This window comes from Gymnoscopelus microlampas (assembly GCF_963454915.1).
Source record: "Gymnoscopelus microlampas genome assembly, chromosome: 3".
Taxonomy (NCBI): Eukaryota; Metazoa; Chordata; class Actinopteri; order Myctophiformes; family Myctophidae; genus Gymnoscopelus; species Gymnoscopelus microlampas.
This window is the reverse complement of record NC_139940.1, coordinates 18525477-18597565: the sequence shown is the minus strand read 5'-3', so window position 1 is coordinate 18597565 and position 72089 is coordinate 18525477. Positions and strand designations below refer to the sequence as shown.

Genomic DNA, 72089 nt, shown 5'->3' with positions numbered 1-72089 from the left:
AATTTTCGCGATCTTTTTTACAGTGGGCGGGGGCATTCGGGCAGGTGGCTAATATGTCTTTTTAACACAATAAAAAAGGACCCGTGGTCTTTGATGGCCAGATGTGAGTTATTGGGGGCTAGAAGAGCTACTGTAAATAATAATAAAGCAATCGCCGGGTTATTGTGTAAAAAAAGACATATTTAGCCACTTGCCCAAATGCCCCCGCCCACTGTAAAAAAGATTGTGAAAATTGCTAAAACTATAGAAAGCAGTAAATGAAAAAAATGTAACACTCATCTTTTATTTACTTTAATTACAAGCTAAAACATAAACCTTGGTTGTAAAAAAACAAAGTTGTCCTTGGTTGTCCAAAGCTGAGTATGGATGCCACCACCATTAACCCACTCTAGTCTTAGAGAAACAGAGAGTTACAGCTGTACTCTGACCGTTTTTTTCTGTCTAAACCAAATCTCTTCGCCACAAATAGCTGATCTACAAGGTACTTTGGTGAATGTTCCCCCCAGAATAGGCAAGTGGTTAACCACTTGAATCCATAGTGTCCCTATTTTAGGGCTAACATTTGGCTATTTTTGGTGAATATATCTAGTGTTGAGTGAAAACAGGAGGGGGCCTAGTATAGAGCCCTTGGGAATCTGGTCAACTAAGTATAGGGTGTAAAATAGCTAATACTATTTTGATAACTTTAACTGGTTCAGGATGCGTATAGGCCATTAAAGTGACATCAATGGGTGAGGTTCACTTGAAAAAGAAACAAAAGCCCATTGAATTTTCTAAAACAAATATAAATGGGACTTCCACTGACAGTGAGCGTGTCACTATTGAGTAAGTGCAGTAATGGATTAAGCTGGCTATAGCTTAGTGTGGTGTTTTAAACCCCTGTGACCCTGTATAGATAATCCAAGAGTTGTAGACAATAAAAAGCAAATCACTGCTGTCACTAATGGAGACGGTTAAGTGCCTTTTTGGCGTTAGAAAAATAAAAGTACATTTTGAAGGTGTCAGAAGCTCCCCTGTACATTTCAATTTGAACAGAGAGGGAGAGAGAAAAGTGGTGATGGAAAGAGAAAGAAGGAGAGATCCTGACTGGCTGAATAAATCAATGGTTAGGAATCTGTGATTGAGGAGGCAGAACTCCTGGTAATCTGATTAATGTGTCTGCTGGATTTCATATAACAGCACAGTCTGCAGTAATAAAGTAAGATAAACCGCTGAATCTATTTCAAATGGGCAAGCTATTACAGGATTTTTAGGCCTTTTTTTTCTCCTATGTAATTATTTTCCTTCGTGAAAAAAAGAGCTGTCGCGGTCTCCTGTCCGCTGCGGTTGAGTGCAGCGACTGGAATGGCCAGCTCATGCTCATTTTCCGGCCTTAACATGCTGGGTCATTACACCATGGCCATTTATAAGTAAATGAGACAGAGCCAAGCATTTCAGGACCACACAAACATAGACGCCATGAGCTAAGCACACTTCTCGCGTGAAATGTGCCATGGCAGAGTGGAGTTTAGTGGCCATGTCATGCAATTAGTATCATTGGAGTGTCTCTGACTCATACACTTTCACAGCAAACCCAGACACAATGAGTGAAATTGTGAAATAACACTCCATTCCTGACCATTAAGGTCACGCTTCATCATAACATCTACTGGCATCTAACATCATAGAAGACTGTCAACTTCCCTCCACTGTCAAAGGCATTATGCACACACACACACACACACACACACACACACACACACACACACACACACACACACACACACACACACACACACACACACACACACACACACACACACACACACACACACACACACACACACGCACACACACACACAGCATTACATGCCAACTGTGGGTCATACAAAATGAATGGAATCTAGCTGGATTCCGCTCAGTGCAGCTGGATGCCCCAGCTGATGGCATTGCTGGGGCATCCATAGGCCATAGTTCCCCTTTTGCATGCAGTTAATGTGGCCTACTTACAGGCTGGGACATTTAACAGTACCCCCAGGGCGCAAATTGTTCGCGGAAGCAAGCTGAGTCAGAGACACCCATAAGGCACACCCCCACCCTCCTCTCTCTTCCCTGCCCAGTCTCCTTCACCTTCGCCCCTTTTAGCCCAGCTCCATCTCCTCTCTAAGTATTTTCATTTTGTATACATCAAAAAGTAGTTATATTTGCTGCATTACCCAATGTGAGGGCAGGGCCACTTAATTTGTTAGCAGCATAGTGCTGCAAAAGTATGATGCCAATTGGATTTGCTTCATGCTTACTTGGCAAGTTAAGTTAAGAAATTCAAAATTCTTTTGCATGTTGCAAGGAGTTGCGTCGCAAATCATTGGTGTGGACTGGCCTTTAGTGTTCAACTGGTAATCAGATTTTCAGGGTTGGCCTGAGCGGGAAGTGAATCTCTGACCCCAGCTGTGTTAAACTTTTTCTCTGCCTGCTGAGTGACCCACATGACCACAGTGAATCACATGCTGTGTCTTGGTCTGATATTGTTCAGTCAAGCGGGCCAGACTACTGTATGAAAACCCATTATTTTTTTCCCATGGAGATTTCTGAAAATATTTATATAGGTTTATTGTGGTATTTGTTCCAGGCTTAAAATAATAATTGGAAATCTCTATGGGGAAAATTAATGGGTTTTCTATCTGTGGCACCACAAAATGGCCACCACTACTATGCCCTGTATACTGTAGGTGCACTTGCTGCTCCAAGTGGTGCTGCTAGTTGAATGACAGCAGAACATTGTGCGGGTACTTAGTTGGCAGATCCCAGAATGTGTATAGTTGTACAAATGTAAAACAAAGTTTGGCTGTAAAGAAATCATGCTAAATCAGCAGATCTTGCTGGGGAAAATAAAGGGTTTGTGTTATTTGATCAGCCCCTTCAACAATGTAACTTCTTTTGGGAAAAGTGCAGCCTAAACTAAACTCCTTATGGGCCTGATGCTGCAGCTTTACACGCTCGCTTATTCTCCGAAGCGTCTCTCGGATCAGCAGGCGACCTGCTGTCTCCTTGCTTTCAAAAGCAGATTGCGGAGGATCCGTGTTTACATCGGATATGTTTTGGGCCTGTTGCCATGGCTCCCAGAGCCATCTCTTTCTGCTGATCCTACTCGTGTATCCTGGTGAGAGAAAAATAGCCTCACACAGGCAGGCCGTTCTGTTTTACTCTGCCTCTCAATGGACCAGAGCAAAGCAATTATTGAATTGTTGCATTAGCAAATTTGCATTAGTGTTCCAAATGAACAGAGCCAGCGTTTTTGTCCTCGTCAGCATTTTGACAAGATTATGCAAGGGTTTTAAAGCACTCCTAAGATAAAAGTCCTTGTGTGCAGTGGCAGTGGGAGGAGTTGGTCAAAATGGAAAGATACCCTGGAAAATGATACTGTATGTATGTAGAAGTGTCCCACTCAACATCATATATTATGCATTGTACTCTGAAAAATGTGTCTGTGGTCGGTTGCCTTAAGCATCTTAGATTTTTCCTTAAAAATGATGAAAAGGTTTCCTTAGAAGAAAACTAACCATAGAAATGATATAACCCTTTAGCGAAATCTAGCAGAAAATCTAAGTAGGTTTTGTGCAACCGACCATGCTTTTCTCACTTTGTCACTGCACTTTTGTGTAAGTAAGTAAATCCCCCTTCATTCAACCTGAATGAGCCATAATATTATGACACACAGTGTTTTCTTACAGGGTGGCCCTGCAGGAGGCTAGCCATCTATAAGAGGGTCGGTGAACCTCTGAACCGATCTGCGCCAAACTTTGTATGCACACTGCCAGTATAGGCCACAGAGGTATCTCCTCCACTCATTCCCTTTTTCACATAGTTTCATACTTTTTTGAATAACTTTTAATTTGATAATAGAAGTCAATGGGATCGGATGTGCCCAAATTTGGTGTCATACATCATTGATACATCATATATGAGTGACATCACAGGCTGTCTGAGATCCACAAAGGAGCCAGGCCGTTCCCATGTGGATCCTGAGATTCACATGATGACCCCCCATACATCATACAACTTGATGGGGTCATCGCTGACAATAAAGCGTAGCTTTAATACAGCCGAATGCATTTTCTCCTGACAGTATCATGCCTACAACCACGGCAGAGTCGTATCGCGTGCCTAATCTTTCCTTTCTTGCCTTTTCGCTCCAGCACAGATGCATTATTTCTGTGCCTGCAGCCAAACGGTGGAAGAAATAAATGCGGTATCGGAGCTGACAGACAGGGTTGAGTGGGTTTGCTGGCCTGACAAACCACTGACACTAAACAAAGTTGATTGCAGAGGACCAGGCCAAATGCTTCTGAACACATATGTTTTCTGCCTATGGGCCAGGTCATTTTGTTTGCATTGCCATATTTTAAAACCTGTCCTCTATCCATGAAAAATGTATTGAACGTGGAAGGCTCTTTTTCAGCAGATACAAGCCTTTGACTGTTTCCCCACTCAGATTGTCCCCAGCAAGGCCATGGTATTCTGAGTGGCAACCTTTCAGCCACAGCCTGCTTTTAACCTTTAGTTTAGGGTACCCTTGAATTACTTGCATTGCAATGAATCGGTTTGCTTTGTATTGGATGCGTCCCGCTCAATTTGTTGATGACTCTGCTGCATGTTGAGTTATGGATGTGCTTACTGTTACTGTGCATTGCACAATGCCTCATCATCAGGCTTGTGTGAGCAAATTTGCATTCAGAACACATTTACATTTACACTCGGCTGCTTGGTGTAAATTGGACATGCACTCTGCTTTTTACATGGCACTCATTCTAACCCACTAGGCTGAACTGCACTTCTAAACAGAAATGCAGGCTTAACTCTATCCGTGCAACAGTAAATTAATTTGTTCATTCTTTATTTTGAACTCAAATGATCAAATGTCATCTTTTCTATCGTCAGTGTGTAGCCGCATCCAATCCAGACGTGATGTGCTACCAGGCATAGGAACTGGAGTCTCCAGTTCGTTGTCTGATACTCTGATTAATACTTGGTGGCGCATCGGGTTGCGCACCAATCTACAAGCTCACAGTGCATAACTAAGTTAAATAATAAATCAGGCTTTAGGCAATACTGACATTTCAAGCATTCTGATCCACTCCTGTGTCAAACTGGAGCAGCCTTGAGGTAGGATGGCAGAGGGTGATTTCTTTCATACCCGGCCGCCTCATGCCTTTGTTTAAACATGTACTGTGTTGAACAAACGTTGTTGCTACATTATTGATGGTGCCTAGCTTAATGGTTAGGGGGGAGTTACAGCACGGCGGTGGTTTACACCAGTGATTGTCAACCGCGGTAGATGGTACAGTAAGTGTACCGCGGATACTTGCGAGGTGTACCGTGAGCTTTGAAGAACGTGTGAAACCAGCCCCTCGAGAACAATAGCGCGTCCGTCAATCGATACGGCCATCATCCGTTTCACACACAGCCACGGCCGAGTCCATTCAGTGTAGGGACCATCACTCACAGGAATGCAAATATGTTGTCCTGTGCAGCCACTTCTAGGGTTGCCTGCAGCCTGCAGCCTGTGAGAGAGTGAGAGTGTGTGTGTGTGTGTGTGTGTGTGTGTGTGTGTGTGTGTGTGTGTGTGTGTGTGCGCGCGCGCACGCACGCTTGTTGTGCCTCGTTAAAAAAAAAAGAATCCAGCAAACAGCCCAAATAAAGTAGTCCATTGAAGCAGATAGGTACAACACTTATTGTCGAGGTAAGCACAACATTGTAGATCCATTTTAGAGAGTTTAAAACTATCAATTCCAGTGGAGTTTGATGCTAGCAGTTAGCGCATAGCACTGACATGTGGTACTTTTTTTGCCTTGAATATTCATGAAAGGCAGAGTGACATGGTTTGTTTTTTGCCTTGAAAGCAATGAAAGGCATACAATGTTGCTATACTCAGTGTGCCAAAATAGCATGGCTTTCATTCAGACAGTATATATTTGTAATGGTCAAGGTTTCTTTATACCTGCCCAATAATCTGTGTGTATATGTATGTATGTATGTATGTATTGTATGTATATATATATATATATATATATATATGTATATATGTATATATGTATATATATGTATATGTATATATATATATATATATATATATATATATATATATATATATATATATATATATATATATATATACGCACCATATATCTAGGTGTACCCTGGGATATTTTGGCTAAGCCAGGTGTACCTTGGCACCAAAAAGGTTGACAAACACTGGTTTACACAGACACAAGAATAGCTTTTCATGCATACTGTATGCGTAAACATAAGTACACTTACAAGTTGATTGTTTTTATGGCGAGACGCCCGCCAAAGGAGCTATGGAGAAGAGTGGTTCCATGGGGTCCCCAACTAAATTAGTTGATATAGTATCAAGATCAGTTGAAACATTGTAACCCTACTGTATATACATCAGCTATTTGAAAATAATGACAACTATATATTTTATTCATATTATATTTAAAAAAAAATAAAAAATTGCATACAAAGAAATCTCGGATGGGGGTCCCTAGCACAAAATATTTTCAGATGGGGGTCCGTGGCCAAATACATATTAATTTTCGGGGGGACCACTGATGTAGAAGAGCATTTGTCCGTACGTACGTACATAATATATTATATCCCGTTCTGTCTCTAATTTATTCATTATAATGGTTTTCAATGTGGGGTCTGGGGACCCCCAATAGGTCCTTGAGGAGTTAAGGCTCTGTAACACTCTTTTTACAGTGTAGATGGGGGTCCCAGAGATTCCAAAATGCATCAAACTGCGAGTCCTTGAAATAAAAAAGGTTGAGAATCATTGATGTATTATCTCTCTCTCACACACTCTCACACACTTTCCCTCTCCCCTCTTTCTTTCTCTCACACTTTATTTCACTCTCTTTCTCACACACATACACGTCTCTCCTATCTCCTTTCCTTTCTCTTCCTTTCTCACTTCAGCATGGGTGTCTGACACAAATACATTTGTTTTCACAAGCTGACAGCCCTGTAAAGCTACTGTTTACAACAGGAGCGCAGAGGTCTCTGTTTATGAAACACTGCCAGTTATGTCACCAACGATACCGTATAATGGGGTCACAGCTGCACACATCTGTCTATCTCTCACTTATTTTCTCTTTAGTTTTCTCTCTCCCTCTCATTCTCTATTCTTTCCCTCTTTCTAGAACTCCTGTGTGTCCTTACTTTGTCTTTCTTTTGTTCTTTCATTCCGTCTTTCTAACTGTCCTATTGCTGTACCCATCCATTTATAACGCCCCACCCACCCCCCCCTCTCTCTCTCTCTCTCTCTCTCTCTCTCTCTCTCTCTCTCTCTCTCTCTCTCTCTCTCTCTCTCTCTCTCTCTCTCTCTCTCCATCTCCATTGCTATATCTGCAGAGCATCTGACATTGAATATCGTGTTACGAGGAAGCGGTCCACGTAAAACTTTTATGAGCCTTCAACGCTGTGACAGAAGGCAGAAGAGGAACCAGATATTGGAAACGGTTGTTCTTCCTCTCTTTGCCTTGCCATTTTCCAGCCTAATTGGCAGGAGGTCATGTGGTTTCCCCTCTATCCCCCATCCAGCCCATCTATCCCACTGACGCGTTGTTCCCCAATTGATTCATTCCCACTGACAACTCATTGAACAGTAGCTCTTTCTCTTTGACCTCATTTTTGTTGGTGGTGTTTTTTTTTTCCTGGCTAGTGGTGGGCGCTAATGATGGCAAGGCCGGTCGAACTGTACATCCAACACTTTGGTCCCTAACAAAATCTCAAAAACTACTGGCTGTATTATCGGAGGATGAAGCATACTGGTTTTCCTCTAAGCGGTTTTCCACAAAATGTCCTGAATATCCACATCAGCTGCGCGTGTACACCTAGTCCACGGCCACGCCTAGTTCAGACCACAGCGAGCTTCTGGTTTGTTAGCGCTTTGTTTCGCCTCAAACCTCGGCGAAAACGTTTGAATGTCCTCAACGTTTTGTGGTTGTGCGGCTTTTGTGTGAATGCGCTTGAAGGGAGAACCACACGCACATAACAGACACACAGACACGCATGAACCAGCTGTATTCATTTGCATCATCATCCTACAATTCAACCTCTGTCCGAGTTTGTCTTTCGCTCTCCATCTCCTCTTTTAATCTTTAGTTGTCCGGGGAAGATTTGGACACATTGTCTTTTTTCATGGAACACTAAGCTTCATATTTATTTTATACTGTAATTCCCAACATTCACACCTGGAGTGCAAGTGTCCTTACATACTGACGGCTATTAATTAGCTGCCATTGTTGAAAACCCTGCCATGGACAGATGGATACTGAAGGCTTGGCCTCTCAGTCAGCCCTGCGCCAGCTGTTCTGTACTGGTGGACTGACAAACCTTTACATCGTTGCTGTCGGGTGGAAACCTTGTATGTCCATAACCATTCCTTTTTTATTATTATTTAAAAAACATTTTAAAAAATTGTGAAAATAGACGATCTACAAGCTCACAACACGTTGACACATTGTAAGCTTGTAGATCTGCTATTTTCATTACTTTTGTGTGACACTATTGTATGATGAAATAAAGCATTAATGAAAAAAACATTAAAAAGTTGAAATAAGGTTTCTGCCCGACAGCAACAGACTTTTGGTCGAATGATGCCAGTCACTCTTTTGGCAGTGGTATTGTTGTGTTTTTGTGATTGCTTTATTGTGTGTTTGGTCTGTAACATGTGATTTTCAATTATAATAGTCACATGTTTTGTTGTTTATTATTCTGGCAAATTCCAGTATTCACAATGGCAATATTCTGCTAAATTTTTCTTTTCTTTTTTTCTTTCTGGTTTATATACATTTGAGATTCAGATGCCTGTTTATTTCTGTTTTATAGGCAAATCAATTATTCAAACCTTCAATTATTCTACAACTACTCATGTTTTGTAACCAACTCTACAATACTGTTAATACCATTCAAGGGACATACAGTAGCAATTGTGATCATTGTGCCTGACCAGCACACCCATTGTGTAATCCAAACTGAAACTGAATCCCTTTACCCTATACCAACAAATTGCAGTTACATTTTAAATAAGAACAGTAGTAAAATAGTCAAATATCAAATCTCAAAACATATATTAGCCTATACCTGATTTGATTATATGATATTTTTACTTTGTATATTTGATATCATATCAAATATGCAAAGTATGTAATAAGGACAGAGTTCCTGTTTCTCTCCACTGAGGCAGAAATGCTCTGTACTGCATGTTGAGATTGCACGAATGCATCTTGTTACAACTTTTTTACATCTCATTTCCTACTGTATTATTCCCTTTATCTCTCCGTCTTGCCCTCTCACACGCACACATGTTTACACAGTAAAATACTTTGTACGCTCTTTGGAGTTCCATGAACTCTAAGGATTTTACTGTGGGCCCGCAGCGGTCCGGGCACCTAGGCTACAGTGTAGTAGGTTCGAGTCCTGATCCCGACAGCCTTTGCTGCGTGTCACTCCCCATCTCTCTCCCCATTTCCTGTCAGCCTACTGTCCTATCAATAATAAAGGCATAAAAGGCCAAAAATAGATCTACTGTGTGTGTGGAAAGAATGTGACTACGTCATTTACCTTCAGGTTGTGTCTGTAGGCAGCATCCAGTACGGCTGGCACCACGTCCTCAGTGGGTTCTCCGTTATCATCAGGCACACCTTGAGGATACCAGGACACCACCAGAACCCCTGAGGAAGACACACACCCTATTATAATGCAGTGGTTCTCAAAGTGGGGTCCAGAGACCCTCAGGGGGTCCCCAGCAAAATGTGTTAATACATCATCAAATCAGTTTAACACTTTAACCTTATTTTATACTTCAGCTATTCAAAATAGCCTTGTAGATTGGCTACTTTTGAAAGATTTTTGAAAGATCTTGAAAGAAAAGTAGAATCTAATTGTTTTTTAACACAAATGTTCTCTTCTTGGGTCCCTGGCACAAAATCTTTTCAGATGAGGGTCCGCAGCCAAATACATTTTTGAGAACCATTGTTATAATAATGCCCCCCAGGAAGACCCAAAGACGTTAACCTTGAACCAAATAATCTAAGGGAACTACCTTCAGAATGGAGGTGAAGTAAAGCTCACTCATATAACCACATGATCCCTAGCGTTTGAAGCGTCCCTATTCTGGGATGAACATTCTGCAAAAATCGCAGATCTACAAGCCCACAACGGGTTGGGCTATTTTCGGCATAAAGATTTGGTGAAGAGGGGGAAAAAGGAGTGTACCCTCCTGGTGGTCGCCAGACCCCACGTTGAGAGCAGTGGAATATGCAACTTTGGGACTATTTATGATGTGGGTTTCAGCCACTGTCTCATAAATCCCCCTGGTGCAGAAAACTAGGATGTTTGCCCATGCTAAAGACAGCTGGAGCTCTGAAATGCCTTCATATCTGACAGCTGACATATCAGCCTGGCCAAGACACAGCAGCCCCACTACTGCTGGCACACCTACTCAGCTCGTCTCCACTCGGAGCTGTGCGGAATATTTGATTACAATATCTAACAAGTCATGTCTGCTGTATACTGAACAGTTTTGACCATGGCCATTATTTTATATTTATGGTGCTCCCGGCCATGAAGCGTTGTACAATCAGTCATCAACCCGAGCAGTGCTCTTTAAAATTTGGCTGGCTATCCATGCCTCGGCTCTGTCTGTGCCAGCAGGCTCTGATTAAATGGATTGTTTTTAACTAAGTGCCATTAGCTGGCCCTCCAATTGATCCATATGTTACTGTCATGCGGTTTCAGAGCGATGGATGGTCAGGTCATCATTCTGGATAATAAGTCCCAAGACAGATATGTACATAATTATGTTCAACTGGCGTGGCCTATCGACCATGCTCACTCAGGAACTTCTTCCAGTGTGAATATCACTGTAAGGTGTGTTAGATAGTCTAAGCGGTACTATTTTAAGTTTAAGTTTAAGAGTTAGTTTCACAAGAACTTACTACCTGGAAATAGTGCTGTTGTCTCCTGGCATCATTACCTTTGTTGTCCGCCTGATCAAATATAGAACCTATAGGAGAAACCATAAATGCTTCTAATTTTACTCTGTGGGTATTGTGTGATTCTTGTGGTATCTGGAATTAGCCAAAACCTTTACTGTTTTAACCATTAACCTTTGTTTAGGACATGGACACTTTGTTGATAGAAAAAGACCTTGATTATCTGACTACATTAAAGGCATCCTTAAAAATGTTAGCCCTTTTTACAAATCAAGAAACTTCCAGTATGACTCAGGAGGCATTTGAGCGCAAAGGAGCTGTCCGGTGAAGCTGGTGCTGAAAATGATTGTGCCTATCAAGCATGGAGGGAACAGTTCAACTCTATCATTCTAAAGGTTTGAGAGCCACAGTAAAGTAACAAAGTACATTTACTCAAGTACTGTACTTGAGTACAATTTTGAGGTATTTTCACTTTACTGGAGAATTTCCAATTTTCAGTACTTTAACTTCTACTCCACTACATCTCAGAGGCAAATATTGTACAGCCCTATATACATTTCGGCCATTAGAAAATAGCCGATCTACAAGCTCACAATGCCTCTGATGACACATTGTGAGCTTGTAGATCTGCAATTTTCAAAAGATTTTAAATCATTCTGCATAATGAGTACTTTTACTTTTGGTACTATAAGTACATTTTGATGCCAATACTTTTGTACTTTTACTCAAGTAGGTTACATTTTGAATTCCGGACTTTTGCAGTATTGATACTTTTACTTAAGTAAAACCACTGCTGGAGACGCACAGTGACAGTCGTGGTGATCCCTACCTGCTGCGGATGCTGCGATCTGCTCCATGTGCGACTCCAACACGTCCGGATCTCTGGAACTGTAGGGATTCAGCTCCGGGTAGAAGCTGGACCCGACGTCCTCCGGCGGCGTGTGTCTCCCTCTCGGGTAGCTGGCGGCGATCTTAGGGTCCCAGTGCGGGACCAGGACGTGATCCCAGTGCACGTACTTCCCGTCCATGTGCGGGGTCCCATACCAGATATAATAAAACATATGGACGTCGTAAAACACGGTTCCTTCGGGGCTAGAGTTCGATAAAACTACTTTGGCGTTGCGGGCCGTGTGGTGGGCTTCATGAGCCGGGGGGGACATCACCGCCGTATCCTGCGGTGCCGAGCGCCGATGATCCAGCTTCCCCCCTCCTCCGATCATCGGTATGAGTTCGAATCCCGGAGCCAGATCCGGGAAGCCGTCGCTGGGTTTCAGGGTCTTCAGCCCCATCATGGTTCCGAAGACGAACAGCGTGAATAGAAACAAGGCTATGCATGCTTTCTTTCGTAGCCTTGCCATCTTCAGGCGAGTCCTCTCTGTCTGTCAGAGCAAAACGTGGACTGGATGGACGGGGTGTAAACAAGTCGTCCCTGTCCCTGTCCCTCCTGTCCCTCCGCACCGGCTTGAAGTTTGATTCACAACCTATAGGCTTGAACGTATCGTGCTTGACATGATCCAACGTTGCTGTTGATATCAAGGACTATATCTACAGCATCTCTATTAATTGATAACTTGAAAAAGCAGTTGTTACTATACATGATGGCAGACAAGTAGCCTATAGATTCTTTTTTGTTATGTCGCAGTTCAATTTGGCTAAGGGTGTTTGTCCCCCCCCCCTCCTTCTAAGACGTATTCAGTCTCATATTTTCTTTTTCTTTTCTTTTAGCTTATGAGGTCTTTAGGGAAATTAATGATCTTCCAAAAAGTGCGCATTGCGTTCCATAGATAATCCCGTATACGATATCCTTGTCTGCCTGTTCTTCTTGCCTTTCGCCAAGTGGAGAGAGAGAGAGAGCGAGAAAGGGGGGAATACTGCTTGATCGAGCCCTCTGATCGTCTCCGTGTTGTTTTACAGTAAGACGTTCCGCCCATTGATAATTAAACCGCCACGTCAGAGGCTAGTCTTCCACTGCGTTGCTCGTTGGCTGCATTCTCCTCCCGTCCTGCTCCAATGCATTGCAGTGCTGGGCAGGAAAATCTGACAGATGTAGTAGGCTAGACCAGTGGTTCTCAACCTGTGGGTCGGTATCCCCAGGGGGGTCCCCAGATGACAGTGAAGTGACAATTTAAGGACTTTTAAGACCGTTTTAATACCTAAAAAAAGACCATTACTGCATCAAAAGTAATCAACAAACTACTAAATCTGGTCAAACATTGGCCAAATTGTCCATTAATATAAGTAAGAGGCGAAACTTGTGAAAATAGCAGATCTACAAGCTCACAATGCCTTGCGCATTTTAAAAAAAAACGTATTTATCTGTGGAAAGTTGAATGCCTCAACTCCTACATTCCAAGTGCTTATCAGGGTGGGGGGTCCGCGGTTCAAATATGATTATTTTGGGAGGTCACTCACAGCCTGAAAAGGTTGAGATTGGAACCTGTAGTAGTAGTGCGCGCAGACCGTCCTCAAGAGCAATCATGGATGCATCATGGTCTCAGGTCGCTGTCCATGGTAGCATTTCCCACCATCATACAGCCTGTGCCTGCTATATGTGACAGAGGAGGCAAACAGGAGAGTTGGTCCTGAATGCCTCAATGACTTGCACAGCCAAGAATGTGATCGATTTTGACATTTGCATACTGTATCATACGAAATACATACCATCGATAAAATACATCTATGATAGTCTTGATCCAAGGCTATAGGTCAACTGGACAGCTTTTCAAGAAGCGCACACTTTGGGGTGGGTCTCCAATTCCCATACATTTTGACACCTGTAGGCTATTGCACCCCTTAAACCTGTTAAGTACAATTTATTTGTAGAGCACCCTTCGGTCACAAAGTGCTTCACAGGTTTAAAATACACAAAAGCATATATCATTAATCAAATTAAAAGACCCAATAAAACAATCACCAGCCAATGGACCAGCAAATCACAATACAGGATGTAGGCCCATTATTTCAAATTAGAAGCACTTTTAGATGTTTAGATGTTATGAGAGGAGACTATTTAGAAAGTTATAGAAATGTTTTGTAAATATGTTTTTATGACAGCTATGATATGCTAAACAGGGTTGAGGACAGTGTACAGCAACTTGCTATGGGCCTGGTCTTCAAGATACGCCACAACATTGGGATCCCCCTGTATTTGTCTAAATACCTCCTAAATGTTAATGAAGTCCATGATCATAACATAGAGGCAGCTCCACAAATCATGTGCAACCCAGATTTGGCTCAACAAAGGGAATGAACTCGTTCTCATGCTATTCATCAAAAATGTGGAACGCCCTACCAAAAGGAGTAAAGGAGTGCAAAACCCTACTCACTTTCAAAACTGCCCCAAAGATACACCTTCAGGAGGCTGCAATTCGAAAATGGCCCCTGTCTAAGTCTTAACCTACCCCCCCTCCCAGTTTAGTAGACCTTGTATTGTGAATTTCTTGTACTTCCATGTACTGATGTTCTCATGTCTTACTAAATAAAGTACATCAATCAATCAATCGGTCAGGTACTAGGACTACCAACCAAAAGAGATATATACTGCAGTGGTTCTCAAGTGGGCTCCAGGGGCTCTCAGGGATCCTTGAGGGGGTTCTAAATTGACCCTTACAAGTCTGTAACTCTGACAGTAAACAAATGGAACCAAATTTGGTTCCATTTGTTTACTGTCAGAGTTAAGGGGGGTCCTTTAAATCTTGAAAGTTTGAGAACCACTGATTTACTGCCACCTAGTGGGTTGTTATAACACATACAGCCTAGTGTGGTGGATATCCTCATGGTTCGTCATCATGACTCATCACAGCGCCAAGGACCTGAATTGCCAGTATCTGGTATGACACTAACTAAAGTTTTCAAAAAATTGTAGTGGAGTAAAAGTACAATATTTGCCTCTGAGATGTAGTGGAGTATAAGTACTAGTTACTTTGTAGATTTGGATTATTGCAAAACATTAACCACTTTGGCCCTTTATACATTTCTGACATTTGAAAATAGCCGATCTACAAACTCACAATGATAGCATGCACTGTGAGTTTGTATCTGCTATTTTCCAAAGATTTTTATACATTTGAAAACTTGTGAAATGGGACATTCTGCATTATGAGTACTTTCTACTTTTGGTACTTTACGTGTAAGTACTTTTGATACCAAGACTTTTACTTAAGTAAAAGTATTGATACTTTTACTTAAGTAAAACATGTGAGTACTTTTTCCAACACTGCTTTTCTCAAGTACTGTACCTTTTACTGTACAATTTTGAGGTATTATTACTTTACTGGTGTATTTCCAATTGTCAATATACTTTACTTTTACTCCACTACAATTACTTGAAAACTTTAGTTACAGTTACTTTGTAGATTTTAATTACTAGCCTACTACAAAACCACTTCAGCCCTATCTACCTAACGGTAGATTTTAATGCAGTGTGGTGTGGTGTGGTTCTTAAGCTGCAGTGGAAAAGGGGCTTATGAGAGAGTCTGAATCATTCACATGTTTATGATGTCTCTATGAGAGAGTCTGAATCATTCACATGTTTATGATGTCTCTATGAGAGAGTCTGAATCATTCCCATGTTTATGATGTCTCTATGAGAGCGTCTGAATCATTCACATGTTTATGATCATGTTTATGATGTCCAAGTGAGTGCAAAGATCCTCTGAGAGAGCATGATGCATACGGCCAGTGGTTTTCAAACTTTTTTGTTTGTTTTATTAATTATTTTTTTTTTTTATCCCACGATTTTGTAACCCTTTTTCATCCGGTGCCAATTTTCTAAGTGATCCTGGGTGCTACACTCCCCCCACAACCTAGGGAGCCCAGGGCCGAGCTTTCCGTCTCTCTCTCTCCCTCCTTCCCTCCACACAGACAATCTCTGCCTACGAGGCGGGTTGATATAGACAACTTTATCATCGGAGATGACGTAACGATTATGTCATCGTTATGTCACCCTTAGCACTGCCTGTGTCCCCATGTATGGAGTTCCATGTTAGCCATTCCCAAATATGGAGTCCAGGAGGCCAGTCTATGACATCAGTACTATAACATCATATTAATGACATCAGATATGACTGATGTCCCACCTATGTGTCCCCCTGTACGTCACTCCCTCAAGCCTCTGGTGATACGCATGATGATTCAGACCGGTCAGACGGTTCTCAAGATATACGAGGACACACAAACAGACACACAGACAGACACACGGACAGACACACAGAATCTCTTCCGTGTTATATAGATAATGATAAACTAGGCCGATGCCGGGTGGGAACACATGACCCCCGGTTATGTAATACCTGTTGTACCCGTCATACTTCTCAGAGTACCAGTTGTACCCCTCTGTCTGTCTGTGCCCCTTTTATACCCATATATGGAGATCTCTGTATGTCAGTTTCGGAGCGTTATAACCTTCACGCCATATTAGGGCATCAGCTTCCCTGATTGGCCAAGCTTCACGTGATGTCATCTATATATACAATTTGAATCCTGCGCCATGTCGGTTGTCAGTATGTATGTAGCCAGTGTGACGTAATCTGACATCACGCCAGTGTGACGTAATCTGACATCACGATGAGACGGTCGTCCCGAATATGGACACAGCGCCAGTGTGACGTAATCTCACGGCATGACATCACATCCTACCTATAAATTCTAGGGGAGCACAAAACTCTCTCTCACACTGTGAGGTGCCTGTCATGGGGCACTGCCAAGTGGACAACGCGTCGCGCTAGACGTTCGGGCCGCTACGCGGCCCGAACTTTATATTATACAATATAAAGTTGTAGTCCATCAATTTCTTCAAATTGTTCTGGTTGCGACAGAAATAACAAGCCTGATACTGAACTGAATTGCATGTGTTTCCCCGTAACTGTCAGGAACGAACCCCTAAAGATCTTTTACAGAGCAAGATTCAATTAAAAATCACTTTGATCCACAGTGGTGCTGGTGAGTGAAATGTTTGGCCAGATGAATTCTGTAAAAGGAGCATCGAGGACGTTCTGCCATGCAGCCGTGGTGGTGGGGAACAAGGTCTACTCCTTTGGAGGGACACAGGGGTATGGAACTCTGTCCTCGGGCCAGATTGATGTGCACATCTTGCACACTGATAAAGACTCTTTCTGCTGGAAGACATTGCCCCCAGGGATTGTTAACAGTGAACAGCCTGAGGTTCCCACTAAGCGCCTCAAACACACGGCTGTGCTCATAGAAAACACCATCTACCTGTGGGGGGTGTATAAATACAGTGGAGAGAAATCTGAGCCGGAGGAATGCAACCAACTGTGGGGATTTGATGTCGACACTCACACATGGTTAAAGCTTCAGACTTATGGGGATGTTCTAAAGGTGATGTGTTGCCATTCTGCCTGTGTCCTGGATAAGGTCATGTATATCTATGGAATTTGGGAGGAGTGGCAAAAAGACTATTCCTCCATTGCACATATTACGATCTACAAGTTGGACACCGCCACAATGATTTGTACTTTAATTAACGCCAAAGGCGACCAACCACCTGTTTCAAGAAGCCACTCTGCCACCATGATCGGGACAAAGATGTTTGTATTCGGGGGCTCCTCGAGGGGCGAGGACGGAACAGGATGGTACAGCGACATCACAGTGTTGACACAGAGACCAACGACTGGAAGAGCATTCCTGTACCTGGAGATGAACAAGTTCCCACAGGACGTGATGAACATTCAGCATTTGCCTTCAAAGGAGAGCTGTACATATTTGGTGGCAGGAACTACGAAGAAGAAGAGTTACAGTTATTCAATGATCTGTGGAAATTCAATCCAGAGACCTCCTCCTGGAAGAGGGTTGAGCCCAACGGGAATGGCCCATGTGTGAGAGGGGATGTGCTGTTGCATGGTGGGAGGTCGTATCATCTTCTTTGGAGGAATTGAAAACTCAAAGGGTGTTAATGATGATGTTAATGACCAGGTTTCATTATCATCATCCAAAGAGGATGATGATGACCTGTGTTTCTTAGATTTGGAGGCCAGGTTTGACAACGCCTTGCAATTTAGTCGAGCAAGATCTTTTCTGTACTTAGTCCCCTCCTTTTCACCATTTACATGATCCTCCACCATGGTCTAAATTTCCATTGCTATGCTGTTGACACCCAGCTCAGCTGTATCTCAGCACTACACCAGCCACATGCTCCCTCCACAGTCCATTGTAAACTGCCTACTTGGAATAAAAACCTGGATGACCATCCTTTTTCTCACCAGACTGACTGAAGGACGCTTCTGTGAACAATGTCAACTGGCACTGGTTTCTCATCCGGTAATCTGGGGTCTACTCGCGGCGCCCTGAGTAAAGCTATCAGGAGGTTGAAAGATGGCTTTCACTGCAAAGATGGAAGACCAGTTCAACAGTGGTGACATCAGGGGCACGTGGCAGGCAGTACACACCTTGACGGACGGCAAAGCAAAAACAGAAGTGAAGTGAACCCGCATGTGTCCCTCCTAAACAAACTGAACATCTACCGCTGGTTCGAGACCAGTTCCATCTGCGGCATCCAACCGGGGTCATCAGCGACTGAGAGCACTTACATAAACCAGACAGCCAGAGACCTATAGCTACACCCAAACGACTGGATACTAGACTATTCACTAGAATGGCATTATGCATTATGACATCACTAAATGGCACTTCTCCATTGAAATGACCCAAAAAACGGGGGGAATAATAATAACTAGAAAGTACTGTTCCTGAAGAAACAGTGTGGGATCGCTAAGAATGTTGAGCTGCATTGAGTATTGATAGTGTTAGTAGTGTTATAGTAGGCTCATAATACAATGACATCAGTATTATGACGTCACTAGAATGGCATTATTCATTATGACGTCACTAAATGGCACTTCTCCATTGAAATGACCCAGAAAACGGGGGGAATAATAATAATAACTAGAAAAAGTGCTCCTCGGAGCACAAGTCTCCGCCAGCAGACTTGTGTTGGGAATGTTGGGAATGTTCTAATTCTTATGTTCTAATGTGTCATAGTAACATGACACAAGTGTCCTATCCGTCCTGTCTGTATAAGTGTCCTATCCGTCCTGTCTGTATAAGTGTCCTATCTGTCCTGTCTGTGTAAGTGTCCTATCCAATTGTTACAGTATCAGCCATTTCGTGATTATTCCTGTCTTACCTCACTTTGAAAGAGGCTAAGACTCTTTCAAAGTGACACATGTATTTATAGGCCGCTATACGTCACTAGCCAATCAGATCACACTATTTCACCGTATTGTCACGTGTCACGTGAGGCTTGACCAATGTTAGCTTGGCCGAGGGGGGGGGACGGAAAGTGAAAACAATGTCTCCTGGCGGAGACAATAACTAGAAAATGTGCTCCTCGGAGCACAAGTCTCCGCCAGCAAATATTGGAATTTATTCCAAGATTGGAACTTTGATGATAGTGTGTGCGTCAGATGGCACATTGACTGCATTACCGTGGATTGCCTTTTGTCTGCCTCTTGGCAAGCCAACAAGTTTCATGAAGGCAATACGTTGACTTACCAACCTTTCCTCTAACGGGTGCAAATCCTGCAGTTCTCGGGGTATGGCATCCAGTAATAAGTTGTTAGCCCAAGCCTGTGCACAGACTCTTGTACTCTTTCTTCCAGAGAATGTAGCAATCTTTGCTGTGTCATGTTGTCAGCATTTGTGGCTCGTCTTTGTTTTTTGTCATTTAGGGATTCAAGTGGTCCTTGTCTCTGTTTCTTAGCCTTGTCTCTGTTTCTTAGCTTTGGCCTTCTGCTGTTGGCCTTCTGCTGTCTTCATGAGGTTTCAGACGATAATTTCCTGCTTCTTCAGTTTGCGTAATGAGAGTTAGTTGCATTGTGTGATCTCAGCTGTAATCTCAGTTTGTACTGAAAAGTGCTGTTCCTGACTGTTCCTGAGCACAAGTCTCCGCCAGCAGCAGGATTTTTGGTATTAAGGAATTTATTCCAAGATTGGACCTTTTTCTGCTAATATCTCCTGACTAAATGTTAGCTTGGCTGATGGCACTGATGTCACTTAGGAACGCTGCGGTTCCGAAGTGATTCACCTATTTATAGGTATGTATTTCGTCATGCGTCTCGCTAGCCAATCAAAGCACACCGTTTCAACATATTGTCACGTGTCACATGAAGCTTGACCAATGTTAGCTTGGCTAGGGGGGGGACACATCGAAAATCAAACGAAAACATACTCTCCACCATGCCTTCGGCCTGGCGGAGACAATAATAATAAATAGTGAAGATAACATTAGTGTGATCTCTAAAGCGATCCCACAACGAGAATGGCATTACCATTCACTAGAATGGCAGATCTACAAGCTCATATATAATTTTGTAGATCTGCTATTTTTGAAAAATCGTGAACATTTTTGCAAATCTTGGAATATATATACTGTATATATATATATATATATATATATATATATATATATATATATATATATATATATATATATATATATATATATATATATATATATCGTGATTCTAATCATACCGTGAGTTGAGTGAATGTTACATGCCTAATTATATATAATTTAACCCATTAAGATCTGAAGCTGATTACAAATGTCTTCTGAATCCCAACAGTATTCTGAAAAAACGTATGTTTCTATATCAGTGGTGCTCAAACTTTTTCATGTCAAGGACCCCCAAAATTACATGTATTTGGCCACCGACCCCTATCTCAAAATATTTTGTTCCAGGGACCCCCCAGAAGCACAGATTCGAGTTAAAAATGTTCACTTTAAAACAATATAATATTCAAAGATTTGCACACATTTTCACGATTTATCAAAAATAGCAGATCTATAAGCTCATAGCGCAGCACTCGTTGCCACGCTACGAGCTTGTAGATCTGCCATTTTTGAATAGCCAAATAGTAAAATAATGCTTTTTAGCTCAAATCAAAAAGTGACACAGATGCAGTTCTAGGTCTTAATGGGTTTAAAAACTGCGAAAATAGCCAATTTACAATCTCATTGTGAGCTTGTGGATCTGCTATTTTCACTATGTATATATTTTGTTTTTGAATAATTCTTCATTAATCGTAATCAAGGCATAAGGCCAAACTAATCACACTCTCAGAGTGTGGTCCTGGGACAGGTGTGTAACACTGAGAGTGTACAAATAAGGGTACATTTGGTTCCATTTGTACTCTCTCAAAGTGTTGAGGGTCCTTGAAATTAAAACGTTTTAGAACCACTGTGCTACACTAAATGGACCAGAGCCTTCATTAGCATCATTGGTAATGCCTGTGAAGAAAGTAAGGAAGAGGCCCAATTTCTTTCCAATATGTCTGCTGTGCATAGAGCCTATTAGTTTGGACTCAGGCCAGGTGTGATTGCCTAAATCAGCCACCACCCACACCACACATTTCTAACTTGTATACATAGTCATGTTCATAGACAGAGATATGTATGAATAGAAATATCTATAGTTCTCAGTGAATGCATATAAATCAATGCCCCAAATAAATAAAAAATGCAAAGAAATATTTTTTCCAATGCTTTTTTTCTTGGGGTGACCTTTAAAGGGTTAAGTAAAGAAATGTACGTTTTTCCGATAATTATATGTGTTGTGTGAAGGTATATGGCTCCGGCCCTCGTGGGTTTGGGCCTATGCTTATACCCACAAGGGGTCGTCGTGGCCGTGGAAATGAAATCCACAGGTCACAGAAGTGGCACTTCTGTGGTGAAAACAATAAACTAAAATGTACCCGAATCATTCAAATCTAGCTCAATGTATTCATGCGTTCATAAATAAGATGTTTAATTTATTTCTAAATAAACATGGCTTTGTGAACTAACTTTCTTTCCTAGGGCCTATCTTAATTCATTTGTATTTATTTTGTAATAAGCATGCCTACGTTGTGGTCTCTATGGATACAAATATATAATAATAATAATAATAATAATAATAATAATAATAATAATAATAATAATAATAAAGTGTGCTGGATTATACTAATTAAATGTTAATTGATAAAGATAAATTCGTTTTGGGAAAAGTTTTTCACCATGCATTTCTTTTTTTTACTTATTAGATTTAATAAGACTTAATATTACTGCTATTTAATAAAAGTCTAATATTTATTCATTCGTTTATTTATTATTGGTTGTCATACTCATTTAGGCCTTTTTTTGTCTATCTGTCTTTCTTTCTTTCTTCCCCCTTTTAATTCTATTCCAAATCATTCCACTTTTAGGTATAGGCTAGGTTAAAAAATCACTCCCTCTGTCTCTCTTTGCTTCATCTATCATTCCACAAGGACAAGAGTCAACAGCCAGCTTAACATAATGTAATCAATCACTATTGATCCGTGAATTCGTTTGACCAGCTTGGTCTGTTTTAGGTTACAATTTTGGCCGGATTGTATGGAAGGAAAACGAACTGGATGCGTCGTTTTTCGTTAAAACAGGTGTTAGTTTAATTCCGTGTTCATGAAGTTATCTCGGATATTAAAGCAGCGCCTTCTTTAAGTTTCACCAATAGTCCGTCACTGTTCTCCTGTATAAACCCCTTCCCCCCCTCCATGTTTCATGATCACTCCAAACCATTCATTAGAACAGTGGTTCTCAACCTGTGGGTTGAGAACCACATGATTTTGGGGGGACCATTTAAGGACTTATAAGAACTTTTTAATACCTCAAAAAGAAGAGAAAAAAAACACCATTACTGCATCAAAAGTAATCAACAAACTATACTGTAAAAAGAGGTCAAACATTGGCCAAATTGTCAAATAATATAAGAAAGAGGCAAAAAGATTTGAAAATAGCCTCAGATCTACAAGCTTCGAATGCCTTGCAGGCATTGTGAGCTTGTAGATCTGCTATTTTCACAATATTTATCTGTGGAACCGAGTCAAACTAAATTGAATGCCTCAACTCCCACAATTTCAAGTGCTTTAATAGAGCTGGGTCTAAACGTGGAGAAATGGAAACGTAAAATGCTGGACCCCCTTGAAAAATTACACCTAAACATGATTGAGAAATGAATCTCCCTCTTCTCTCCTCCAATGCTCTCCCTTCATGGCACCGTTTCCTAAATAGCGGCTCGGGACCCATGTTTGGGTCGCGGGCACATTTTTATGGGTCGCGAGTAAATACGTATCCCCTTTTTTTAATTTCCTTTTCCTTAAAAAAAAACATATTTATTATTTCAAAAGATTTTAAAAAGTTGAAACAAAAAAACAACATTTCATGAATTAAAAACAATGCCAACATTTTAAAAAAAGTATTTCATAAATACCTAAAAAAAAAAACCGAATAATTTACATAAATAAATTAAATGTACTCACTCACTCCTCGAAAATAGCCGATCTGCAAGCTCACAAGGTGGTGCGAAGTGACGCATGTGAGCTTGAGCTTTAAGTACCACTGCTTCAGGGGGCAACTTTTCTATGAACTGGCTGGATGTTTTGATTTTATGTTTTTAGGGATTTTTGCTTTATGTGTAACCTGCAGAATTGTGTCTGATATGTGTTTATGTTTGTGTTTATTTGTCTCTAGGGGACAATAAAGACACTGAACTGAATTATGTAGTTAAATAACCTTCCAACTCACTTTTGCAAATTAACCTATTTTTTTTGTTTATGGTGACTTGAAATATTATACTTTTATTCCACTGCAATTATTTGACAACAACAGTTACTAGTTACTTTATAGATTTTGATTATTATTACACATACATTAACCACTTCAGCTCTATACTCTGTATATGTACAAGCTCACAATGATGCAATGCATTGTGAGCTTGTAGATCTGCTATTTTCAAAATATTTTTATACATTTGAAAACTTGTGAAATGAGACATTCTGCATAATGAGTACTTTCTAATGTTGGTACTTTAAGTACTTTTGATACCAATACTTTTACTTAAGTAAAAGTATTGATACTTTTACTTAAGTAAAAAGATGTGAGTACTTTTTCCAACACTGCTAAACAGGGCGATCAAGGGCAGGACATGATCCAGCCCAACAGTTATAGCACTTTGGACGTCTGGCCAACTCTCTCTGATCCCTCCTGACCCCCACCACACACGCACACGCACGCACGCACCACGCACGCACACACACACACACACACACACACACACACACACACACACACACACACACACACACACACACACACACACACACACACACCACCACCAGTCAGGACTGTAGATTCACTCCCCATTTTCCACCACAGTCTGAAAACTCAGCTTTTCAGACTGTACCAGGGGTCCCCAAACTTGTTTCAGCTTGAGACTCAACATATAAATGTGGTGTCTCCATATAGGACTCAAGCTTTCAAAAATACACTAGGAAGTATTTCAACACACAACATAAATGTATATGTTTATGTATTTATCAAGATTTATGATTCTTTTGAAAAAAGTTTTTTTTTTAAATTATTATCTGAATTTTGGGGGGAAAAATATATTTAGCCTACAGCCTGCACATTATATAAAACATAAACATTGTGAACCATAAAAATTGTTCCATGACCCCTAGTGTTTGGGAAACACTATACTCTAACTCCTCACCCACCCGCTCTTATTTCCTTTTATCATATATCGTTGCCTAGATCTAGATGCTTATGCAGATATGTTGGCTATACTTGTGTTATTTAGACATATTGCTTGTTCACAAAGGCTAGGTATGTTATTAAAGGTCAGGAGAGGAAAAGTCATGCATTTAAAGTGACATTAGATTTCATGTTATTTAATAACAGGTGCTGTTTGATGTTTAGGCTACCTAATTCAGTATGTATATAGTGAGTTTTTATAGCACATACTTGTTTTCTTTTTACTTGACCATTTGCCCTGTCATTTGTTGACACTTTACTGTAATATATATGCACTTTGTAAATCAATTTCAATTCAAAGGACCTTTAGGCATGAGAAAACATACGTTTACATTGCCAAAGCAATAGTCAAAATATTATAAAAACAGTTTGTTAAATAAATACATAAATAAATGAATACAAATAGATACCTTAATTGTAAATGGACTAATAGCCTGTGATAGCTGTAAATAGCAACTTGGATAAGCTCTGCTAATTTGATCTTTTTTGAATAATTGAATACTTTATTAAGAGTTTTGCTTGGTCACTGATTGGTCACTCTGCACATATGACTGGTCACTCTCCACATATGGGCCCTTCCCTTTTATAGAAGATTCAATCAATCTGTATAATCTGTGAATCACGTGGACATAACAGAGGCAGCAGGGGTGGTCCTGCTGAAGATGCCAAATGGTCATTTGTATTGACCAACAGCACTGACCACCACAACATTGGAAAGGGGGCTTAAAAAGACGTCTCCTTGGGGGTCCCGATCGGTGAAACTGGACTAAATTTCGAGAGAGGGACCAAAAACATGGCAGAAGGTAAGGCTCATACATTTTGGACAGAAACTCAGTATTTTTGGGTTATTTTGTGAATGGATGGAGTCAAGTGACTCTAGGGGGGGGGGTTGGGTTTCCTTGCATTGTCCTTTAGATTTTGGGGGATTCTTCAGCAAATTCTACTGCAGTGACCCCCCACCCTCATTGTTTGGGGGGGAGGGGGGTGGGTAGGTTCCCAGCCCCCTTTTGTTTATCTCGCTCTCCCGCTTTCCCTCTTGCAGGGTAGCTTCTGCCTTTTCAGAACATTTTGCATGAAAGTGTGGATCTGTGCGGATTACTTGGCGTGAGGGTGTAGGATACTGTAGCGTGGGGGCTCATTGTGACTCAAGGCAGAACCGAAGACATGGGCTCCGTTTCGAACCAGGAATTTCCAGGTTGAGTAGCAAACAACTTAATGTATTCCTTAACCGTAGCGTCTTTTTTTTTTAAGTTTCTAAATTGATCATCCTGAGCAGAACGCATTATTATTATCAGGGTAGAATGTGTAGCGCGTTCAAGCATTGTTTACAAACGAACATGACGTTAATTCACGTGGATAAATAAACTACAGGTGCTTGAGGTTATTATTATTATTATTTTAACTCGTTGGAGCTACAAATAACACATTTAGATACTGATCATTGTATCCGTTCATCAGATTAATTGGGCCTTTAATAAAATATCGCCTATACTACTATACATTCGTTGCCAGCCTATAGCTAAAAACCACCCATGCGTTTGTATGGTAGGCTAGTATGTCCGTGTTGCTTATATGGATCGAAGAAAACTTTAAAGTTTCTTCACCGAAAGTCCAAACGTTGAGCACAAGGTCGGATCGGATTCGGATCGCGCCCAAATCAACAGGCCTGCCGTTTCATTCAGAATGTGATGATCTCTTATAACGTGTGTGAAATGATTTACAGGAGTGTGTAAGACGGAGGAGGATGAGGGACCGAGCGCCGAGGAGGACTCTTCTCAGTCGTTCCACGGGCAAGGCGTGTGCAAGTGGTTCAACGTGCGCATGGGGTTCGGATTCCTCTCCATGACCAACCGAGAAGGAGCCCCCCTGGATGAACCGGTTGATGTCTTTGTCCATCAGGTATGGGGGGGTTGGGGGGGGGGCAATCTGTCTTGTCTGTCGGAAGATCCTAATTATAACGTTATTCAACTACTATCAACATGGGAAACGATGATCAGATCAGCCCAGAGTAGTGCTGGGTGGGTGTTACTCTTCTCAGGGGCAACACGTGTTTTTCTAGGTCCCTCATGGTTTTTGTATGGATATGATGTAGGCCAGTGGTTCTCAAACTTTAAAGATTTCAAGGACCCCCCTTAACTCAGTATACATACAAATTGAACCAAATGGATCCTGACGGGTCCATTTGGTTCCACTTGTATACTGTGTCAGAGTTACAGACTTATAAGGGTCAGTTTAGAGCCCCCCCCCTAATAATAGAACACTGAGAGTCCCTGGACCCCCACTTTAAGAACCACTGATGTAGGCAAATTTAGCCTACTACATGTCATAAGAGGGGCATTTTGATTCCCCATCATAATAACAGGCAGCAGGCAGCAAACACATTTCCTACTGTAGCCCTACACAGAATCTCCTCATAGTCTTTTATGGAGTTATATATGACAGTATGATGAAATGCAATGAATAGGGCCTGCATGTTTAACATTACATTACATTACAGTTATTTAGCAGACGCTTTTATCCAAAGCGACTTACAATAAGTGCATTCAACATAGGTAGGGAACGAAACTACTAATCACCAGAATTAATTAACGCATGAAACAACCCATAGATTCTAATCTAGATTCTTCTCTAGAGGTTGGGTTCTGCGAAAGATGGGGTACATTGTGTTTGACCTCATGTGCTTCCCCCTTCCCATCTTATAGTTGAACGGTAGCCCACATTCCCTATCTTTATTCAGTTTCAGTCATTCTTCTCACTCTTGCTTGACCAGTGGCCCTGGCCTGTGGAAAACTACTCAGTTCTTGCAGGTTTATCCAAAGCCTCCATTCACCTTTTTTTGCTAATGGGGGAGGGGAGACACTTCTCCATAGTTCCCATGTGAGTGAGTCCCTTCTATGGCTGCATGATAAGATAAAGGCTTTAGTCTGTGAATGAGAGGAATCCCCATTCATTCACCTCAGGTTCCTGTCATAAAGTGATTAAAGGCTCTTTGCTGTCTGCTAGTGTCTGCCTGGCACTGCATGTGTAAAGAGTTGGAAGAAGGGAGGGAGATTTGGGGTGTATCTTAAACCACTTCAAGCCATATATACTCGTCGTCTTACAACAAATTGTGAAAATAGCCACTGTACAAGCTCGCAACACATGTGCTTGTATCTGTTCTATTTTTGAAGTGTCGATTTTGTTGGGGGGATTTTTGTTGTTGTAATTTTGGCCTAAAGTGAATCTTCACACACACACTCACTCACTCACTCTCTTTTCCCTGATGTTGGTGCTTCCAAGTTGTAAAGGTGTTGTATCTTTCTCCAACTTGCATGGACTCTGCATGACCCAGGTTGGAACTGGAAGTCAGACTGCAGTGACCGAGTCACTTTGATTTGTTTGTCCGTTTCATCTTATTCCTCTCTGTTAAAGCTAGTGTTTGGTGATGCATACTGTATATATTTTTTCTGCTCAGTGGTTGTGATTGGAAAGTATTTGAGAAACCGGAAGACAATTGTGGTGACCTATATTGCAGAACTAGGGTCAAGGTGACCGGGTATCGTGGATAGTAAGTCAATGGAATCCTACTTCACTTATCCTTGTTTTCTTATTTATTTTATTTGTTCAGATCATTTTTTTTATTGCTAAGGACAGTGAACCAAAAGACAGGAAAGGCAAGAGAAATAGGAGGATGACATGCAGCAAAGAGCATGAGATCCGGGTCAGATTTGAACCTGGGCCAGCTGTAGGAAGGACTGTAGACTTCTTTTTGGGGTGTGCTCTGCCTCTGGCTCTTACCATGAGCCACTGGGGCTACTTCAAGAGATGTCTTATGAATCCAAGAATCCAAGTGTGTTTGTACAAGCAGCAAACTATTGATGGGAGCTGTTCCACAAAATTATGGGCATTTTAAGTCTTTATACGTAAACACAAACAAGCAAATGCAGCAAGAGTGAACATTAGCAATGCAGCAACCTTTGGCCAACCTTTCTCAGTGCCAGACAGTGAAAACCACCTTTGCTTTTATGTCTTATTTTAGGCTGCCACATACTTCATGCCTGAAGAAGGTCTATGAACAAAAGCTTGCTATGTAAAAAAAAAAATCTGATTTTGAGTGTATGGTGGCAATTTGGTTTCTCTCTCTCACCAGATACTCAATAGGAAGTTCAGATTACACAATACACACCCCCATAACCCCCAATATAGATTCCAGACCTCACAGCTAGACCAGAGAACTGAACACTGCTGTGCTGACAAATATTTTGTTTAACCACTTAAGCTAAAATAGCCGATCTACGAGCTCACAATGTGTAGCGGTGCGATTTTATTGTGAGCTTGTAGATCAGCTATTTTCGCTATATAAGAAAACACCGAAAGATATTTGAACATTTGCCCCAAATAGGGATACCAGGGTTAATGTGGTTGTCATTCCTTCCAACTGTGACCATGCTCGGCATTCCCTAAAAGTGGAGCGTGTCCAATGATTTCCTCCCCTATCTGTCACCACGCCTGCTGCCATCAGAAAAGATGGTAGCGCGTGTGTCAATGACAGATGTATGGGTGTTATGGCAACAGCAAGGCCCTGGCCGTAGGAGGAGAGGGAAAAAATGAGTGGCCGCGTGCCAGGGAACATTAACTCCGGGGTCCACTGGCCTTTGTGCAGGTGGACAATAGAGCCATGCATCCCACTGGAGCACTCCCCTCGGCCGTGACCGAGCCCCTCTTTGTCCCCGCAGCAATCCTCCTATTGTCTCCTGCTGCCCTGTGATGTCTTTCTCGGCTTGCAGACCTATTGTGGGAAAGCGCACAGTAGACCCCCGGTGTTGCTTCTTTAATGCCTCACCACCGGGTTCTCCAGGTTTAATGTTATACATCTTGACCCCTCTACCTGTGTGTAAATGTCTCTTTGCTGCGTGATGGTGGACTAATGGGAGGAGACGCAGCTCTTATTGGGGGAGGGGGGGTCACACATGTGAGAGGAAGCGGGTTAACGGTCACTGGGGCTAAAATGGCACAATGGAGTACTGAGCAGGGCCATGCTGCTGGGCAATGTTATGGATGACCAATCGCGTTCCCTTCTCTTGTGACTTTGCAGCAGATGCTGATCCTTCTCGTTTTGTTAATGAACGTCAGAGGCTTAGCAGGCCATGGCACTTTCATTTTCTTGCCACAGACGTTGGTGTTGCTTTCCTAGTGGCACACAAAGGCCAAGAACTGTTAATATGAATGGCTGAGATTGATCAACGAGTCACTATTGACCGATGTATCTGAAGGGGAATGTGCCTTAACTAGATAGGTAGCCGATCTGAATGCCACTGAGAGGGTTGGTATGGTAATATAATGCATTTGAGTCCAGGAATTTCTCGTAAGTAGAAAGAGTTGTAACTGATGCGTATTCAGCTGTTGCAAGTCAAGTTGGTCAAATATCATAAACCGTTGACTTTCCTCGGAAGGAAATCCTTTTTCCTGACATGAACTTTAATGCTCTTATTTCGTCTGCTAGTGCTTAATGAAAAATGCACTGTGGAACCATATGAACTCACTTCCAGCCATACACAAAAGATAAATAAGGGTGTGCATATGAAAAAAAACAAGTTTCATTGATAATTTGCCTATCAACCGTTTGCTGCGTTTGTGGCAGTTGAACCTCACCTTACAAACAAGGGGCCTTTAGGGGAGGGAGGGGTTTCATGTGTTACAGAGTCGCTCTGTCTCTGGCTTTAATGCCCTAATGCACACCATACCTTCCTTCCACTCACTGCTCTCTCTGAAGTGGTTCCTTTTGTGTAAAGACCACTACCGTCTTGCAAGAAACATTTCCCAGGTCATCTCAGGTGAACGCAATGGAGGAAGCTTCTTGAATACCAGTCAAGCCTAATTTATGCTTCAGGAAAATGTTTGCATTTGCACTCTTTCCAGTTGAAAATACATGTTTGTTGTGCGATGTGTCACCACCACACTTTTCCGCCAAAGCATTCAGAGACAATGCTAGTGTGTGTGTTGTTCCACAGTTGGTTAACTTCCCACTGTGTTGTAGCCATGTATCCAAAAAGCTGTGAAATGAAATGGCTGCCAATCGTTGAAACTGAAATAGTTGGGGCCAATTATTATTTACCGCTCTCATCAAAGCGAGACGTCAATCATTTGGATCGAGAGTGCGCCTGCTATCTTACATGCCTCTCTTCTAAACAACAATCCGAGGAATGTCCAGCAGACCCCCAACCCCCCATCCTTTTCTAGCCCCCATCCCCTCTCACCCTGCCCCCCAAGCCATAGCGCTGCTATTCCTTGCATCCTGCAGTTTAGTAGTGGTGGTGGTCAGTGTGTTAGTGGAGCTTTGTGAGGTGGGTGGGAAGAGGGCTGGTAGGGGGGTGGGGTCGGGTGGGGAAGGGGGGTGGTAGCAGTGCGGAATGCTGCTCTTCCAGAAGGGGGGATGGGTTGAAGGTTATATCCTTGTCAGGTTTACCACTCTCAAACACGGAGGAAGCACAGCGGCGGTATTGGGCAACCTGCACCATTGTGCAGGCCCAACGAGGACAATCTGTCTGACAGGGAGACAGCCAGCTTTGTAGTGTTTGTTTATTTATGAGGCGAGACTAAATGGTGACCGTAAAATAGCAAATGCCTGATAAGTGCTGTCGGGTCTCTGATGTTATCACTGGTGTTGAGATTCAGTTACTTTGGGGGGGTGGTTCTCGAGGGTCAAAGTCTCCCAGCGCTCGGTGCTGATTCGATCTCTGATGCTGTAAGATGATGTGGGCCTGATATTGCTTTTGACGTACGGCGTTCCATCAATCACACACAATAACTTGGTGAAGTGTGTGAAAGGGTTCCAAACTCATTGGTCTTCGTTCTGTGATGCTTCTCAAATGGATTTTTAGATTAGTCTTTCCACACACCCCAGCACAAGTGGACATTGCTTTTGGTGTAACATGATGGTATGGACTGCATTTATATAGTGCCATCATGGCCCTTTCTGTGAAGCGCTTTACAATGTATGTCACATTCACACACCAATGGCGGAGGAGACCATACAAAACATCAACCTACTTATCAGGAGCAGATAGGCGTTCAGTGTTTTGCTCAAGGATACTGACAAGCAGCCAGGAGGAGAAGGGGATTGAACCAGGAACCTTGCAATTCCGAGATGGCCGCTCTACCTCCTGAAATAGTTCTGTTGCATGCATGAACACAACAATGGGTAGACGGACATTGGCATTTTTTGCTTCACTAGACCAGTGGTGTTCAACCCTTTTCATATCAAGGTCCATTATTTATTCTGCATTTGAGCCACGGACCACCATTTGATGACATTTAGACTGTCAGACCCAAGACTTAGAATATTTTGTTGTCGTTGGATACGATTTTGGAGAATTCCATGCTGTATTGATGTGGTACTATAGGAGAGATAACAGGCAAACGTTGACCAAAATAACAATTATTTAATTAAGTAAATGCAGATATTTAACAATAATTTAACTCTTGAGAGCGTGGTTTCATTTTACACTCGAGTTAAAGATCTATAAGGGTCCATTTGGTTACCAACTCCATCATTTAGCTGGGGACCATTTGGAACCCCCTCAAGGACCACTGGTGGTCCCCGAACCACTGGTTGAGAACCACTGTACTAGGCCAATGCCTGTTGGGAACACAGCCGCTTATATGCAATACCTGTTGTACCTGTTGTCAGAGTACTTGGTGCAGTATCCATTCTGTGTCAGGCTGTCAGCCATGCCCCAATGGAGTACAGGTCAGTCTATGACATCAGTACTATCATGTCAGATTGATGACAATATTTATGGAGAACTGCTGATCTGACCGTCTTCACATCAGGGCACCGCACTCCCTCTGGTCCTCAGCGATACGCAAGCCGAGTTTTAAGTTGATCGGTTGAATGGTTCTCAAGATACGCCAAGGACAGATAAACACACACGTATATACCGTACACATATATTTTCATAAGCTTTCCCCCCCCCCCCCTATATTTTCATAATAAATAAGTGCCATATATCGTATCGATATTGTGAGCCCAATATCGTGTATGGTATCGTGAAATTAGTGTATCGGCAATTCGGCACACCCCTAATAGTAGCCTATAATCAGCTCTTATGTTTACTTTTTCATAATCCTTTATTGTGTCGCCAAGTTTTGCTCCACCTTTATGCCCATATGGAGATCTTAATCGGTCGGCCATTTCTCGAGATGCACGAAGGACAGATACACTCAAGGCGCAGAGATTTCGTGCATTGATGGATAGATTTCAGATGGGTCAGTGTCGAGAGACGGTAAGCCAAGGGCAGAAGGATAGAGGAAAGGCGGGACAGGAACCTGGGTCCTCACATTCACTTGGAGCACATGGTCTGTGCATTTAACTGGCTGAGCCACGAGGAACCCCCTGTGATAGGACTTTTAGATTTTCATTTAATCCCTAACTGGTCTCTCATTTTCACTCTGTTTGACACAACAATTCATGAACGAATCCTTCCCAATTCTTGTCCCGTTCAGAGTAAGCTGCACATGGAGGGCTTTCGTAGCCTGAAGGAAGGCGAGGCAGTCGAGTTCACCTTCAAGAAGTCGTCAAAGGGCCTGGAGTCACAGAGGGTCACGGGTCCAGAGGGCACCCACTGTGTAGGCAGCGAGAGGAGACCCAAAGGCAAAAACGTCCAGAAACGACGCTCTAAAGGAGATCGGTAAGTGCGATACCCCTTTACCTGTGGTCTAAACAAGGGGAAAGCATGCATTCATAAGTGTGTCTGCCACGCAATGTAATGTGCTACAGGTTTTGCAATACAATAGATCCTATTCTAAAGATGGTGCCACAATGTAACAGTACAGGGGTGTGACATAATAATTCCAATTCAGAGGGGGCAGGTCAGGCCTCTCCTGTTTTATATCACATTGATGCATTTATAGGTTAAAAAAAAACCACATTTACATGATCAACGTAAATCAATGAATCGCAGCGGCCCTGCGTATGACAGTATAGCGATGCTTCGCTCATCAATGTTTCTCATGTAAACATGATGGTAACACCATCAAAATAAAGATGACATATAATGATCACCTTGATCAATGATCAACTTGATCACCAGTAGCACAAACCTTGTGAACGTTGTGTATGGTCTGTGATGATAAACCATGCACCACGCTGAAGCCTGATGTATAAATCTTTCCATTGTATCTGAGACCTACACTCTTTTTGAAACGCTCTGAACCTGGTATATGTCAACAATTTAGTGTAATGTATTTTCTGTTTACCAAAGAGCTGGAGCGACGGGGAGACTCCTGTTACTGAACAAACACTCTATAGCAATGAGTAACATCAGAATATAGAGCAATTTTACACTTATTTTAACAAAAGAATGTCACTTGCCCTACGATTTTTTTTAATTTAAACTGTGAAGGAAAGGATTAGTTTATTTTTTACATAGCCTTTGTGGCCTTCTTTCTAATGTCTACTTTCACTCCTACGTCCATGGATGCACCTTATCAAAACTAGATGGTATTTCGCAAAGAATCAAACCGACAAACTCTCAAAGTAATCCATATGAAAACACAAAGTATGTCTTAGTATGATACATTGAGTTGGTCTGGTGTAGCTGAATGGCCCAAGAACTGTCAACCGTTATGCCAGGACTAAACAGATGGCACACTGGAGTGGCCATTTTCTTCTACAGATCATGTTTATTTTCATTGCAATTACAAGTTTGGTCTTAAAATTCATTCTAGGCACGATAAAATAACAAAAAAACTTAACAGGGTTAACTTAATTTAAGTTTAACTTTATGATACCTCCACATACCCTGAACTGAAACGCTCAACGTCATTCGACCATAAGGGATAACTGAGAGGTCAGTCTATAGCGTCTTTTATCCACAAATGCCCCATGTTGGATCAGATGTGCAGCAGTGTTTTAGGTCCTCAACCCCAACCCCCCAACCCTGGTTCTAGCTGGGGTCACACCAGCAGGTTTGACGTATGACCTGGATCAATAACTGTTTAAATCTGTAGGCCCCTGGTGGATTCACACCCACTGGTTCTGTTCTCCTCCAAAAGCTCTCCCCACCAACACGCTTTGTAGCTCCAAACCTTGTCCAGTGGTGAACAAGAGCAAAATGCACATCTATGTTCAAATAACATGACCATTAACCACTTAAACCCCATATTCTTGATTCAAGTAGCTAATCTACAAGCTTAGCTCACAATGCGTTGCAATGCGACTGCTATTTTTGGCGAATGTTCGCCTATTATGACATGCCCGAAATAGGGACGCTATGGTTCTTTCTTGTGGTTAATATTGTTCGCCTATCTATCAAAATGGCTCCTCTTTCTGTAAATGTAATCAGACTTAGAGTCAAAGAAGTGTTGGTTTATTCCAACAGCTCTGATAGAATCAAATATTTATCATGTTGTTAGTGTACCAAACCATCCGCACCTCTTACTTATGTATTGAGTATGAAGCAACCAAAACCTTCACTTGTCATTACTACAATACCACATAAGCCTACCACGTGTGACAGTAGAAGGCCCACAACATGTCCATGCTGGTGCAGAAAATGTTGCTCCAATTATGTGTGATCTCATGTTTTGTCTTGAACTGAACTTTTTTTATGGGTCTCTTAAAGGTTAGAGCACGTTCACGAACGTAGGGTCCAAGGAAACCTTTCGAAAACCCCATGGTAGAAATGTCCAAAAATATGCAGTCAGTGGTCAATGTTAAGCGAGGCACGTTCTTTTTTCACATATTTAGAGACATGTTTCTTTTTGTTCTTTTAAAGATACAAGCTGTGTGTGGGGGTTGGGGGCATGATGTGTGGGGCATGGTTTTGGGCCATTCTTTGGTTATCAATATAGCGCGGGGTTAGAGGTGTATCAACTTCGCCCCCCTGTCAGTTGTGATTAGAGCCAGAGAGTAGTCGTGTGAGAGCAGAGATCATTACCGCCTCAAAGAGTCCTGGGAGGCCCTCTGAGGCTCAATACCTCTCCCCTCTGGCATATTACACTTTGCAATGGAGAATAGTGTCTTTTAGGTTGTTGTTGTTTGTTTTTTCAATGTTGCAATTTTGTCGTGATTTTAGGTGGTGTTTGTATTTTTTTCATGGTTAAAGATATGTTCAAGACGGCCTTTTGGAAGCGGTAGGAACAGATACAGTTTTAGTCCGCCATAGAATGTGTGTCTTGTGTTCCTGGCACCAGTGAGCCACTGTTTCTACATTTCGTAGACCACCTTAGTGTGTGTGTATATATGATGCAGGGAAGGGGAAAAGAGCTCCTGTCCGTTTAATTGATAACAGATGCAGGAGCCCAGGCAAAGGAGGGGGGGGGGGGGGGTGAAAGGTCAGTGTTGTCATGGCAACCATATATGAGTAAATGCAAGAGAGGATTGGGGGCTGGGATAGGGTTGGAGGGGTTAGCGGACCTAAGGGGGGGTGGGGTCAGGGTTCAGAGGTCATTACTGCAGATTTTTTAGAACAAAGGAGCACTTCCCCTTTCCTGCGCTCGCTCCCTGATCGATGCAGATGCAGGGAGCTTCTGCTGTGATGGTATAGACCTTGACGCCAGCCCCAAACGGCCACTGGTATACAAAGACCAACAGACTGACCCGTCCTCGGCAGCCGCCTTGTCAATGCCTCATCTGCTGCTACAATAGTGTAAGGGGTTCCGCAGTGGCACTGACTGACCGCCCCCCACGCCCACTGCCCATCTGTCTTTCGCCGCCGCACGCGTGGCCTTTCTATAGTCCATGTTTGAACAGAGGTGTTTGATGGAACCCCCGATGGCTGCCATTGACCCTCTCGCCGTGTCCACTACTTTGGTTCAATGCAGATGAAATGGATCCATTACTGTGGTACAATGGAGCGAAATGGGAGGCAGGAAAGACAAATGGGGCGATCTTAAACTGAAAGCTGAAGATGATATAGGACAGGATGTGAAGATCACGCCAAGCCTCTTGCAATGTTGAAGCCCCTCCAAAACATGAGTGTCAAGCTTGAATTCCGCATTGCACTTGCTGATCAATAATGTTTCATATCTATGAGTTCTCCAGGCTAACCACTGTTTGAAAATAAATTAGAGTTGTATTGCAACTATACATAGTTGGTAATCAGATTTCACAACATCTGCATAGATTTGATACAACTAAAAAGCCTTAGACTCTGATGTATCAATGTGCTACACTCTCGCTTGTGTGACCTGGAATGCCCTTGCAAGAACCATGACTAAAAGTTGGAGCTTCAATGCAGACCAAGTAGAATATTGCCATCTAGTGGCTAACTGGAGGAGCAGCAAATGTTAATTTGTACCACAATTAGATGTAGTAAAAAGGATTGATCCTTTCATGTCTTGTATATTCAAATGCTTTTATTCAGTTTTCATCAATCTACATCAAGTAGAGCAGTAATCACAACAGGAAGGCAATTATCAAATTCAATATCAAATGAAAACTACAGCAATAATGGTATTAACCCACCCAACCTCCCCCCCGAGACACTGGCCAAATTCACACTTGACACAAACAAAGAAAACTAAAAACAAAACAAAAAAATCACACCCTGTGTGAAGGTAGCGGCGCCTTTGATACATTTTGTCATCGATATGTGTTTATAATGTGTTTATAGTCACGTGTCACGTGAAGCTTGACCAATCACTTTGTTGACGTACGCACCTGACCAATCAGAACGTTGACGTACGCACACGGACAAAGTCAGGTATAGAGCGGCTAGCGCAGCTAAAAACACAATAGACAGAGTCAAACAGAACTAAAAGCGGATTATTGTTATCTTTCATTTGCTGTAATACAATGCTCTCTCATCCTGTAGGTGCTACAACTGTGGGGGCCTAGACCACCATGCCAAAGAGTGCAAGTTGCCTCCTCAGCCCAAGAAGTGCCATTTCTGCCAGAGCATTGACCACATGGTCGCCAACTGCCCAATCAAAGCACAGCAGTCCTCGCCAGGTTCTCAGGGAAAACCCTCCTCCTTGAAAGGGGACGGAGAGGAGGAGCAGAGCCACGCTGCCCCGCCTCCCGACGCCTCTGATTAAACAGGGAAACGTACCACCGGTAAGCCAGGTGCCAGGAACACAGATGGCAATCAATCTGCTTTACTGGAGAGACGGGGGGGAAAGACCAAGTTCCCCTTTCACCTGCTGAAGCTGCTTTTGGAACTACCTCAGGTTGAAAAAAGAAAAAAAAATCTTAACGCTGATGAAGAATGTTGCTGAAGTTATTGTTTTCTTTTTGGTGTAACACTCAGGAACGTTCAGGAACAGAAAATACTGCTGTATTATTGCACTCAGGAAGTATTTTAAATGTTTTAGTCACTGCTGTTGATTGAGGGTTTAAGATTGTAAGAAATTATGCCATATGACAGATTATTTTTTTTTCTGTATTTTCTTTTGTGTAATACTGTGCCTGTCTTGGACTCTATTGATACATACATATATCTCTCAAGAGTCAACCGTGTTGAATATATCGCTACACTTTTGCTGCCTTACCATTCTTTTTTTCTTTTTTTTTTTTTGTCTCTTTCCTGATTGTTACACCTCACTATCCGACAAGGCAGAGATATGACAGTACCTCTGTAATGAATGTTCGTTTGCATATCGCGTATGGGAAACGGGTGGGAACATGAAGTGCACGTGGGGCGGGGGTTGAGGGTATAATAGCTATAGGCAATGTATTGGTATCTGCCAATGTTGCAAGTGACCATCCAGATTTCCTGGGGCCAAATGAATGTCAGACCAGAAGTCTTTGCCAACTTTTGGTTGAAGTTATTTGTGTCATTTTATTATTTGCGGGCCAGCATTTTGTTGGCTTTCTTATGATGCACGGCCTACCTCATTGGTGCATGTTTGGTTTGCTACTCGGCTTTTATGACGACCACTGATAGTAAACCGAATACTTTGCTCATAGTGCAGCTTTGGAGATTGTGATGTGAATTGGGATTAAATCAAATCCTTTTTTGCACTACAGTAGTTTTAAGTAGGCATGTGGATAGTAGTGATACAAAAATTGCAACGTTTTTCTTTTTTTCCTTCTGGAAGCTGAAAATGTCGTGGCTCCTGAACAGGTACCAGTACCCGATTTGTTCGAACTCAGAATCCAGGAGTTTGAAGTCACGCAATCTTTATTGGCTAAACGCCGTCCCAGATCCTTACCCTGACCTTAAATCCAATCGACAAATCATACCTAAACATAACCACTTAAACCCTATACCTGGTTGATCACTGTCCCTCAGGGATACTAGTGACTTTTATGTTTCGCTCTAAAGTAAATATCTTCGCTGAAAATGGCCAATCTACTTGCTCACAACCCGTGAGCTTGTAGATCTGCTATTTTCCGCTAGAAGTTTTCCCCAGAATACGGATGCTGGGGTTTTAAGTGGTTAACCTAATGCCTAAGCACAACCATTTCAACGTACCTGAAGTTACGTCAGCTCTGTTTGACTCTGGAAGTTTGTGCAATGCATCGTGGGTATGTCACTGCCGGTTCAGGAGCCACCATCAACTGAATATACGAGCTAAACCAATGTAATGGCACTATGTTCTCATAGTTATTGCTGCTGTGTGAAATGCTGCCACTTTCTAAGTATTTAACATTAGGATTTGATAGAATTCCAAACTTAAGTGATACTATGCTATACTATACTATAGACATGTATGTCACCTCTAGTAAGATACTTGACATGGACTGAGTGAGTTACTGAGTGGTTCAGCTAGCTCTCCTCTTGATACTTGAATAAACTGAAGGCAGAATCAGACACAGTGTTGCTAGTGGGAAGGCGGGGTTTGTCTTTTCATCAAGTGTGGTCCATGATTAGGTAGACGTTTTAAAGGCATTTCATCCTTTCACCATAGTGGAGGGTACTAGGACAGGATCACCAGCCCTGTGCAGAGAAGCATGTAGAACTAGCTAGCTAATCAGCAATTTCTCCCGTTTTAAAGGAGAAGCTGACAAAACGTGTACACTCAATTAATATATACTGTATGTAAAATTATTTTAAAGCCTTTAAAAAAAGAAAGAATAATCATCCTAGTTATTTATTTTCATCCAAGTGTGCTGCAGCTTCTCCTTTTCGCTTTTCCATTATAAGCCCTCTCTGCGATGAGTGTTCTCTACTAGTTATCAGTAAACTGCCAAATGTCATTCATAATCATAACGATATTTGACTCGAGCGTTCATTTGGGTCACACATCTAGGCATTCATATTACTACGTACAAGTATCAATATCTGTACCTGGTAACTATTGTGTTATTGAGTCATTGTTGCTGTCATGATAATTCACTGCTGAGTGAATGCAGTAGACTTGATAGATTACAGTACAATAGTTCCAATGTACTTGCAAAGTGGTACACAGTATTATGAGCTCTTAAGTGAACTGTGACTTTTTTTTCCATTGTGTTCTGTTTGCCTTGTATGATTTCTGTTTATGCACAATGAATCCTCCAGAAAGGGGGCACCCATTGTGAATACCTCTCTTATCTATGCCAAAACCAATGCAATGTTACTCTGCACTACTCGTGTAAGATGCATTAATTTCTTTTTATATATAGTATATATTCATTTTAATCTTCTTTACTTTATACCTTTTTGGATGTGTTCCATACATGTTTTTTTTTTCTTTTTCTTTTTTTTTTGTAGATTATTTTGATAAATTACATACAGTTGATTTCTGGTTACAAAAAAAAGAAACAGAAAAAAAAAGTAGAACCTCCACTCTCAGGCTTATCTCAGGAATCAGCAATCTGAAAACTCAGGGAATATTTCAGGTTGTTGAAATTGATTGTTTATTGAAGGAGTTAAGTAGGGTTCATTCATGACAAAATAGGAATGCAAAATGTTTGTCTATTAGGGTTTGTGTTAACCACTTATGCCCTGTTTTATACTTAGTTGTACGAAGGTGTCGCCTAGAAATGGCAAAAATAGCTGAACTACAAGGTTGTGAGCATGTAGATCTGCTATTTCACTATTTTTGAAGCGTTTTGAAAACTTTGCCTATAAATGACATGCCCAAAATAGGGATGTCAGGTTGAAAGTGGTTAAGTGGGAAAAAGGAACACATGAGTGTTCCAAAGAGATGGACTTGTGTCCATTTTTGAATGTCTTATCACCAGTGTCCTGCAGAAAAGCAAACCAATGCTGGTCAAAGAATCATGTAGTGAAACTGTTGAGATGATTTACAAGCATATGGATTTTTATGAACTTGTTCTTTGTCAACTTGTCATCTTAAGTCGGCTGACGTTCTTTATTTTTCTCAAGCATTTCTTTGACATAACTTGCCATGATATGAAGAAAATGTTCCACTATTGTATTTTTCCTCTGTAATCGTCGTAGATGGGGATGTAGTAGAATATTGTTATGGGATTGGGGCTGATAATATACAAATCGGGGGTCGTCTCATCTCAGAACATGGCAAATACATGGTATTGCAGACTATCAATGCTTATGACAAGAAAGAATGTGTAATATGCATTACTTAATCCTGTTTCATTTCCAGAAAATGCTGTTGGGTGGGAGGGGACACAAGTTTAACAAAATTGAGCAAGCAAGGATATGAAAATGAGACTTAACAGTAAATGCCCTGACTTGTAGGAAGGGTGTACTTTTCTCATTGTTTCAATTGCAACACCTTTGAACTAAATGCTTTTCAATACTTCAGATTAAAGGGGAGACTTCATGAAGAGTTTTGGCATTTAATTTTCAGACTTTTCAAAGCTGTGAGACCGATAAATACCCCTATTCAAAATGTAAACTGATCTGCTCCTTTTGATATCTATTGCTTAAGCTCAGGTGACTGAAACTAACGGCAGCATATATTGTACTGTTTGTAAAAATAATTTCACCACAGTGATTCAATGTAAAGTCCATGTTCTAATCCCCCAAAACCATTTTGACTCCCCATTTAACGTGTTACTGTGATTTAATTGTTGGGTGTTAGATGGGTTAGATATACCTTAAAAGTTTCATGGACATGATGCTTGATTTATACTTTGTATAAATCAGGCTTGTGATCTGTGTGCTCAGGGTGATGTTTGAAGCACATCAAAGCATATATCACATTTTACCTTGTGTTTGGCAGATTCTTTTTTTAATAAGATACATCTTGTTAGTGACCATTGGCCATATGATTTGTGATGTGTCTTTAACATGTAAATGGCTGAAGCTATTTCCAAAATGAATGTGTGCAGTTATTACTGAAGAATGTATTAATATTTACTGCCAAACTAAACATCTAAGTTGATCTCAGGCAATTCAATGACTTTGTCGACTAAGCAGCATGTAGGCTGTTCCAAGTATAAACTGTGATTGTTTCTATAAAATGTAAAGATCTTCTCAATTTCCTAATAAATATGTCAATATTCACATACCGTTTTCTTTTTGTCTAATTGAATGAATTTATCGTGGCGGTAACAGGATGGGTGGGCAGTGGGCACTAGGACTAGGGACATATGGGCACCTCGATGTTGTTGAAGAATGGTCTTAAGTAAAGTATACATGATTAGAACATGCTTAATCAATCGACAATTAAGGTCTAATATTTCTACAATGCTACAAATTGCTACAAAACCTGTACATCCAGTCATTTTGGGGCATAAACAAGAAGTTGAAGGATAAAAGTCTGAATGATGTACCATGCATGTTCACATCATGTTTACTTTTGTCGTGTAATTAGGGCAGTAAACTGCGTGTTAGCAGGCTGGTTGGTTGTAATAAAGTAGAGGAGGAGAGACGTCAGGTTTCCATGTTCCAGAATCATTCATTTATTCCATAATAAGCAGCATCATCTCAGAGAACCAGGGGCAGGAGCCCCTGTCCTACAGCCTCACGGCGTCGGACAGCACTAGTAGTACTAGTGAGTTACATTTCATTGCACCTTTTAAAACACAGTATTTCTCATTACAATAAGTGGGTGGGGTGAGGGTCACCCTGAAAGGTGACCAGATCAACCCATTTGATCAGTCGAAGATCAAGACTTTGAACATTGGCAAATGGTAGACCTACTGTCTCTTTATCTGCTTCCTATATCCTGCTCAAAGTGTGATCAGGATGAGAAGACAAAGGCATGTAAATGTACTTCACAGCTATGCAGTGTCCTTGATTAGCCGACGCCAGGCTGGGTCTGAGTCAACACACACATTATTCTTCTGACTTTTAGCTTTAGTAGAATTTGTTCTAATAATAATCTGTTTTTACTTGCATACTGTTGTATAAAATATAGCAAATAAGGCCCATATACGACCATAAACATTACTTAATATTTTATTTTTTAACATTTTGGACAAAATAGCCAATTTTACATCGAGGTGCCCAGATGTCCCTAGTGCCCACCTATCCTGTATCCATCGTGACGACCCACTAGAGGCGCTGTTCTGTCTATGTTCAATGAAGGCATAAAAGGGTTAATCCAACATGGTCGCTTCCTATACCTCATGAGCGGTGTAAACAAGAGTCATACAGTTGCAAGATGAAGCTCTCTCGAGCTGCACGCTTACTAATTCAGAGCAGTTGTTCCAGACATCAGACAACCTGCAGAACCTTCGCGACTGTTGTGCTAAAACAACCAGTTACAGCAGCAGCAGCACACAGTAACACATGTTCAGGGGTGACACACAGGTTATACTCTAGTGGTCCTACTGGAGGAGGATGCTGCTCTGCACTGGTTTACAGGAACCATGGAGACCCTGCTCAAGTTGTACAGTAAGGATGTGTTCGTGTTTGTTTGGTCTTCTTGACTGACAGTCGTGCACGTTATCTGATTATTCATGTGGCTATGGTGTCAAATTACATGCATTTTAAAGGTAGGATATTGTGATAATGATATTGTTACAACTGATTGTTAAAAGTGTTTTTGTTTAAAAGTTAAAGCTCAATATGCTGATAATAATCATAGAGCTATTTAACACTTATTTGAACCAAATCTGCTTATAACACTATAATTGCAACTATAAGCACTTATACATAATACCATCATATTCATAACACATTATGATAATCCCTTTTGAATGAATTTATAAGGTCAAGTATCATAATGCTTAATAATTACTGGTTACTCACTTCTTCTTTTTTTAGCCAGGATCAGTGTATTAGGATATACATCTCATAGTTGTACAGTTAGTACTAAAATATAATATTTGTTATAATGTATTATAATCACTGTTATTATGATTATAATGCATTATAGTGTGATTATAGTGGGAAGTCACTAAAAGTGATGATTGCTTGGTTTAAGTAAAGTGAATAAATGTGCATTAAATCTATGTGAGAACAACAGTGACTACTGTACCTTGCTTATTGTAAGTCGCTCTGGATAAGAGCGTCTGCTAAATGTATACATTGTAAACAACACACCAAGCATTACTTTACTTAAAGCACCTAATGACCACTTAGTGACCTATATTCTTTATGTTTATAATGCATTATGGACGTGGGCCTCATAGGAAGTGGTACTACGTTTTCAACAAGGTTTTAACATGTCTGATGGTTGCCAGGTTGGAGAACGTGGACCTGCCCTCCATTGGTGCAAAAGATGTTCTTGTCAAAATGCTGGCAGCCCCAATCAACCCTGCAGACATCAACATGATTCAAGGTACTCAAATCTGGTAACTTTGTAGATGTTGGCATGTGGTTGTATTAAGGATAATCAATTAGCAGGCTTTATCACCTTTGAATTTGTTCAAACTTCAGTGTAAGTCAGATGTCATGGTCGGAATTGTATTAGTTGTTTATGATTTTTAAAGTGTGGTTCCAAAGAATACATTAGAATCCCTTCATATTTGAAAACACAGTGTTCACTTTCAGGGAAATTGGTTGTCGATTGAGACATTTGGAAACTCCACACTTCATATTGAGTGGTGTTGAGAGCAAACAGGAAGTCTTGGGAAGAAGTGTTGCAATAGTAAACCTTTTAGCTTGCCAAAATGTGTCAATCCTGACAAACACCTATCTTACAGGGAAGTATGCCATGCCAGTGAACTGATATCCTACTCTCCTAATTTCACTTCACTGTTTAGCTCATAGAGAAGTGATAATTAGACAAAAAAAACATTTAACATTTTTACCTAAAACAATGATGATGATATAAATGATGAGACACCATGGTTGATGTGGTTAACTTTCTGTTGAACACTTAATGGATTGTTTGATTAATCATTTGACCCCTTCTTTCCAGGCACATATGCTATCCTCCCTGACTTCCCAGCAGTGGGGGGTAATGAGGGCGTGGCTGAGGTTGTGGAACTGGGGAGCCAGGTGAAATCTCTCAAAGTGGGAGACTGGGTTATTCCCAAAGACACCGGGCAAGGTAAATTACCAACACCATGTACAATTGTTGCTATTGATGATCCAACCCAAAACAATGTGTATTAATCAAGGACCCGAACCCGACATGAACCATTAATTGTTTGTGGCCAGCCCACCTGAATCCGCCGATAATTGCTTGTGAAGCTTACCTGAACCCACCTGACCCACGGGTCAACCTGCGCATCACTACCATGTACTATCATAGTAGATAGAATATGATTATATTTTCTTCGTTACATTGTATGTGGTGTCACAACGCAATTGCCCCTAAGCTTTGATTTATTGTAGAAAAACATCTTAAGTAGATGTTTGCCAGCTAATACATCTTAAAGCTGTGCTTCAACCCATTTTCAGCTTTATCTTCATATAATTGGATGGTACCATTTCTGTCTGCTTGCTCTTCATCTCAGAGGTGGCTTGTGGACAGTTCTGAAACCTGCCTACCAATGACATCATCAGTGGTCATTTCAAACCAAGATTTCAAATCTTTTTTTTAAATTATTGATGCAAGGGCTTCTATTTGAGCAAGCCAACTTTCCAGGAAGAGAAAGGCTGTAGTTTCCATTAGCTTGGACTCCCCACAGATTATGTCAGTTGTAGGCAGGTTTCTTAACTGTCCTCAGCCCACCTCTGAGAAGCAGAGTGAGTTGACGGAAATGGTGCCATCTTAGTATAATGAGGACCAAATAAATGAAGATAAGGTTGAAAATGGGTGACATGCTTTTTTAACAGCCAGGCCATTAATTCTTCAACATAGAATTTTCTAGTATGCATGAATATTCTAGCGAGACAGGAATACTGTACATGTTATCACGGTCATGTGCACTTTGTGGCTTTGAAACCTGCACTCAGTCTCTTCTATTTCTGTCTTTGCATGTCACTCTCTGGAGCCAAATTTCAACTACTGTAAACCCAAATTGAAATAGTTGTGTGTCTAATTGTGAGATTTAATCATGAATTGTGTCCAGGGACCTGGAGGACAGCAGCAGTGCTAGCAGAGGAAGATGTCATCTCACTGCCAAATGACATTCCCTTGTTGTGTGCTGCCACACTGGGGGTCAACCCCTGCACTGCTTTCAGGATGCTGGCTGACTTTAAGGACCTCAAGCCAGGTAATTATAGTCAGCTGGGCTCCTACAGCAGTCAGTGAAGTTTTCACTGACTCACACAGCGGGCAGCACATTGACCCAATGAAGGTTCAATGAAGTTCAGTTACAGTTAAATGTTTTCTTTTTCGTATATTTAAGTTTAATATAGGCTATATACTTAATATTGTTTCTTGTATATTTCTTGTATCTTTCACTTTCTCATTGTGGGTTATTTGTTTTTTGTCTCTAGTAATGACAAGCTGCCATGAAAACCCTTAGTTTTATAATTGTGTTCATGTGTTGTCCTTTCAGGTGACACAGTGATCCAAAATGCATCCAACAGTGGAGTAGGTCAGGCTGTTATACAGATTGCCGCTGCAAGGGGAGTCAACACCATCAACGTTGTACGAGACAGGTAGACCTCACACCTGATTAATGCGTGTAAAAGCACGATTCTGTAGCAAATATCTGTCAATTAATGACTGGCTATGAGTTTGACCCTCCACACAGCAGTTTAAGTCCATGAAGTCTTTGTCTACTGATTAGCATGTTTTCAGTGCCTAATAATCATTAGCTGGGGGTTATCAGTCGGTCGCTGTTAGCAGTGTTATTGGCGACAGGTGGGATCTCCTGTCAGAAACTATCAGCGCAAATGTTTCATGAGTGTACTGAACTTCCTCATTGCATCTCCATCTCTTGTAGGCCAGAGTTCACGCAGCTCAGTGACCGGCTGAAGGCCATGGGGGCCAGCCATGTCATCAAGGAGGAGACGCTAAGACGGCCTGAGATGAAAGAACTATTCAAGGTCTGCGCGTCCATCATCATCTGCATTTTTAAAGATTATTTTGGGGGCTTTTATGCCTTTTATTGATAGGATAGTATGTTGACAGGAAATGGGGAGAGAGATGGGGGATGACATGCAGCAAAGGCCGTCGGGATCGGGACTCGAACCTGGGACGCGCTGTCAGGCTACTTTGGAGCCTAGGGGCCCTATTCTGGGCGCCGTCTTACCCATTATCCCTAAACTTCTTTGCCATTTTTTACTATTTTGAAAAACCTTTTCAAGTTGTTCAAATAGCCAATCTACATCGACACATTGTGAGCTTGTAGATTTGCTATTTCAACTATTGAAAATGTTTTTCAAAATAGTAAAAAATGGCAAAGAAGTTTAGGGATAATGGGTAAGACGGAATAGGGCCGTAGGTGCCTGGACCACTAATATGCCATTAGTCCGGCCATCATTTGCATTTTAACCACATTGTGTGCCATTCTGGGCATGTCATAATGTGCAAACATTTGTCGAAAATAGCAGATCAAGCTCACAACACGTCACGTTGGGGGGGGGGGGGGGGGGGGGGCAGATATTCCATTGTGAACTAGATTCCAATGTGCCTCCAGGCAGGTGAGGTTATTGGTGTGTTTTATCGGCCTTGCCATTCTCTAGTTCGTCCCTCAACTTGTCCCACACTGAATTATTCACAAACGTATTTGATTATTTATTTTTACGAATCAAACCCCGGGGGGACCCTGGTCATTGTTGTTTACTAAGGGTCAAATACCTAATGGTCTCGATGTGGTTGATATTTCTCTTTCTAAAAGACGTGTTCAAGACCCAAGCTGGCACTGAACGGCGTTGGGGGCAAGAGTGCAACGGAGCTCCTCCGTCACCTACAGGTTGGAGGTTGCATGGTGACCTACGGAGGCATGGCTAAACAGCCTGTCATTGTACCTGTGGTAAGACGAGCGTCATGTTGTTTTTTCATCAGTGGTGTGATAGTGTTGCTGTGTCCTACATCCTCTAAACTAAGTGACCTTACTTCCTCCAGAGTGCTCTCATTTTTAAGGATGTGGAAGTGCGCGGCTTTTGGGTCACACGGTGGAAGAAGGATCACGCAAATGGTGAGTTTGCCAAGAAGAGAATGTGTACAAGTACTCATTATGTACGACTGTATGGTTCTCAAACTTGTTCATGGTAAGGACCCCCAGATCTTTATGTATTTGGCCACGGACCCCCATTTGATTTGTGTTAAAAATGTTCCAAATTATTCCATATTTTTCACAATTTTTCAAATCTTTTCTAAAATAGGAGATCTACAAAGCATTGCATCTTGACCAGCTTGTAGATTGGTTATTTTTTAATAGCCGAAGTATAATATATGGTTAAAACTGGTTAAAGCGATTTTGATGGGGACCCCCTGGAACCCCCCTCAACCCCCTTGGGGGTGCCTGGACCCCACTTTGAGAACAACTGTTTTAACCCATTCAAACCGGGAAAGAATTTGTGTCATTTTAGATTTTTGCGTTGGCTATTTTTGAAGATTTTTGGAAAATCTTGAAGGTGTGAGAACTACTGATTTAGAAAGCATTTGTAGAATTGGCCACAGGTCAATCTCTCTGTCATATGTCTATGTTTAGTTATTTTTCTTTTATTGTCTGTCCCTAGATGAAGGGGCCTTCAGAGGCATGCTGGAGGAGCTGTGCTCTCTGGTGCGCCAGGGGAAGCTGACCGCACCAGGCTGTACTGAGGTCAGCCTGCAGGACTACCGCACAGCCCTGGACTCCGCCATGCAGCCTTTCATCTCATCCAAACAGGTCCTGGTCATGTGACCCGTTTGAGCTCTCCCCAGAGCAATAAAAACTGTCAAAATCCCAGCGTGTGAACCAAGACCATAATGTATTATTGTTCAAAAATAAGTTGCTCAAGGCAGCAAGCACACAATCAAAAATGTGCATCTTCTGTCGCAGGCTCAAAGTGCACAATCTGTTGCAATGAGGTTACTGGCAGTGATCAAAAACACTTCCTGTGGAATTACAGGAATAATCTAGCAGATATGATGATGTATAATAAAGTCGTAATTGTAACTGCAGCTATAGCTTATTTTGTCTCTTGCCAAGATTTGTCTTATTTTGACGAGCAGTCCGGAAGTGCTGGTCTGACGGCTTCTGGCCGCTTCCTTATATGGTGCGTACCGGTAGAGAACTCACGATCAGCTCTCAGAGTGCGATGTGCTCCCATGGGAGCAGACGCAAATGTTTGTAAGCAGCATGGTGCTGAGTTTTGTTTGTTATTTATGTGAATCTTTGGGCCTCCTGGACTTCATTCCCTTCGTGACATTATATGCAGCCAGCAAGTTTTACGATGGTATATTTGAGAGACAAGTGCTTGAATAAAACCACCAGTACCAGGAAACTACCTGCCTCGTTTTTGGACCATGAAGGGAGTGACAGTAATTGTCAGGTGGTGTTGCTGTTTTCAAATGCATTTGAAATCACTGTTGAATACATTGACTGTTATATGACATTGATGCAGTAATATTGAGGTCATTGACTTTCCCCTCATACAATTTGATAATTTATTGTGTATATATAGCACTATATACCATATTTGGCTGAAAAACTAATCGCCAATATGTCAAAGCACTTTTCTGTTTTCTTCTTGAATTAAACATGAAGATAAATGCTGTTTTCCTGGTATAAGTTAAATTTTTGAACAACATGACTACTTTGAGCATTCGTGTTGCATCACTGGGTGAAAATGCATAATTGGTAGCAGTGGCTAATAGATTAAAAACAAATAATTATAAAAAATACATTGCTTATATGAAAAGCTCTTTACTTGAATCGTATGCTATGTCAGGCAATGGCTCACTGAATGAATGGCAAAAGGTTCAGTGACTGGTGGTAGACTGGGATCGGTTCGCTTTGCAGTTTGCATATCTGGTCTAGAGTGGATACAGAAATGGACTGTTTTTAAAACTCGACCCACCCGTCCAATTATGAGAGACCTACCTGACCCGAAAGAATGTGTTAAATCAATGCGGGAGTGGTTGACCTGTAGACTGTATACTGACCTGCGGCGGACAGTAGGCCAAGTGGGCTCTTGACCAGATATGATGATCACTGCACAGCAATTAGAAACCAGTCTTTCCACAGGTACTGCAGATGGCCTGGTGATGCAAGATTAGGTTATGTTTCAACTTCAATGCTATTTACAAGTAATTCAAGACAACACCGAATGCCACAGTGAGGACTGGCAGCAAGGCAGTATGAAGTGAAGTGGCTCCTTCTTTCTCCAGACAGTGTTCATAACTGTCAAAGTCTACCTCTCTAACAGCACACACGTGGTCAATACGGCAGTCACTGTCGCATTCTGTCAGGTCGTAGTTGACAGAGTTGAACTCGTAGTATTTCTGTAGGTAGCTGTGGTTGTTAGCCATGTTCTCCAGCACCTGGTCCATGGAGGCTGGAGAGGCGTCTGCCACCCTGAAGCTCTCTGTCAGACGGTACTCCTGCTCCCAGTGAGCCTGGCCTTGGTTGGCATGGGTCAGGTTCAGGTAGTATGTCACCACATCCTGTGGGAGTTGATATAGGAAAGGCTATAAATTGGACTACAGTATTCATGAGCAGATTCTACATACTGTGTACATGGCACGGTTACACATTCATGGTCCCTCAGTCAAAAAATGGGTGTACTTAACCCCATTAACCCTCTTGTCCCTCTTTTGGCACATTAAGTGAAGAGAATGTCCTTTTCTTACTTTAACTAGGAGTGTTTGAGTGTCATATTCAAAGATACGGATCCCAGGGTTGTTGGCTCCATCTACGACCCCAGGCAGTGTTGTCTTCCATGGTGAGACCCCTGGGCTCAAGAACATTGCACTGATAGGAGAGCCTGTTGCAGAGAGAAGGCAACATATTGAAACTCCCTAAACATATATACTGAGGCTGAAATTAACAAGACCATTATATGAATTATTGTTCAAAATAAGTTGCTCAAGAACACAATCAATAAATGTACGTATATCTTCTGTAGCAGGCTCAAAGTCCACAGTCTGTGGCAATGTCACTTGAGTTGACATACGGTCATTGCCAGTGATCAAAAACTGTAATTGGCAATAGGTGTCATTGTTAAATAGGTTCACTGGTGCAGTACTATTGATGTACATTGACTTTTCCACCCTCATAAAATGAAATAATTAGGTCTACATCCTCATATAACAATTAATTACTTAATCCCCAGCATCCATATTGTGGGGAAAACCTTCACAGAAAATAGCAGATCTACAAGCCAAGTATAGGGTCAATAACAGTACAATTATTTAGAGTTAACTAAGTGCATAGTTGATCGTATTCCCAAGGGCTCTATAGGCCCTCTCCTGTTTTCAATCTACACTCAAAATATTTGATTATATTCTATTGACAATAGCCGATCTACAAGCTGTGAGCTTGTAGCTCTGCCATGTTTGCTGATTGTTAGCCCCAGAAAAGGGATGCTAGGGTTCAAGATAAATTGCTTGTTCAGGGTGGGATTGTCGGGTCTCTTCTCTACATGTAAAGTGTCTTGAGACAACTTGTTGTGATTTGACACTTTAATAAAATTGAATTGAATTGAATTGAAGATATAAGGCAAAATATTGGATATTACTTGAAATCAAAGCCAATGCGTACAAAATAATAACAAAGGAAACAAATGTATATGAATACCTGCAGAGTTGTAGAACATGCGGAAGCTGTCAGTGTGATGGTGACCAAAGAACTGGCCAGCGATTACAGAATGATGTTTCAGGATCAGCTCCAAATAGCGCTTATTGAACTCTGCGGTAAACCAAGGCATACTCCTCTTCTTCTCAAAGAAACCTGGAGGAACGTGGCCAATGATGTACACCTGAAAGATGCAAGACACAATCTGGGAGATGCTATAGATAAATGATTCTCATCATTTTTCTTCTCAAGGACCCTCAATTTAATAATAGTATTATGCCACGGAGCTCGACACGATACTTTATGTCTGAGATCCCCCAATTCTCTATGTTAATTTAAATCTGGAACCAAATGGACACACACTCAGGACATTTGGTAACATAGAATTCTAAAGTTTCCTTTACAGTAGATGCTGTACTGTTTTGAGTTTCACACGGAAGAGAAGAGGTTTACCTTCTCCTTGTTGTTGCCTGCCTCTGTCAGAACCTGATCAGCCCATTTGAACTGGCCCACTGGGTCTGCCATGTTCTGGGTCTGCTTGTTCTGACTATAGTGCAGGTTGGTGTTTAGGACCAGGACCCTGAAGCCTTCTCGATTCAACAGCTTCTCACTGTAATATCCACCTATACAAAAGAAAATGTACATGTCAAATTCAACATGAGCAGTTTGTGCATACTCTGTACATGCATGGCAAGGTTTGACATCCCTCAGTCAAATAACTGTAGATACTTTCAATTATTATTATAGATGTATTTTTTGAATGTACAATAATAGTCTACTCATGCTTAATATATACTTGATATCATGTGAGTATACAAGTGTAGAACGTCTATTTTTGCAACATTTGGAAAAATCCTGAAAAAAGGTGAATCATTTAGAGATTTTTAACATAAATCTTCTCTTCCAGGGTCCCTGGCACAAATCCTTTTCAGATGGGGGTCTGCGGAATTTATACATATCAATTTGGGGGTCCTTGACGTGAAAAGGTTTAAGAACCTGCTTCATACTGTTGTAAATTGGCTATTTTCGGCACACAAATAAACTATATCAGGCTTCAGGTATCAAGTAAAACTGTACAGCCACCATTTTTGAAGGTTTCAAGTGACGTTGTCTCCATCCAGCCCTCCCACATCTGTGCAATCTGGTCATAGATGTAATTTGGTCCAGAAGGATGCTGGTTCTTAGGGTGGTAGTCATGGTTACCCAAGGCTGAGTACACCGTAGTGTCTGTGAGATGATAAGCAAGAGCATTTGACCATCAGTTCCTCAATGTGAACACAAGTGCCTGATGATGTGATACGTTTTATCTGCTTAAATCAAAGGATTTATCTCTCCCAACTTTAGGCCGACACCATGTAGCCTAATATCCTCAGCGTCAATTTAGCTCAGAGAGTAAAACATTAGTATAGTTTAACACAAGTTCTGAAGGTCAAACTGGTATCAGGACACGGCCACCTTCACAAGATGAGATCTACAGTATGAGTTAGAGATGTACCAATTTTGTCCTTCCCGATACCCATAACTTGCGTATCGGTCGATACAGAGTACCGATCCAATTAAAACGTTTGAGAACGACTGATCTAGGAATAAATAAAAATGTATCAATATATATAAATAAAACAGTAGTGCAACATCAAATGAAGCATTCAAAATACAAAATAATTGATTGCTGTAAATGACATATCATCATATGATAAATTATGTGGTATGGGAACCACCGATTTTAGGAATTATGGGCAGCTTTTCCGATACTGGTATCGGTATCGGAACAACTCTAGTATGAGTAAACAAACAATTCAAATCAACACTGGAGTCAACTCCAAATAACCACATTAGTTAGGAAATGTGTATGAGGTGAACCTGACTTGGAAAGAGTTGATTTATGATGTGGGTGAGGTTGCTGACTATGTAGAGAACTGCCTCTTCTCCCAGATCCTCATTTGGAACATGTGGGGTGTCATCTCTGGAATGGTAAACAACAGATGGTGTAAATTAGCCTAACTGAAAGCTTAACACGTCTACACGTGTTAATCTCCCGCTACCAAATAGATGTTTTACACGAGACAGCAGGTGTCTCATTGTTATTTTATGGTGTTATAGCTGTACCCATATATTTATCCCTAAAGCAGCTAGATCTACATACCCCGTCCAGAAGATGAAGTCTGGCTCTGGCAGGATGTTCTTCATGGCATACAGTGTGGAGTTAATAAGGCTCCATGGTGCATCACAAACATAGTCGCCAAATTCCCCCGCATTGTCCGCAGGGCGCTGGCCACTGGACGCACACACCCGTTCAGGCTGATCGTTGGGGTCATAAGTTGGGTCCCAGTGTAGATCTGTGATGTGCCAAAACTTCCCTGCAGTAATGAATGCGTGATTACAGTATATCATCATATAACCCAGCAATTCTACAAATAGGTCTTAAACACATATTAGCTCTATTTAATTTTTCAGCTACTCAAACAGCAGATCTACAAGCTCACGATGCCTTGCAATGTGATGTGTTGTGAGCTTGTAGATCTTCTGTGTTGTAAGAATATTGACACGTTCTTCTTATGGTGATCCTTGGCACAAAATCTCTTCAGATAGGGGTCCACGGCCAAATAGGTCTACACATCAATTTGGGAGTCCTTCCTTTACAGGAAAATGTTTGAGAACTGATATAGCCATATCCAAGTTGCTCTGGTAAATGATCAGTCCTAGCTTCTGAGAAGTATATATGAAATAATTTGTTGAAAATCTACCATATTTATACTAGCATACTACTCACCAGACAACGCAAAAGCTCCACAGCGGAGAAGTACACATGATAGGAGAAGAAGGCTCTTCATTGTAGTCATGTTAACAGGAGTATAGGCTAATCTCGAGAGCAACACTGTTATCTTTCTGTTGTGTCCTGGTTTAGTCAAGATAAGATACAACGTGACACTTCAGAGGTCGTACTCACTATTGTGCAATTTCTGCAAATATCTCACCTGCCTATTGTAGTTTAAAGTCACATGCCACATCTATAAAGTAGCGTATAATATGTGCAATATCTACAATAGTTACTATATTTCTGATCTAATTCTAAAATGGTGAACCATACACTTCCAATACTGTTCACTTAAGTGTTTCATAGTGCATGTACTCGTACATCCTTGTGACAATAAATCTCTTGAAACCTGCTTACACTTGGTCTGACCCTATATTCCTTACTTTGTACTTAGCCTATATGCCATATACAGTAGCTTATCATGTTTCTATGTGTCACTACAACCAAGTCAAATTCCTTGTAGGTGAACACTAGATTCTGATTCTGATTCAATTTGACTTGCCTTTAGACATGATATCAGTAATTATCAAATGCAATAATGACCATAAACATTTAATCCTATCAGTTTATAGACTCACAAGCCAGTCTCTAAACTCTTCTCTCAACTAGGCTAGTCTCCCAGCCTTCATTGCAGAACCAGTCCAAAGTCCTTACCAGCCCCTTGCCAGCACAAAAGAGGACCAGGTAGTGGCAGAGAGAGAGAGCCCCTCCACACCGGACATCCCTCCCCTGGGGAGTGCCTCCAAGCACTGGAAAGGGAAGGAGGCTTCCATGCCTCCTTCCCTTTCCCAGTTTGTGCTGGTGTATGACTATAGGTGTTCTTCATTATATTCTGGTATTATGTTATTATTTGGAAAGGAAGGGAAGTTTGCACACTATAGCTCCCAGTAGAAAATGTATTTAGTTACAAACAACGTTTCGACCGCTGTGGGTCTTCATGAGGTCTTCAGAGACCTGCTACAGTGTGCAAACTTCCCTTCCTTTCCTCCTAAGTACATATTGTTGTGCTCGTGCTTCCCTCTGGACTCTAATCATTATATTATTATTTGCCATGGGGGGTGCATTGAGGGGATTTGTGATTAATGTTGTCAGTTTATGTAAACCATTCAACCTGGTCCTGTTTGTACCTAAGTCTGTTGTTGTCTTTGTCTAAATGTTTCCCTGAAAAATCTCAAAATAAATGATTGAAAAAAAGTTAACCATTCATTTTATAGGAGAAGCCATGAGTGTGCTGAGAGGTTACCCACTGGGGGTTGATGAAAACAAGGTAACTGCATCTATCAGAGAAGGCATGTGAGCATATGGTCTGTTATCACTCCTTCCATGTTCCTTATGAACACAGAGACAAACTGGATAGAAGAGGGAGATAGAGTCGTGTATAGTCCAGAATCCAGAACTATCACTTCAAGTCATCAAGTCTTCAAAGGCTTTCAGGGTGTGCATCAGTTTATACAGTATATCACAGTTTGTGAGTCATAGACTATAATAAGAAAAGATTATCAGACCAATTTTCAGCAGCCTGACAACAGGCGGTACTGCCCAGCTGGTTGCAGACTTTTCTGGCTCTTCCTGAACACACCTGTGGATTATTATACCAGGAAAATGACTTGGATTTATGAGGAATCATACCAGCGGAAAAAAAAAAAAAAACCTTCAGGTGTACAGTTTGTGACAAAAGCTTTAGTCAAAATGCTAATCTTAAGAAACACATGTTGATACACACAGGAGAAAGGGCTTTAAATGTACTCTTTGTGGCAAAAGCTTTAGTCAAAATGCTAAAGATTACTTTTTGTTGCTCTCCTTCTATTCATGGAGCAACTTGCGGATTATACCAGGGTCAGTCCACCCTTAGGTGAACACGCACTGACCCTCTGCACCTTAATCCCCATGTATAACGCACAAACTTTTTTTGATTTTTTATTATTGCGCTCTTTTTCTCTCTAAGCACCTTAGCGTCTATAAGTATATCATGCACAGTATACATACATTGCTGCTATGCTCAGGCACCTTAGTTTGTCTCTTATCTCAGGTACTTTGTAAATATGTAGATAACTTGTTTTTGGCCTTCTATTGTTCTCTGTTGATCTCCTTCCCACTTAACCCCCTACCCCTCTTCTTTTTCTCTCTCCCCACTCTTCTTTCTACGGAATTTAACGTTGCGATGGGAGTGTTGTACAAAAACGAATTTCACCCACTTTTTTACCTTGTAAACCTGTGATGTGACAATAAACCTGATTCTGATTCTGATTCTTATTGGTCCTGCAGTGGATAGCTTTAGTTTCCAGTACTAGCTAGATCTGGTAGATCATCATCCAGAAGAAGGATTATCAATACAATATTTAGTATAATGTAGGCTACAGAATGAAAAGGGGTTTTCCTACATGCTTCCTATGGGTTCCTGGCTGCTCATGTTGGTGTGGAGGGAAATGAGCAGGCAGTTATTTTTATCTGGTCAAACAAACAAATGAAAGCAAAGGTGAAGCTAAGCCATTCATTAGGAGATGCTCAATCAGTATGGCAGTATGATCACAATAAACTGAAATACATAATATACAAACTTCACAAAGCGGCTTGGAAACGAGGAAGAAAATATAACTCATCTGAGAGTATAGGTCAATGTGTCATGATAAAGGTCATGCACTATATATAATGCACCCACATGGAAAAAAATAAAGACAATTTGAACATATATTAATTAATTTCAGTAAATACAATATTAAGTGGAATCCCCTTCAGTCAAAACATTGACATACGCTCACTTATGTTTAAAAAAGAAACACATTAAGTTAAATGATCTAGAGCAGTGGCTCTCAAAGTGGGGTCCATGGACTCTCAGCGTTCCTTGAGGGGGTTCCAATTCTTCCAAATGGACCATATAAGTAGATCTCTAACTCTGAGATTGTACAAAACGAGTCCATTTGTACACGCTTAAAATTATTTTGCGGGTCCTTGAACTTAAAAGGTTTGATTGATTGAATACTTTATTAACAGCTTATAGTACAGTATAATAGTACAGTTGCACGATTATATATTATCATACAATGATGATGCTAAAAGGATAACACTAAATGTGTGTATTAAATTCATCAAGACATTTAAAGACATACAATAATATACAAGACATCATCAACACTAGTAGCAATAAACGTATATGTATAGTAAATGGGGGGGGGGGGGTAATTTCTGATTTATGAAGTTATTATTTTGCTTTTTTCTTTGGAATATTTTGTTACACACTCCAATCCAGTTGGTGGCGGTATTGCACCTCTAAGCTGGTTTGCCAAGGAAAACTCGTCTCCGCGTGGTAGCCATGGCAATGCCATGGCAACTGGGTGTTGTAGGTAGCCAATCACAGCACGATCCTCCTCTGGGCTATGGAATCTAATCGCATGAATAGGTTATCATTGGACAAGAGATTTCGCGGCAGTTCTGGAGCGCGCATCAGTCGCGCATGCGTCCCTTGTGTTGACTTCAGTGTTGCCATTTCCGCTTATTATAAGCTACTTTTGGCTTATTTTCATGTAAAGTCGTAAATATTGTTTCGTTGCGGGTTGAGTTTTTTTGGGCTTGTTTCTAAAGTGTAGTCGCTTATTTGGGTTGTTTCCTATTGTCGTTTAAACCAGTGCTTCTCAAACATTTTCATGTCAAGTACCCCCAAATTAATATGTATTTGTCTGCAGACCCCCATCTGAAAATATTTTGTGCCATACAAGATTTGTGTCATAAATGTTCCACATTTTGCACTTTCCCCCCCAAGACGTCTTCTTTGAAAATAGCAGATCGCTTGTAGATCTGCTATTTTCAAATAGCCAATGCATTATGTTTAAAGGACGAAGGCCGGGCTCGCTGGGCTTGTTTTCTTAGACCTCGTTGCTTTTTTCTCTCTCAACACCTGGCAACACTGGTCAACTTAGCGCGCGGAATCGTTGTCGGAGGAAGAACAGTCTGTCTGTCAGTCTTCTGATCACTTACCTCTTCTTTGAGCTTCTATCGTTTAAACTAGATCTCAACATCATGTGGAATCAAGGTAAAGTTACACACATGAACCGTTGCTGCCTGTTTACGGGGAATAAGATGATTTGTTGATGTCTAAAATGAGCCCGGCTAGCATTAGCCAGCACGATAACAACCTACCCTTTGTTGAAAGTAAACAACGTTGTTGATTCTTTTGTTTAGCTCAGTGGTTCGCACACGTTTTAATTTAATGGGATCCCTATATGGGTCCATTTGGTTCCATGTGTGCACTCTCAGACTCAGTTACAGACATGTAAGGGCACACCTGGTTCCTATTTCCTCCTAACTATCAATCATTTAGTCAGGTGAACCACCTCAAGGACTCCTGTCACTCAGAGATCTGTAAGGGTCCATTTGGTTCCATTTGTACAGTCTCAGAGTATTTCCTAACTGTCAATCATTTAAGCTGGACCACCTCAAGGACCCCTGTCACTCTCAGAGATCTGTAAGGGTCCATTTGGTTCCTAACTATCTATCATTTAAGCTGGACCACCTCAAGGACCCCTGTCACTCTCAGAGATCTGTAAGGGTCCATTTGGTTCCTAACTCTATCATTTAAGCTGGACCACCTCAAGGACCCCTGTCACTCTCTGAGACATGTATAAGGGTCCATTTGGAACCACCCCCAAGGACCCATGGAGGTCCCCGGGACCTCACTTTGAGAACCACTGGTTTAGCTAACTCTAGGTCTGTTTTCAGTGGTCAGTTCAGTTGACAGGGATGTCATTGTTTACAGGAGGAGGATATGGTGGTGACTCCACCATGGGTGGTGGTGGTGGTGGTGGCTACACTCAGTCCCCAGGAGGGTTTGCATCGCCGTCCATGTCCCAAGGAGGGGAGAAGAAAGGGGTAACGTGACATTCTTCTTACTCAATTAAGCTTAATTTTACTCTGAGTCTTAACAATGGATACATTAACATGATAGAGGAGTTTACTATGCAGTGAGATGCATCAGACTTGACAGTTTGAATACTATTAAACAAACATTGCTGGGTGGCGCAGTGGTTAAGTCCCTGCTCACCACCACGGGAGGTTGTGGGTTCGAAATCACTGTGGTTCGTCGGGCGTCTATTCGAACACAAGTGGCCCGTGTTCGGGGGAGGGAAGCTGGGTGGGGAGGGTGATATTGGTACTGTACGTACTACTTGGTCACTGTACGTACACTCCCCGCTGACAGGGCGGCAGCTGTCAGCGGGGAGTGTTGGGTGGGAGGAGTAGGACGAAGGCTCTACGTCCTCCTGGTGGGGGCTCCTCACTGGCAGGTGAGTCAGTAGGATACAACAGCAGTGACGGCACAGAAATGTGTGTGGGAAGGAAATCATTGGTATTACTGCCAAATTGGGGAGAAAATAATTAGCTACTCTAAATTTAGGGGAAAAAAGAAAGAAAGACAAACAAACATTGCTACCACTTATAATATGTAACATAACTGCCTTCATCCATTCTAGCCAAGCACCCAACCCAAGAATTGTTGATTCCTGCACTGTAGTACCAGCAGCTGCACACATTTGGTGACAGCGACACTGCCTGAGGATGGAAGTGGCCCTTACACAGCAAGTTTATTAAACCTGTGTGTGTGTTTGTGTCCACAGAGACAACGTGCAACACAGATCATCCCGTGCACAGTGTCTCAGTTAATGTCTGCTGCCCAATCTGACGAGGTCTTCAAAGTGGGAGAGGTGGAGGTTGCCCAAGTAAGTTGTGGCGGGTGTAGCACTGCCCACTGCCAAGACATACTGTATGTAGATTCTTCAGAAGGGAAATAAACTGTTTTCCTTGATACTGGCCCTGTGATTGGGAGGTTTTGCAAATCATTTCATTTGAATGTTTCATTTCCAAAACTAAAAAGATTGATTTCTAGTTTGCCTCTGTAGTGTGGTAACCTTTTAATAATGTATGTAAGTGTTGAGGGAAGTAGTGTAGCCTAGTGGTCTAGCTACTTCATGTCTCACACACTCTGTTTGGAATTAACAAGTCACAGCAAAGAGGATACAAAAAGTGATATTAAAGTTAAGTTAAACGCAAGAGGCTTAAAAGAGTGAATCGAGTCCAAGTTGAATGATGGACTGCTGTTTTTCATTCTAACTGCTGAAATGCATATGGATAAATCTCAAAACCATGTGGCCTATTATATTCATCAGATTATCAGAGATACGGTCATATTAAAATTGTCTCACCCTGTAACGACAACTCTCCAGAATGATTAGAATTCCATCCTGTGTTCATTGTTATGTTAATTGCCCTAGTGAGTAGTGAAACAAGGTGTGCTAATGTGAGAGTGACAGGTAATCCATTTATTCTGGAAAGAGAATTGTACTGTATATAGAAAAAAAAGATTTTGTTTGTTGATCATGTTGATTTGCATTGTATATTGATGATTATTTTTAATCATACATTTAGGATGTGGGGTCGTATTATTTTATTGTTCTGTGACTCTTTCTTACGATGTAGTATTGTAAATACTATGAAAAAACACGCAAAAACACTTTGCCCCTAACATGATATCTCTAAAAACGTAGGCATTGATATGAGCGGCTGTGCAATTTATATGAAAACCGATAACGAGTCTGAATGTATGCTCTTGATTTGGGAAAGTCACGTCTATACTGAGTGACCTCAACTGTTGATCTTGTTTCTTGTTGTCACTCCTGAGTATCTGCTTTACTTACAATCTTAGGTTACTGTTGTGGGGGTTATCAGAAGCATAGACAAAACCATGACCAACATCCAGTACAAGATCGATGACATGACGTGTGCTCCTATGGACGTAAAGCACTGGGTCGACGCAGAGGTGAGTGTTGGCTGCTGTCTGTGGCTCTGACCATTTCTCTCATTAATGGTTCCTTATATAGGGATGGGGTGGGTACACGGTTTGTACACCAGTCGTTCGGAAGGATCAAGGATCCCCATAACAAATGTAACTATAAATAAAAAACGTCACGTGTATGCACCTGGGACGTATCATCTGTGTTATAGCTTGGGGTCGAAGGGTGTTTCGGATCTCGCAACATACACCCTCGCCCAGGTGACCCAGCCGGGGTTGATCAAGCCCCGACTTACGTCCCAGTAGCTACCCACGGTCAGTCCTCTTAGGGAAAGACGGGACCCCTCAGTCCGCTTCTCCGGAACTACTCTGCCAGGACCGGGGGAGGCTCTGGCACGTGGAGGGACTAGGCTCTGTGGATGGCCTCCTGTCCGGGCCCCTCCTTCGTCTCACCAGGTCCAGGACCTGTGCGTTGCACCAGACTCCCCCGCTCCAAACATAACGTAACCAAATGGACCCGTAAAGATTTGTACACACGAACTGTCAGCAGTTCTCAGACTGGATTTAACACATTAATTAGTTCTATAATTGGTCCTTGGTTCTAATATGGGACGCATCCTGATTTTTCTACCAAAGCAAGGTAATGCTGACGTCCACCTCTAGTGACGGACCTGCAAGAGAAATGGTTGCACCAGGCTTTAGGTCTCTGATGGGGTAGGTTGAACCGTCCTGCTCGGTCCATTATTACTGCAAAGCCACTGCGAAATATGCAATGTTTACTTCAAAACAAGCAGAAACTACTAGGAGTGTCACGAAAACCGATCAATGAAAATGAGAGAGAATTTGAACGTTACATTAAAATAGAAAGTCAAATTGCTTTCAAGAGCTTGAATGGCACCTGCTGTTTGATGTGAAGAGTGTGCACTGCAATTAGGAAAAAAGCCACTAGATGGCAGAAGGGTACATTGTTTACAACCGAGATTCTCAACCCTTTTCATTTCACAGGCCCCAATTTGATATGCATGGTTAGACTACAGACCCCCATTAGATTTGGTCTCTTAAACCCCAATCTAAGATATCTTTTTTTTATTGTTGGATATGTCTTGGTTCAGAATTCCATAATCGTCTGTATTGTAGATAGAGAGATAATAGTGAAACTATTCAAAATAGACAATGTTGTACTTTTTCTAATTGTGCTTACGGTACTTGAAAATGGTAATGCAATGATGAAGTAGTCATGCTAGGGAACCCTGTCAAGGACCCCATGTTGACAACAGTGTGAGAAAAAGCCACCAAGATAGATTGTCTTATAAAAATCACACCCAGTGTGAAGTGGGCGGTGTGTGGTCATCACAACATGACTCACTTTAAAAAAAGGATAAATGACTTTTTTTAAAGTCCATACTGCTATTCATAGGGCTGCACATGTGTCATGTGTTTCGCTAGCCAATCACAGTCCTGAATTTGCAAAGTCAGCCAATCACATTACAGTTAGTGGTGATGACACTAGCTGTAATGTGATTGGCTGATATGAAAAAAGTATCGATTTGCATTAACAATGGAAGGGTTAGGGGGTACACAAATTTTTTGGTCGGTGTCCAAAACTCACTTATAGGGGGCGGCTACACCGCCCCAAAAATCACACCCAGTGTGAAGTGGGCGGTGTGTGGTCATCACAACATGACTCACTTTAAAAAAAGGATAAATTACTTTTTTTTAAGTTCATACTGCTATTCATAGGGCTGCACATGTGTCATGTGTTTCGCTAGCCAATCACAGTCCTGAATTTGCAAAGTCAGCCAATCACATTACAGCTAGTGGTGATGACACTAGCTGTAATGTGATTGGCTGACTTTGCAAAAGTATCGATTTGCATTGACAATGGAAGGGTTAGGGGTATACAATGCGTTGTAGACTATTGGCCAATCACGTTGCAGGATTGGTCAGTGTCCAAAACTCACTTATAGGGGGCGGGGCCAAAAATGTTTTGACAGTGTAAGTTTAAGTGGAAAATCAAAATTAGATCATGGTTTTGGAGAATCGTGACGACCCTAATAGGTCTGGTGTAATTTTACGAGACTTTAAGTTTCTTGTAAGATCAGCCATTTAAAGTTGTCCTGGACAAGGGGTGTGTGTGTGTGGCCCATAGAGTTAAAAATAATAGAGAGGGCACCGGATATCGCGTCCACTTGCATTGAGTTGCTCACACAGCGCATGAAGCGAATTCACCCCTTCTTCCGGGTTGTAAAGTGTGATGGGCGTAGCCTATTTGGGGCCACTGTGATCCGTTCTGCGTCACAGAAGTGACGCGTTTTACGTCACAGAGGTGCGCGTCCCTGTGCGCAAGCTTGTGCGCAAGCTCGTGAGTCAAGCCCATTGGTCGAAACCGTTTTTGCTCGTACATTTGCAGTGGCCCCATCCGTTTTAAGCTGCAGTACCTACGAATGGCCAGCATGTCCATTTCGCTTCAATGCAAGCACTGGGTTCTGGGGGCTTGGTGTGGCCCCTTTGGTAGGAGGGAGTCATCTAAAGGGGCTGTTGATTGATTGTTTTTTGTAGTACATATTAAAATGATCTGGACTGGCCCAGACGGTTGGCGTAACCGTCTGTGCACCTCCTAAACTGGTAATCCAGAGTGTCACAGGTTCGACCTTTGCTGCGTGTCACCCCCGCATCTCTTTCCCCATTTCCTGTTGGTCTACTGTTCCTATCAATAAAGGGAAAAAAGACCTATATATATATATATATATATATATATATATATATATATATCGTATATATATATATATATATATATATCGTATATATTTTTTTCTTTTTTGAAATGTATTAAAAAAAAAGAATTCTGGACTGGGATTCTCAAATTTAAGCAGTTTGCTTGCAGTGTGAAAGCTCAGAGAAATGAGTTGATATATATAGTACCTCTGGAATAAACATAGTCTAATATGAAAGCCACTGTCCTTATCACATGGTTGTCACATTTGTTTTTGTGAGAAATAATTCTGAAATCTAGAGTGAACTGGTTGTGAGGGTGCAGTCATATTGCCCTGACGTTAACTTGTATTGTTGACCAACACAGATCAATGGGATTTTTTTAAATGTAAAGATCTTTAATCCCTGGAGAAAAAACTGTGGTGATTGTGTCTCGTTCTTTCTTAGGATTCCAGTGTGGACAGCGCTGTCCTGCCCCCTGGCACTTACGTCAAGGTCTCCGGCAACCTGCGATCCTTCCAGGTGAGTTCGCTGTCTGGTGGGAATACGGTAGGCTCTATAGACGGATTTCCGCGCGACGTCATCACAGAGCAGAATGCGCAATCTGCGCATGCTCGGGGGAAACGAACCGGAAGCGCCGTTCACTCTGTTGTTGTGTTCGGGAGTTAGATAGACATAATTCTGCTATTATAGGCATAATGGGCATAATGCTGCTATTATATACATGAATCCACGGCGCGCTACCCTGCGCGCCGCCATTGCTGCGGTCTTACGTCCGCGTAGCGTTCAGACCGCAGCAATGGCTGCGCGCAGGGCAGCGCGCCGTGGATTCGTGTATACAAACAGATCCAACTTCCGACAAATCATTTTTATTGAGTAAACAAGGTATTACAAACTGCATAATTTAATCTACTTTCATTAAACCCGGTGAAGATCATTTATTTTATGAATGGACATTTGACCAGAGCTGCTGCGGGTAATGGCGCCCTCTATAGGCTTACCCCTCCTCTGCGCGGTCATATCCTCTCATGTTTACTAACAGGAAACCCGTCTATGCACCGCAGCCGTGTTGGAAAGAAATCGGGCCTCTCTACTGCCTTCACAGGTCTTACCAATAATGCTCATTAACTCATTCAGTGCCCAGCTTATTTATGGAATTTTGGCTGCCACAGCTAAAAGTCATTGTAAAAAAAAAGTGCTTAGGAGCCGAGATACAGCCTTTTTAAGTTAGAAGTTAAACAAAGAGTGAATGGAGCAGCAAATCTTCAAATCATCATATCTTGGGTTCTGAACATGTTTTTTCCAAAAAACGGGGCGTCAGGCCACGTGACGTCTTTGACGTCATGTGGCACTGGATGAGTTAAGGTTGTGTTCCATTCTGGTCAAACGTGTTACTTATGTTTGTTTTCTTGACCACAATGTTAAAAATGTTATTTAGATTGCATGTCATTTAAACAGATGCTGTTTACCTGGGATCCTAGTTTCTTGAGGCACTACACTGTCTCTCTGTATGTGATTACCTTGCTCATTGTAAGTCTCTCTGGATAAGAGCGTAAATGCCTAAATTGTAATTGTCTTTTATTTAGTTGTTAGTAGAAGTCACTTTCAATAGACTACTGGATTTCCGGTTCAGTTCAATGCAAAACCACAGATGCGTGCAAAGTCTGACTAACTGTGAGGGGCCGAGGGAGGGTAGAGTGTAAAGAAAGAAAAAAAGATCCTCATTGTAAGCCTGTAGTTCCTCTCTCTCAATGAATCTAATATGTGTATACTGCACATATGTGTGACAGTGACATGCATCTTGTCTTTTCCTTCTCAGAATATCAAGTCTGTGGTGGCGTTCAGTGTTAGGCCCCTGGAGGATATGAACGAAATCACCTCACACATGCTGGAGGTTGTGCAAGCGCACATGGCTCTAAGCAAACCACAGAACACGGTGAGATCCGATCACAATAGAATTGCACACACAATGACAAGGTTTTACTGGCCACTTGAATGCACAGCAGTCTATTATGGTAAATGCTCATCCTAAGTTATAATAAGCTTCCTCTATAAGGAAACAAAAGTAAAAGTCATAAAGTAAATATGAAACCTACTGCCTGATCAATAATTACAGCCTAATTGTTGATGATCTATGCATGTAGACAAACAATAATTTATTATTTGTCATTATTCCCAGTAAATCTCTTATGATGCAGTTTTGTTCATAGAGGTGAAACATTTTTAAAGATGACTATTTCATAGCTCCCAACATTCACCAAAACACCTGCCGGTTGCAAATGAACATAGGACGATATTTAAAGTGGACGCACTACTAGTCAGCTCCATGGGTCATGGCTGTGGAATGATTACGATATAAGAAGTGAAGAATCTGAATATTTTAATTATGTTTGAATAGCAACCTGTCAAAGGATCATCCCAATATTCTAATATTTGGAGCCTGCAGTACACAAAAAGGATTATTTTATTACTAAAATTGCATTTTATCTGTCAATTTGATTATTAATTTATACTAGAGCTTGCGTCTTCCCAGGAAAAAAACTAGTTTGTTTGTCTTGTGATAGATGGATGGGTAGATGCAGACAGATACAGATACAGATGGATGGATGGATAGATGGGTGGGTGGGTGTGTGTGTGTGCGATGCAGTCTGTTTATATTTATATATTTCATGTGCCTTCAGTGTATCTAGAAATCTTTAATGGGAGCAGTAGGTAATTATTAAAGCAACACGATTACTCATTTATTTCTAAAATGACTACTAGACAAATTAAGTTCTTAGTGGTTGTGGACAGTGTAACTATAATGTGTGGTCACCGCTTGGTTTTGGTTCTCTTTCAGTCATCTGGTGGTGGTGGTGGAGTAATGAACTCGAGCAGCAATCCCATGTCACGTCCTGGCAACATGGGAAGTACAGGAGGATACTCGGGTGCCAGTGACATGGCTAATAACGGGCTGAACCCAAATCAGAACCAGGTCAGTGGAGCAAGACATCGTTTTTTTTTCTGTGGAGACATCGCAAGACGTCGTTTTTTTTGGGTCACTGTCACATCACAGGTAGGGCTGTCACGAATCACGATCATGAAATATTAGCTGACTATTAATTGTCATCCTCCTATAATTTGACACACCTCTGTGGTGGTCGGTCGACGGTGGTGAGGCCAAAACTGTCTGCCCGGTTGTCCTCAGTGGCTTGAGCAATTGATCTGAATTTGCACACAGCCATTGACCATTACCATCTGCACGGAACTGCGAAGCCCGTTTTTCGATTTCACCAAGTCTCAGTCTTTTATTTGCGTTTTTGTGTCAAACAATGTCGCCATGGTTACGGCTGCCCATGAGTGGGATGGCCCCGGGAGCTATGGGATGAATGATCAAACTGCGCATGCGTCGAATCTACAGCCCCACTGCGTTACGCTGTTGCACACACAGAATGTGATTCGACCAACGCATGTGTGTGGTGTGTGTGTGTGGGGGGGGGGGGGGTTCGTGACGGGACACGTGCAGGGGGGGGGGGGGGTGGGGGGGTGTGACGGGCCACGGGTATGGACTAGTTAGTCTTTATGACTAAAAAAAATGCGATTATGATTTAATTGTTTATTTGGCTTTGAACATTGGGCTGTTAGGGCTATTTCTTTTGCCTTTTAAAGGCTGATTTTATACTTTTTTTTTTGTTTGTTTTTAATCGGGTGTGGCTTTTCTGAGCCTTTATTTGATGGACACGGTGACATCAGACCAAGCCTCTTTCAGAAAGGGGTCATCTATAAGAGGAAGTGAATGCCAGTCGAATCCATACATCATACATACATACGTCATAGACAACTGGTGTCATAGACTGGTCACATTGTTTTATTTGCCAAAGTGCTTTCATGTCAGTCTTGAATAAAATTCCATTTAGTTTTAGTCATATTTTAGTCATCTGAAATGTTATAGTTTTTGTCTAGTTTTAGTCGACTAAATATCATAAGATTTTAGTCGACTAAATCTACAGTTGATTTAGTCGACTAAAATGTATTTTGGCGGTGCCTTGATGGCGTCGTAATGGCTGATTTTACACTTGGTTGCATGCTGAAAATAGCCGATCTACAAGCTCACAACGCGTCGCCCCTAGTAGATCTGCTATTTTCAGAGCGCAACACAAAAACATAAAATGACTTGTCTTTTAGTTCTACTGGATCTCTTCTCCACTCTTCCCTCACTAACATTTTAGTCTTGTTTTTATTTGTTGATGAAATTGTCAATATATCTAGTCTTAGTTTTAGTCATCATCAGCTTAGTTTTTATTTAGTTTTCATCAGTGTAAAAAGGTAGTCGACGAACATTCTTCGTGTAGTTTTAGTCGACGAAATCAACACTGCCGAGCACACCTTTCTAGATGTCTGTTTCAAAACTAACAGAATATTACCATGTGTTGAACATCGTAATGAACACGGTACATGAATTAAAACAAGAAGAATGTGTTCCTCGGAGCACAGGTCTCCGCCAGGCCAGGTAGCTTATTGTGGGCCAGCAAAGTTGAAAAAGAAAAGAAACGCAACATGGTGGAAAACTTGTCAGGTGGAAATATGGCGTGGCTTATTTAGGGAGTTGCGTAATAATCCAAGGAATCCAATGGAAAAAGATTTTTGATTTATGACCTATGTCTCAAGAGCTAGGCTATTGGACAAAACGTTAATCTGCCGGTTATAGCGCCACTATGAGGCCGATTTGAAAAATATAGGGTGGCATTTCTTCCGTGGCCTAGTGGGAATGTGTGTGCAAAGCTTCACAGCAATCGAACGCTGTGTTCATGATTTGAGGTATTTTGTTCAAAACGGCCACTCCTGCAAACTTTTGAAAGCCAATCCTAGCCAATCAGGATGGAATGTGATGAAATTGGACAGATCCGTCTTGATCACATGACTATAGAGATATGTGTACCGATTTGCATGATGTTTGGACAAAATCTTTAGGAGATATTTGGGGTGGCGGTTCTTCCTTGGCCTACTAGAAGTGTGAGTTCAAAGCTTCTCACCGATATGTCCAGCCGTTATTATTGTTTATTGTTCTGCAATTATTTGGGGTTTCAACCATATACTAACCTATCTAATATTGGAATTACTAGACCTGTGCCTGTCCTTTTCAAAGTAGGATTCCTTTCCATCCAATTTCCGAGAAGAGGCGCAACACACCCCTGACCCAGAGGTTCTCAAAACATTCAGCCTTGCCGCCGATGCGGCAAGGCTGAATGTTTTGAGAACCTACTCTATTTTAGCTTCCTGTTCTTCAAGAGCATGCTTTATTTTAGCTTCCTCTTCTTCAAGAGCATGCTTTTGTTCAAGCGACTTTTGCCGAGCCAGTAAAGCCATTTCAGCCTCGGCTCTGACACGTGCAGATGCAGTAGAGGAAACCTTTGATCTTATGGATTTTTAACCATGATTTTTGCTGCCATGGTTTGATATGCTGTCATATGGTTGAACATCCTCCTGAGCATCATGAACATGATGTGACTGAGGCACAGTCACTTCCTCATTTTCCACAGCCCCATGTTCTCCTCATGCTGCTGGGGCCTTTCAGTAGGCCTGTTATGAGCCTCTAGCTGAGGTTGAGGTCTAGCTGGGGGTCCTCTGGCTACTGAGAACCAGGCATCAATACTTTAATGAATCCATCTTTATATTTATTGACCTTTGAGAACCATTCATTTTGCTTTTCTTGTTCATCATGTGGAATAAGAGATAGATAGATAGATCGATAGATAGATCGTTTTCTATTGTCATTCAACATATACATGTAATGCATAAATGAACGAAATTTCGTTCCACTGGCAATATAATCTAAAAACTACTCCTAGTTAAAAGAATGCTAAGACTACAATACTAAAAACAGACACCACTAATAAAAAAAACAGTCAGATCATAAGTTAATTAGGAGACAGAAATATTGCACACAGTAGTCTTCAGCAGCATGTAAGGAAGAAGGTTTGTACTATTTCACTTTTTTTGTTTTAGAGTAGAGTTCACAAGTCTGATGGCTTGGGGAAAAAAACTCTTTAATGCAGAATCTGGCCGTTCTGCTCCCCATGCTGCGGCATTAAAGAATCATGCAGTGCATTGGAATTTTCAGACAATTTCATCAAAACATCACAAACAAGTTGTGCTTGCAGTGAAACATTTTTCTCATCTTTCATGAGCTCTTTAATAGAGGTTATCAGAGCTTTTGTTTCCTCCACTTTCCTTTTGCGTTCCTTTTGGATTGATTTTATTTTATTTGCCAGGGCCTTTTCAGTGAGATTTATTTTTCTTTTTTCCATGTCCTTTTTTCCCAACATGTGAACCAACTTTTGTTCCACTCATTTTGAATGCACAACGAAATTATCACAGTCAGTGAGAAATGAGAATCCAATACAAAGCCAGCCACAGCAATCGTAAAGAGAGCAGCGCACGTTAATTGTTTGTCACACACACAAGCTTGGTCCAGCAGGCCGCACACACATCCACAGCGTATGCAACACAGTGGCAGAACCAGCCCAAACTGTTCCAAACAAACCAACATGGGTCAACAGGAGCACGAAAACGGGTCGGCTTACGTTACCGCTGGTCCTTTGATATAGCCTGGTTCCAGACCATAGACCCAGCCCACTCTCTGAGTGGACTGCTCCTCTTGGTCTGGTGTCATAATGTGAGCCTAGGGCTTTTCACGGTCGAAGAAAAACAGAGTCTGAGGTGGGGATGGTCTAACGACAAGCCTATCAGCGAATATCTGCTAAAACAAGCTGTGCGACGATGTCAGATATAGGCGGATCCGTGGATCTTTTGTGATTGGTTTAGGGAAATTTTAATCCCCTCCCCCTGGTAATCGCGGACACTGCAGCCAATGTCAGACTGAAGCTCCACGCAGCTTCAGGCTGATAATCAGGCTACCTTTGATACGCTCCGGTCGGGTCCTTTGTGTTTGTGGGTGCGCGTCCGTGCGTGTGATCATTCCATTGTTTGTGTGCCACGCATTGCTCGTTTGCTCCGCGTCCAACGGTGACTTGTCGGGTCCTTCCGTGGCTCCAATCCGTCTCCTTTGTGTCACTTTTTGCTGACAAATGTATGGCGACTTTCGAGACAAACTTATTCAGTCACCAAGAGGCTAAATCGGGGGAAACGTCTACCTGCCAGACGCGCTGGTTGTCATTAAATCACTGTTCCAGGGTACTGCGTTTTGTTCATTTTATTAAAGTTAAAAGCATTTCATTTTAGCGACATCATGACAAAGTGAATCATAGCATCATAGAGAAACGGAGAGAGAGTAGAGGGAGCTCGGGTGGCGCAGTGGTAAAGTCCCTGCCCACCACCACAGAGGTTGTGGGTTCGAATCCACCGTGGTGCATCCGGCTTTGTCGAGCGTCTACACGAACACAATTGGCCTGTGTTCGGGGGTGGGAAGTCGGGCGGGGAGGGTGATATTGGTCATTGCACGAACTCCTACGGGCTGGGGCGGCATCGGGGAGTATTGGGCGGGAGGAGTAGGATGACGGATCTACGTCTTCCTGGTGGGGGCTCCTTACTGGCAGGTGAGTCAGGAGGGTACGACAGCAGTGACGGCACAGAAATGTGTGTGGGGAGGTATCAATTGACATAACTAAATAGGGGGGGGGGGAAAAGAGAGAGCAGAGGAGTGATATGCAGCAAATGGTTCAGCCTCCGGAAATCAAGCTGGGGCATCATCAGGCATTAGATCCAATGTGGTACACGCCCTCACCACTCCGTTGTCAGTAGTAGTGTACTTTTACCATTTAAAAATGTATAATTTCACAACAAAAATCAAACCGTTCATTAAATAGTGTGTTATAATGTCATGCATTGTTTTCTGCATTGTATTACAATTTACAATATGATTCATTTTTTCACTATTAAATTGGTTGCCTGCTGTGCCTATCTCCTGTCCAGGCACTACAGATGAAATTTCACTTTGTAACTAACACTGGGACAGTTATTAAACTCTTCATTGTCCCTACTAAATCGAACTAAAATACGCCAAAGACGGGTAACTAAAAATGAAGCTGGTTTCATGTTCAGTGATATTCCACAGGACAATTTGTTTATTGTTCCTCCTGATGCTTATCTTAACATTTAGAGGACACTATTTTTAAGACAATTTTAAACATTTTTTTTTTATTATCCAGTGTAATCCACCAGTGTAATGCACCAAACTCACAGAGGCAAAGGTATGTGAAGTGAAAATAATTGTTTGTGATTCTGTACTAAGGTGCTGAGTTTGATCATGGGTTGCCAAGATGCAGAGGGCATCAGCCTTCAAGAACTGAAGCAGAGACTTGGCGGCATGAGTATGCCTGTCATCAGGTAAGACCTTCTCGTCTCCAATTCATTATTCTTGTAGCGTTTGACTCCGACTTAATCATGTC

The 72089-nt window shown here is 41.7% G+C and overlaps 5 protein-coding genes across 7 annotated transcripts in view; 3 read left to right on the top strand and 2 right to left on the bottom strand.

Annotated features, from left to right (window-relative positions):
- Positions 1-12341, bottom strand: part of LOC311042308 (glycoprotein endo-alpha-1,2-mannosidase-like protein) — a gene marked incomplete at its 3' end in the record, with an annotated part of 14146 nt that extends 1805 nt beyond the window's left edge. Inside the window, exons 1-2 of the mRNA XM_084052957.1 lie at positions 11812-12341; positions 9610-9719 (exon numbers count right to left, since the gene is read on the bottom strand). Coding sequence (XP_083909083.1) covers positions 9610-9719; positions 11812-12340 — 639 coding nt within the window. The 5' untranslated portion in view covers position 12341. The remainder of the gene's footprint in view (positions 1-9609; positions 9720-11811) is intronic.
- A 13372-nt stretch (positions 12342-25713) lies between these two features.
- lin28aa (lin-28 homolog Aa) lies at positions 25714-37569 on the top strand (the record flags this gene model as incomplete). Its single annotated transcript, XM_084053362.1, has 4 exons — positions 25714-25744; positions 26273-26448; positions 33034-33218; positions 37347-37569. The coding sequence occupies 4 exons, from the start codon at positions 25714-25716 to the stop codon at positions 37567-37569; spliced, it is 615 nt and encodes a 204-aa protein (XP_083909488.1).
- A 5370-nt stretch (positions 37570-42939) lies between these two features.
- Positions 42940-49454, top strand: LOC311041088 (enoyl-[acyl-carrier-protein] reductase, mitochondrial-like). Its single transcript, XM_084051548.1, has 9 exons — positions 42940-43226; positions 44018-44115; positions 44698-44829; positions 45797-45940; positions 46229-46331; positions 46619-46721; positions 47516-47650; positions 47743-47815; positions 48360-49454. The coding sequence occupies exons 1-9, from the start codon at positions 42994-42996 to the stop codon at positions 48521-48523; spliced, it is 1185 nt and encodes a 394-aa protein (XP_083907674.1). The 5' UTR covers positions 42940-42993; the 3' UTR covers positions 48524-49454.
- A 451-nt stretch (positions 49455-49905) lies between these two features.
- Positions 49906-53743, bottom strand: LOC311041760 (acid sphingomyelinase-like phosphodiesterase 3b; the record flags this gene model as incomplete). The annotated part of the gene is made up of 7 exons (XM_084052247.1): positions 53541-53743; positions 53263-53360; positions 52481-52624; positions 51851-52020; positions 51401-51581; positions 50455-50588; positions 49906-50268 (listed from the first exon to the last, which is right to left on the bottom strand). The coding sequence occupies exons 1-7, from the start codon at positions 53582-53584 to the stop codon at positions 49906-49908; spliced, it is 1134 nt and encodes a 377-aa protein (XP_083908373.1). The 5' UTR covers positions 53585-53743.
- A 4368-nt stretch (positions 53744-58111) lies between these two features.
- rpa2 (replication protein A2) overlaps positions 58112-72089 on the top strand; it is a 14985-nt gene continuing 1007 nt past the window's right edge. Inside the window, exons 1-8 of one of the 3 annotated variants that reach the window (XM_084051942.1) lie at positions 58118-58239; positions 58963-59075; positions 59819-59920; positions 60904-61017; positions 64150-64224; positions 65522-65638; positions 66542-66676; positions 71933-72027. In XM_084051942.1, coding sequence (XP_083908068.1) covers positions 58227-58239; positions 58963-59075; positions 59819-59920; positions 60904-61017; positions 64150-64224; positions 65522-65638; positions 66542-66676; positions 71933-72027 — 764 coding nt within the window. In that variant the 5' untranslated portion in view covers positions 58118-58226. Of the gene's footprint in view, positions 58240-58962; positions 59076-59818; positions 59921-60903; positions 61018-64149; positions 64225-65521; positions 65639-66541; positions 66758-71932; positions 72028-72089 lie in introns of all 3 variants that reach the window. The other 2 variants (XM_084051941.1, XM_084051943.1) reach the window with 2 other exon arrangements.

Coding starts and splice junctions, on each gene's coding strand:
- LOC311041088 (XM_084051548.1), top strand. CDS start 42,994: ATGAAGCTCTCTCGAGCTGCACGCTTACTAATTCAGAGCAGTTGTTCC. Junction 43,227..44,017: donor GACCCTGCTCAAGTTGTACA/GTAAGGATGTGT, acceptor GATGGTTGCCAG/GTTGGAGAACGTGGACCTGC. Junction 44,830..45,796: donor TCCCAAAGACACCGGGCAAG/GTAAATTACCAA, acceptor AATTGTGTCCAG/GGACCTGGAGGACAGCAGCA.